The 72,089-nt window shown below is 36.0% G+C and overlaps 2 protein-coding genes across 2 annotated transcripts; one reads left to right on the plus strand and one right to left on the minus strand.

Annotated features, from left to right (window-relative positions):
* The first annotated feature begins 22,603 nt into the window (after positions 1 to 22,603).
* On the plus strand, positions 22,604 to 31,260 carry LOC149839500 (WRKY transcription factor 6-like). The gene is made up of 6 exons (XM_090004880.1): positions 22,604 to 22,858; positions 23,135 to 23,206; positions 23,344 to 23,502; positions 23,778 to 24,059; positions 24,825 to 24,938; positions 30,553 to 31,260. The coding sequence occupies exons 1-6, from the start codon at positions 22,604 to 22,606 to the stop codon at positions 31,123 to 31,125; spliced, it is 1,455 nt and encodes a 484-aa protein (XP_089861006.1). The 3' UTR covers positions 31,126 to 31,260.
* A 34,545-nt stretch (positions 31,261 to 65,805) lies between these two features.
* LOC149839501 (putative transcription factor At3g04930) lies at positions 65,806 to 67,391 on the minus strand. The gene has a single exon (XM_090002580.1). The coding sequence runs from the start codon at positions 67,151 to 67,153 to the stop codon at positions 65,927 to 65,929; it is 1,227 nt and encodes a 408-aa protein (XP_089858706.1). The 5' UTR covers positions 67,154 to 67,391; the 3' UTR covers positions 65,806 to 65,926.
* Positions 67,392 to 72,089: the final 4,698 nt, after the last annotated feature.

A 72,089-nucleotide genomic window follows, 5' to 3' on the forward strand; every position in this document is an offset into this window, starting at 1 on the left:
TGATTATATATCTTCGATAGGTATAGAGTTATGATTTGAATGTATTGTAACGTGTTTGAGTGATTTGAATGTATTACAATATTTGAATGTCTTGCATGAAGTTATTTTCGATTTAATTATGTATCCACGAAGATATAGAGTTGTGTAATTGATCCAATTGTATTGCAAGTTAAGGATAAGTTGTCCATGATTAGCAAGTGATGTCATATCTTATATTTTAATATATTGTAATATTTGATGTGAATGATTTGAATGATTTAAATATATTGAAATATATTGCAATGATTTGAAGGTATTGCAATGTTTGAATGTATTGCATGATGCTTTTTATTTGTTAGAATATGGTTCATGGAGGTCATAGTGGTAGTCAGTCTCAGTCTTTATCTTCACGGTCTGCTTTGATAGGTATATCATTTAACTAATTGTATACTTGATTAGTTTAAATGTGCATTGTGTAAATTTCTAACTCATTTTTCTATAGATGATGTTTCACCTGCATATGACCCACCTACACCAGCTATTCATACACGTCTCGAGGCAACGCCGGATGCAGGTTCTTCTCAGTCTGACACACGACGACTCATTCAAATAGTGTATATCGCTAATCGACCATAAGTATTTCATTTTCACTTATCCTATACTTATCTTATAAATATTGTATATTGATAGTTAATGTGTACCAATTCATGTGCAGTGCGATGTTCGAGCCACAAGAAGTAATACGAGAGATTAGGCAGTCACTAGTTCAACATCTACTAGGACTGGTCGCTCAATGGAAAGAGTACCCAAATGAGGTGTTGGACAGATTGTGGTCCTCATTCATCGTTTATCATAGTTAATATGTTTTATATTTAATTTTTTATTATAGTCATGTTTACTAACTTTCTGAATTATTTGTAGGCTTCGAATCGCTTCGCGACTACAATGGAGGAGCACGAAGCGAGGAAGGTGTGAGAGAAGGTGGCTGACAGTCGATTTGCAGACATGCTACACAATTTGAAGACTGTAGCAAGAAAAGTATCTGGCGGGATAGATTATCCACTGTAGTGGAAGGTCCATGGCTCTTCTACTATCAGGTCAGATTTTTGGGATACAATATGCGACAAGTGGTCGGGGCATGAATTTTGAAACTGCTCAACAAAGGCTGCATAAAACCGAGCAACGATGCCCGATGCCCATCTACACATAGGTGGATCTAGGACTTTTGGGAGCCACCTGAAGAAAATGGTAACTCATCAATATATATATTGTCAAATTTATAAGTATTATTGCATACCTGTTAAATAATTTTTTTATCATTTAACTTTGCAAGAAGTAGAAAAATGAGGCATTGTGTCATACAAGGATGTGTTTGTTGAAACACATAAACATAAGACCACAAGAGAGTTCGTATCAGAGAAGGCGAGAACGATAACGATATATATTTATTGTATTAATAAATATTATAATATACAAGTTATCAAAAATATTATAATTCTTAATTTTTAATCCACACTATAAACATTACTCTGTAGGAGTCATACGAGCAACAGATGGTAGAGCGATATGGCGATGACTCCACTCAGCATCCGCCTTTTGATCCTGCAGCATGGGTGACTGCAACAGGTGAACCCAAAAAGGATCATGTGTTCGGGTTTGGGAGTAATATGAACACCTCACCAATCATTGCCTCCTCCAATCACGACTCTCAGAGTTCTCCCACCAGCATCAACTCCAAGCATCCGACTGGCCTGCCTAATTCTTGGGATGGTATCCGCCAACTTGTTAAGGACACAATGCATGACCATTTACATGAAGCAATTTTCGTTGTTGTCTGTAATGAGTTGTGCAGCTTTTTCCAGGACAGGGGAACTTCATCTGCAGGTGCTTGTCAAGTATAAAAGTTTCATGTCATTTGTTTCATATCGGTAGATTTCAAGCTAGTATATGCATGATTTCATCACTATGAAGGTTTTTTACTGCCTTATAACACATATATGCATGATTTCATCACTATTAAAGTTTTATTACGACATTAGAACACATATAAGCATGATTCCATTACTATGAAAGTTTTTTCACTACCTTAGAACATATATATGCATGATTGAATCACTATTAGAGTTTTTTGGCAACCTTAGAACACATATTTGCATGATTAAATCATTATGATTTTTTTTGTCAGCCTTAGAACACATTTGAATTCTGTTAATATCCTTCACTTTATTGCTAGCTAGACTATGTGTAATTCACTCATGTTACTTTGATTGTCTTAGCTTAGGTGCATTGCATATAATTTATTTCATTATATTTTGTTTATCAATACTAACTTTTCTTTTCTCTTATAGGATGCTGGAGATAATCAGCGTAGAGGAGCTGAAGGGGCAGATCAAGACAATGAAGAAAATGACTCACAGAATCTTGGCGATGATTAGATTCATGTGTTGAATTTGTTGTACCTTCTTGTTCTTTCAAAAGAAACTCTTTATAAATGTTCACTTGTAAATAATTAGAACTTGGCGAGGATTATAGTAGATCAATAAATTGTTTTAGTTGCTTTGTATATGTATTTTTTATGTATACTTTGTTTTTTATATACAGGATATATAAATTGTATCACGAGAATTTTTTTTCGATATTTATATTTTAAATAAATTTTTTTTTGTGATGAATTAGCGACGGATTTTATCTGTCAATAATTAGTATCGACCTCCAATTTAGCGACGGATCAGGGGTGGATATTTAACCGTTGTAAAACTGAATCGATTGATGTTGTGCGACGGATTTTAATCTGCGATAAAAGTTAGTTGTCGCTAAGCTCTACAGTGATGGATTAGCGACGGATTGCGACCGACGTCGCTAATCCACAGATTTCTTGTTGTGTTTTATTAGGCATTTTCTTTGATTTGGTTAAGTTTTTTATTAGGGCTTTGAATCAAATTTCTTTAATTAGGTCTTCTTATGGTTGATTTGATTAGTGTTTTCTTGTATTTGATTAGGGTATTTTTATTTTCTTTGGTTAAGGTTTGAATTAGGACTTTTTATATTTAACTTTATGGTTTATTTATGGCTTGTTTGATTTTATGGTTTGTTTTTCTTGTAGTTTAGGGTTTTTGGTTTATTTATTATTTATTTCTTGCATTTTAGTATGATTTATTTATGATTTTTTAGTATATATATAAAAATATGAATTCTTATTTTTTCTCAAATTACCCAAAATTTAAACATTGTTTGGTACTTGGATCCAGTTTGAGATCTATATTTGGGGTTACAATCCATTAATTTTTGATAAATTTTCATAATTAGATTCAATATGACACTGATTAAAGTATTTAAATATAAAAAAATATATCAATTCTTATTTTTTTCTCAAATTACCCAAATTTAAATATTTTTTGTATTTAGATCCAATTCGAGATTCATATCCAGAACTAAAATCCATAATAAATATGTTAAAACACTAATAAGTGGGACAAATCGAGTTGTATGATCCAAAATGAAGATACTAGATCCATTATCCATGTGTCCAAGTTGTGAGCATAGCGTGAAAATCAAACGTCGGACACAAGAAACACAACTTCTTATCCAATGAAAACAAATGCTGAATGTAGTACAGAACATACAAAATATGTATTTTGTCTGTTAGATTCTACTATTTTGTCCAATATTGGAGAAGCAATCAAACACCCTGAGAGAGACTAGCATTTGATTCGATTCAGACAGCTGGGACTAAGAAATCTTGCCTGGCTGAGACCAATTCAACCAAGACTCTCTCTCTCTCTCTCTCAAAGATACCTCCAAGGGCTGTCCATGCACAGGACAAACGTTTGGAAAAAACCAAATTCACAGCCGACAAATCTTGCAGACCCATGAAAGCAGAAAAAATTTGCCTTGAGAGAATTAGAGAGATGAGAACAACAATATAATGAATAAGAACGCCGTGGTTCTGGTGGCAAGAACGAGGAAGCAATAAAAGGAAAAGCAGGCCGCAGACCAGGGGGAGGGGGGAAGGAAGAGACTTAGAGAAGAGAGATGTCAACGTCTACACCACATTAATGCTGTCGCGGTGGCAGTGGAGTGACGGTGTGGGCGCCGCTATCGTTTACTACAAGGCTAGACGGTTGCCTGAGCTCCCCTCCCTCCTCTTTTCTTTGACCTCACCCACCACCACTCACATCCAAGTGATAGTGAAGCCCATGACTACACCATGGACGTCTCTCATCAGTCATCCCCCACCCTCACCTACTGTTAATCAATCAGAGCCACTGATGCTGATATATTTGCTAAATTGGAGTCCGTTTGGCAGAAATGACAAGTTCGTGAACACTGTCCACGCCAATCAAGGGTGAAGTGACCAAATTCATGATGTCTACTTTTCAACAATTTATTGCAACTTCTGGGTGCATTTGACATCGCACGAAATGTGACCAAGTTCGTGAACTCTAAAGATTTTCTCGTGCTGTGTGACCAAATTCATGGTATTCAACTTTTCAGCTTTTTCATTTCAACTTTGGGACGCATTTGGCATCACATGAGATGTGACCGAGTTCGTGACCTTTAAGGTGTAGCATAATGTGTGACCAAGTTCATGGTATTCCACGATTCTTGCCCGCTATTCTGGAATATTGTTGATCGAGACTAGATATTTTGAGTGTTTATGTTGAAGGAAATGTGAGGAAGTTTGTGCCACATGAAATACACCAGATTTGGGAACTCTAATTTGTCTTTCACTACTAAAAGCATGACCAAGTTCATGAGTGTGTCCAAGTAATTTACCAAACTAACTAAAATTTGAGTTTAGCATCATATAAAACTTGAACAAATTCGTCAAATCTAGATTTCCTGCCAAGATTTGCACCGAACTAGCGTGTATGGAATGCCATCAAGTTGGTTTTCTTCTAAAAATGACTGCAACAGAAGGTTGACCGAGTGCATGAATAGCATACAGATGGTTCCTGCCAACCTGTGGCGTGTTTGGTGCAATGTGAACCATGATATAGTTTGGAAACTTCAAACGCCGGCCATACTAGGTAGTAAAATAAATGTTGGAGGTCCATAAACTAATTAACTAGTCTACTTAATGAGTAGGCATAGCCCGAACATCAACAATGGCTTACATCATTTGATGAACATATTCATACTTAATTTTCTGCCTACGGCAATATCATACTGTCGTTGAATTTATTGGCCACGAATTGAAGTCTCGATGAAGGTTTCTTCCAAATCTTGGAAAAACAGGAAGTTGCCACAAAATCTGACGTCCCTACATCTTCTTCTTCTTTCTCTGAATATATGGGATTTGTTCATACTATCAACTGCCAATATAACTCTCCAAGTTTGGTTCCGCATCCATTAAATTCAAAACCTTGTAAAATATGTCTTTCCGATTTCTAAATTAAGGACATGTAAACTAACCAGCTGACTGAGAATCCGACCTGGGAGCAGGTCAGACCAAGGAGCCCCTGGATCGAAAACTGCGCAAGGCTCCTTAAATGCCGTCCATCCCATCGTCAAGATGAATGACACCCAAAACTGCAGGCAGGCTTCATGTTTATTACTCTTCATCCAGAAGGTGAAAAGCATCAAAAGTTTTGGTAGGGGACTACCATTTTTTGTTGGATTTTGGGTTCTGATCATCTTCACCTTAATTCACGATGAACGGTATCCAAGGTGCCTTGAACAGTTTTAGTTTTCTGCCCAAGGTCTTTGGACCTGATCCGCTCTCATTCGACCCGCAGCACTAGCCAGGAAAATATTTCTATTGGACGTGAAGCTGTTCAAGATCCATCCCCACGGGATCCGCATCAAAAACTCATATACGTACCCTGAACTTCTGTTCAGTATTCCGTCTTGTCTTTTTCGTATCTGAGGGCCTGTTTGGAATCTAGGAACTGGGATAGGAGTTAATGCATTTGGTGGTTGTTTGGAAACTGGTAGCTGGGAGTGGACCGGCGTGGGGGACAAGGTCTCCACCCCTGCCCCGTCTCAAAATCCTGCCCTCCATCTTTGCACGGGTCTTGATTTTAACCTTCATCCCTGTTTTCATTCTCGTTTCATGTCCTCCATTCTCGGTCAAAACGGGGCGAGGCGGGTCAGGGCAGGGCCCTGTTTCTCCTCGGTCCACACTGCCATCCCTAAAGAAGGATCGAGGACAGGAAAAATCGTAAGTCCATGCCCGCACGGGTTTTGATTTTAACCTCCATTCTCATTTCATATCTTTCATCCCCGTTTCATATCCTCCATCCCCAGTCCAAACAAGGTGAGGCAGGGCAGGGACTCGTTTTCCCCTGGTCCACTGCCATCTCTAGTTGATGCATTTGGTATGGAAAGTGGCATTGTATTTACACTAAAGCATTGAATTGATAGAATCCAGGGATTTGGCAGCTGCCAATGCCACTTCCCATGATCCCAGCGCCTAGTTTCCAAACAGGGAAAAGATAGAACGAGAAGAATTAATAATAATAGGCCCCACACGCTCAGGTGTCATTACGGAGGACCAACCTTACTCCAGAATGACCCACCACGTCTCAAATAATACATTGAACACTACAAAGTTTGAGCTATTGAGTGAGCTTTTCGGAGAACCAAAAGGCCAGTCTCTCTCCGAGAGAAACTGATCATCGCTTCTTTCTCTCAATGATGCATAGTAGGTAAGGACCAGTCTTTTTTTTTTTTTTTGTTCTTTTAAAGGAAATGTAAGGACCAGCATTACCTAACTGACCGTTCATAAACAACAAGAAAATTCAACTATAAAACGTTAGGTTTGGGACTAGATTAATTGGGCTCTTACATTTTATTTGATTGGAGGTGGGCTGCACAATATAGTATAGTACCATAATGTAATATATAATCCTCTCTCTCTCTCTATCTTACGTACATATGAGAGAGAAAGAGAGATAAACAGACTTGAATGGGCCAATGTGTCATATGTTTAGCGGCATATGATCTATTATTGTGTTCATGTATGTTAGCGTGTGGATTTGGGTGGATGGATTGAACCACGACCAACAAAATAGATTAGGTTTAAGATGAATGAAAAGTGCATGTTTTAGTTCTACACCTTAATTCACTTGAAGTACCATAAACTTAAGACATAGGTATTTGAAAAATGATGGCCTTAATAAACTCATTCCTTTGCCTTTGGTTGGTAAATACGTTAATTTATTTTCATTAGCTATCATATTTTTTTCAATTTATGATGTTTTTTAAATTTATGATGTCTTAGGTAGGAGTACAAAGCACTCTCTCCTATTTTTCAAGCTTGGTGACCAAAAGTGGCTTAAAACAGGATAACTGGTTGAGAAAGCTACTTAGCCTAGCTGAAGCAAAGAAAATGAAGAAAAAAAAGCAAGCACTCCAAATTCTCCATTTCACCCAAACTCAAGATGTTTGAAAAATGAGGTCAAAGGGAGATATTTACATGCATTTTCAGATTTAAACTCACCTAGGTGGTCGACAGTTGAGCCAACTATGTACAAACTTGATTGTCGATAGTTTGGCTAATTGTCGATGATCAGCCTGGATATGGGCCAATCAGGTCGAAGCCGATACAGATCTGGTCCACACCCTGTTAGGTAGTCACCAGTTGACACAACTGACAACAACCAACTTGGGTATGGGCCGACCAACACGTTTCGGGAAAATGCCAGCATCTTGAAATTAATAAATTCGTTTGACGAGCAATTTAGTGTGTTGAAAAGATAACATTGTCCTCTACAAGTTGTCATTTAAGTGCAAAACCAAATTCAATCGTTTGTTATAAAAAATGCCTTCAAAACAATGCCTACTTTCTGATCAAAGTAATTTTTAGCTTGTTGGAAATCTAGAAACCTATACTTTGGTTAAAAGTGATTGTGGTTGTTATTTCATGGGTCAATGTTTGGCAAAAATCAAATTTCCTTAGCAATGACCTGAAAACCTTCAAAAATATTCTTTAGAAAAAACATTTTTATCAAATACAACTTTGAAAATACCTTTTAGAAATATGTGAGTGTGCCTAGTGATGAATAGGATAAGATATAATTCCTTCTTTTGCGATAAATACTTCATATTCTTGACAAATAACAAAGTATAAAAGGTTAACACCCTGAAATTGGAGGAATCTGAAAATTAAAGTTGGTTTAGTAAGATACTGGATGATTAACACATTCAAACTAAAGAATTAGGAATAATATAATGTGATGAGTTTCATAAAAGTGTGGTTAATCCTCTCAATTGAAGCCATCTATCAAAGGGAAAAATTATCAAAAACCCAAGTTTCATTAAAAAGCTGGGTCCTAAAGTGTATTTTGAAAAAGCATGAAACTCTTCCTACAATATCAGGTGAAGGGTGAATCTCTAAGGGCACGTTTGGAAGAGAGAAAAACTCTCATAGGAAAAGAAAGTTTTGCCTATGAGAATTTTTGATATGAGAAGTTTTCCAAAAGAAAGTTTTTTGCTTGTTTGTGTAGCATGAGAAAAATAGTGGGAAAATGTGAAAAAATGAGAAAGAGGAGGAAGAGTTTCATACTTTTTGAAAAGACACTCTCCTTTGGTTGTAATGTCTCAAGAAATATGCTATATTGGTTTCAGTTCCAATGATTTTTGGATTATGATTTGCATAGCAAGGTTTACTACACGAGGCTAGCTAAAAAAATTTCTACATTGAGAGCTTTGAGAAACCATTTCTTGAGGATGAATCACAACATGGTATAGTTGTTTCTCTCTTTGTTTTCCACTTGTCATCTCGCTCAATTATTTATATGTATATCTAAGCAGATGATTAGCTAAATCGCCTACATTTCATTAACTTATGGTTCACTGGCCCTTGTAGTACCTTGTGGCACAAATCAGGAAAGGAATTTCAGATGTTGAGGCAGGGAATTCAATGTCATTTGCTACTGGGAAGGTGCAACATCATAGAAATTTATGAAATTCTTATTTGCGATATTGGAGAAAGTAATAGTTGCTCCACTGAAAGTTCTGATCAATAATTATCACATTGTTGCATACGTGATGATTTCCATCCTGTTTCTTTACTTATTTTTGTTCAATTTTCAGGTGTGGATTTTGTGTGTCACATAAAAAAGGATAAAATGAAAGATTTATCAGTTTTATAATGGATGCTACATTCACAATGCTTTGAGAGTTACCCATTTTTTGGCATTGCATTTTTTCCATTTGTTTTTAGATGAATTACATTGGGATATTTTTGTTGGGTTTGATGAGATAGTATGGAAGCTTCACAAATATCCAATGGATTTCAGATTCAATGACTATGCCTTCTATGATGCATGATTTACAGTCTCAAATTTCAAAAGAATTGGATATTTCAAAGTTGAGAGTGAGGTTAAATCAAAGAAATTGTCCCAACACACCAACACATGAGAAGCTTAAAATGTGGGAGAGATTGAAAATTCTCAGTACATTATTGTTTTTGTTTTAGCAATTGTCATTATGTAATTGTGCACCCCTTTTTTGTGTTGTCATGACTTCTCACCACTGTCAAACACTAGTGTTCTTCTCTCTTTCCTTCATGTGTTTCTCGAGTCACTTCTCACTAGTAAAAGTAGAAGCAGAAGCGAATTACATTACAAGTTAAATACTGGCCACATTCTCTTCCTTATAGAAATTCCCTATTTACAAAGAAAGAGTCCAAGGAAAAATTTGAAAAGCTTCATCCTTCCTTTTTTGTTGTACTCAATATGAAGAGAAATCAGTAAATATGTTTCATGATTGACTTCTTGTATTCTTCTATTCTTTTAGTGCCTTGAAAGATTTGCCTAGATTTTTTTTATCTAAGATTTGGCTTCTATCTTGTGAGTTTATATGTTCGTCTCTCTTTTGGTTAAGGTCTAGTTTCTTGCATGATTATCTTGTGTCTTCATTGTTTTGTGCTTATTGGTTCATATTTTCTTCCTGGTTTTCTTTACTAATTTGTTTGTAGTTTCGATATTTGTCAAAAATTACAATTGATGGACGGTTTTTATGGCTTTCTATTTGGAGTTGGGAGGATCATCTCAATAAGGTTTTCGAGCTCTCTTGTTTTTTCATCTTTATGTTTTATTTTTCTTCTTTAACCTTCAATTCCATTTAATGTTTTGGACTATATATCTATAAGTACAATTGGTAATATAATTAAACAAAAAAGAAAGGCAAGAGATTGATTATTCCAATAAGAGAAATAGGACCAGTATGGTATCAGGTATATAACATTTCATTGAACTGAAGGAAGCCATGCATTGATGTTTTCTCTCCATGCTCAATTAATAAATTATTTCATATCACCTGAGTCACATCTGCTAATTGGTAACTTATTTCTTCATGGGTTCAACTTGAAATTGGTAAGAAGATATGATATTGTTTGGGGATTGATGACATATACTTGTGATATGAGATGACATCTTCTGAATCAGGGTGATGTTGCCTATCAACGAGCTGATTAGAAAGGCTAATGACTTTAATATTGTCTTTTACCTTTTGAGATTTTTGACATAATTTGTAAGAGTTAATAGAATAATAATTAGCATATTTTTATCATGGTATGTAGCCATTATATTTTCAAGTTCTTGTGTTTTTCTTGGTAAACAAATAAAAGTAACAATTCAAATCTAAAATAACATCACTTGCATACTCTGGTTTTCTTTCCCGTGCAAATGCACTAGTTTTGCACAAGTATATATCATCTAAGAAATTTGGGTTGTTCTTGTATCACGAAGAGTGGAAGAAGATCTACTTCAATGAGCATCTCATGAAGCTTAATGGGGTTTTTTTACTCTTTATTCCTCGCATTGGCAGAAGCTACAAACAGCCATGCCTTTCTCATTTCTTTGGTACTTTCTTCAGTTGCTTTGAAAGCAATATAAACAATTCAGTTGTTATTTTAATTGCATTCTTGAGTTTGGATAATTTCAGTACCTTTTAAGGTGTCTTATCTAATGTTTGCAGGGGTGGTGCTTATTTTTTCATTATTTTCAACATGTTCTTTGGTATTTTAGAAACATGCCATAGAAAGATGATCATAATCTTGCTTTGAAATGTTGTTGTATGGGAACCTTTTGGGAGTCCAAAAAGTCATAGCCATGATATGACTGGCAATTGATTCAATAAGTAAATTGTTGAAGAAATACCTATAACTACTGAATAAAAAATGATATGTAATTATTATAAAGTGCTAAAAAGAAGTCTTTGCACAAACACATTATTTTGAAAATGAAATGGTATATAAGGTTTTAGCTTTAAATCTAATAGATGGTGAAGTAGTATGGGCTCAACTTGGCTCGTGTAAACTCATTCAAGTATAAATATAGAATCTGACAATGAATGCTGAAATGTTACATGAAGCTGCCAAGTTGTCTTTTTTGGAACAGGAACACCTAAAAACTGTATAGGGTTTGGCAATACATGATGCTGTTATAATTTTTGTTACTAGAATCTAAATAATTGGTGAAATATCACAATTTTCTTTATGATGACAATGTTGGGAAATAGTGTGTCCCTTCGTATGTGTCTCTTCCCATGCATCATACCTTTTGGTATGATGCATGGTGATACCTTTTGGTATGATGCATGGTGACCCTTTGGAAGTATCCCTTGGATATCTATATATATATATATATATCTATATAGATATATATGCTACAATGATAGGCAACGGTATGGGGAAATAGTGAAATTGAAGGCTTACAGAGATCAGTCCTTGCTCACCCACTGCTTGAAGGCCTGTGTACTCATCAACAGGAGCAGTTCGGCTAAGGAGATCATTTGTCTCTCACATCAGCGCAATGACAAGGATAGGGATGTGGCCCTATCTCTTCATATTATGTAATATGTTATGCAATGTGTATACTCCTCCATGATGCCCCACATTATGGTATCAGAGCCAGGTTCCTCATACATTTTCCCACTAACCATGCATTACGCTACATGTGCGGGCGTATTGGGCCTTTCAGCGCTTTCAGGATTTAGGTCTGGCACTAGTACCACTGACTGCATGTCACTGTGGGGCGACAGAAGATAGTGACAATAGCAATGTTGAAACTCCGACAGACTGTTGCCATGAGGTGGCAACAATATATATATATATATATATATATATATATATATATATATATATATATATATATATATATATATATATATATATATATATATACACACACACCTCTCTGTTTGTCGGGGTTGTCGTCGTGGCCATTGAGGGAAGGCATCGTCGTGGTGTTTCGTTGGGAAGAAGGCAGTCATTGGGTTGTCGCTTCACCAGCATCTTCGCCGGTGAAGTCCCTCGACAACAAGAGCATCTGCAGCATCTGGGGCACCGAACACCCCCCCCCCTCTTTATGCCTTTTTTTTTACTTTAGTCATCGAGCTATGTTGAGGCAGTGGGTCATCATCAAAGATCTGGAAGGCTAGATGCAGGTCTTCATCGCCAACCGTTTTTCGGTCGGAAGGTGCCTGCAACTGCACGTCATCGTGGGGCAATGTGCATTGCCGTCAAGCCATGCATATGTCGTAGACATTAGAACTATAGGGGGATTTGCCAGTGTCGAGGTCATCGTCGGAGGTGCATCACCGAGGATAGGTGACCGTCGTCGGCTGGGCATTGACATGGGTCGTTGTACAACGACGTGGGTCACCGTGGGGCGACGAAGGCAGAGAAACCATTTCGGTTTCTCAGAATCAGTAAACAGAAACCCATGGGTTTCTGTTTTAATGGTTGATACCAGATCGGGTCCATCATTTTAATTTGGTGACAGGCCTAATCCAAACTCATTTTGGGTGGATCGGGTCTGTCATTTCCATTGGATCGGACCCAAACTCATAATGGTTTTGGGTCTGAGTCTGATCTGAAAAGATCCGAGTCAATTTTCGACGGGGTCTGACCCGGATCTAGTTCAAACCTGATCCGACCTGGGTATTGTTTCTCACTGTACTTGACCTGATCCAGTTCCCGTTCTAGAATAGTGTGTTCCCTGTTGTTCGAAATGAGATCTTCTTCTGTTTGGAGTTGAACAAATCAGTTTCAGAACTGGTTCATCGGGTTCTGGGACTGGTTTTGTCTGTTCCAGTCTGATTCAGTGTGTTTTGGACCTGTTTAAAGCCTTTTTGGACTGATTCGAGGGTTTTCTAGACCAGTTCACTACTTTTTTGACTAATTTGGAGGCCATTTTCACTAGTTCATCATGTTTTTAATACTTTTTATAAATAAAATAATCAGTTTGAATAATTTTGGTGTCGGTTCAATGGTTTTGGGGCTTTCTTGAACTTTTTTGGAGTATCATTGTGATTGATTCATTCATTTTTAGAATCAATTAAGGAGTTTTATGCACATTCCATGTATAACACTTAGTTTATTTTGCACACATGTGTTAAGATGTATGATATTTCATTTATGTTTTAGAAATATGTATTTTTTGTACATCATATGGACAATATTGACATAAAGTATGATATTTGAATTTTGATTAAGATGCATTTATAATCACCAAAGTGGTCAAATGTATGCTTAATTAAGTTATTTTGTACCAATAATGGAATGAGTCAATATTGAAATTGTGCCAAACTCAATCAAATGATGGACTGCCCAAAGGTAGTGATGTCATGTTCAAAGTCTAGAAGGATAAGATGAAAAGAATGTATCCCAGCACATGAAACATGTAGCACCCAAAGGTGTCATGTCGACTTGTTTCTGGCTACATGTCTTTTCAGTTTATCAAATAGTGGGAGGTGAAGTGCATTTGCGTGTTATGGGTACTCGCCAAAGTGGGACCATAATGACCCCTAGCACTTGCCTAGAAAAGTGTAAATGATAAAAAGATCTTATTATTGCATTTACCTTTTCAAATCTCGAGTGTGCATGAATATTTATGAATGTCTTTTTTGTCATTATAGTGTCTAATTCTGGGGTTCATGATGGTCCAAGTCATATCTTTTTTCTAGATGGATCAAATTTTAGTGATTTAAAGGAAACTTTACAATTTACATTAGGTTATATGGATCTAAATTTAGCCTTGTGCAAGCGTGAGCCTACGTCGTTAACTGACAATAGCACATCTGAACAGAGAATTGATTTTGATAAGTGAGAGCACTCGAATAGACTTAGCCTACTGCTTCTGTAGTCTCATGTGGCTAAGAATATTAGGAGCGTCATACCCATATGTAGAACAGTAAAAGAATTTCTAAAAGCTATAGAGGCACAATTTGTCAGTTCACATAAAGCAAGGGCTAGCACCTTGATGACAAGGTTAATATCTATGAAATATACTGGTGGGGAGAACATCTGATAACATATTCTAGAAATGAGAAATATAACAACACAATTGAATGATATGAAGGTCAGCATATCTGATTCCTTCCTGGTCCACTTAATAATGACTTCTCTGCCTAGTGAATACAGATCATTTAGGATCTCTTACAATACACATAATGACGAATGGACATTCAATGACTTGATGTCCAAGTGTGTTGAGGAAGAAGGGAGACTGAAAGGAGAGAAGATACATAATGCTCATGTATCTTCTCATAAAGGTCACAAAAGGCATGGACCAAAAAAGAATGTCATTAAGAAAAAGGCAAAGAAGAACTTAGATACATTTGTGTCCAACGAGTCAGGCTTCAAGTCTCATGAAGAATCTTCTATCAGGTGCTTCTTTTGCAAGAATAAGGGACATTTAAAGGCAGACTGCATGAGGCACAGGAACTGGCTGGCAAAGAACGGTAATTTGTCATTCATTTCTCATGAATATAATTTGATTAACATTCCAACTAATAGTTGGTGGATTGATTCGGGTGCCACTATCCATATTGCCAACACCTTATAAGTCTTCCTCAACAAAAGGAAACCAACGGATCATGAAAACATCATTTTCTCAAGAAATAAGATGCGCTCACATGTTAAGGTCGTTGGAACCTGCAGAGTAATTTTGGGAAATGGGTTTATTTTGGACTTATTTAATATATTTTATGTACCAACATATAGTAGAAACCTCATTTCTGTATCAAAACTGGATTCCATTGATATTGTTTTAAATTTGAAAAATCAAAAATGACTATCTATAAGAATTCAGTTCTTGTTGGTTCCGCAAATGTATGTAATGGATTATATCATCTAGAAATTAATGTCCAAATTTGTGAAACCCTTTTCTCAGAAAATGTGTTGATTGACAATAAATGTGGCTTATTAGATAAACAATCCTATATGCTCTGGCATCGTTATCTGGGTCATATATCTAAAGATAGGATCCAACAACTTGTGAAAGAAGGGATTCTTAAATCCATTAACTTCATAGTTAAGGAACCGTGTTTGGATTGTATAAAAGTCAAGCAAACCAACACATACAAGAAAGGTGCCAAAAGGAGCAACCACAAGTTGGAAATTATTCATACGGATGTATGTGGACCCTTCTCTCCTTGCCATACAAGAGAAATGTACTTCATCACCTTCATTGATAATTACTCCTGGTACATGTATCTCTACTTATTATTTGAAAATCTGAAGTCTATAATGTTTTCAAAGACTTTAATAAAGAAGTAAGAAACAAATAGGGGACGTAATAAAAATAGTCAGATTAGATTAAGGTGGCAAGTACTATGGGCATTTTACTGAGATGGCACAACGGGAAGGACCATTAGCATGATTTCTTAGAGAAGAAGGAATAGTTTCTTAGTATACCATGCCGAGAAGTGCATACCAGAATGGTGTAGCTGAAAGAAGACATTATACGCTTAAAGAAATGGTACATGCAATATTGAACTACTTAACTCTTTTAATCACCCTGTGGGGTGAAGCTCTGCAAACAACTGTACATGCCTTAAATAAGGTCCCTACTAAGGTTGTCTTAACAACACCTTATGAGTTGTGGACAGGTAGGAAACCATGTCTAAGTTATATTTACATATGAGGTTGTCCTATAGAAGCAAAATTATATAATCGCCACATTAAGGCTTTGAAACCTAGGACAATCAGTGGTTTCTTTATTGATTATCCAGAAAGGTCAAAAGGATTTAAGTTTTATTATTCATCTCATACACCACAAATAGTAAAAACAGATAAAGCTAGATTTTTAGAAGATGGTTTTGTTGGTATAAATGCAATGCAAAATCTCACTTTTGAGAAAATTCAGGATAAAGTTACTCTACCTGAAAATTTAAACTTTCTTTTATTATTCATTCGAATGATGAAACAAAGGTTGATCCAGTTAGTGATGCATCAACTCAAGAAGAACCATTTGTGGATCATGTTGAAGAGCATCCACAGGTTGATCAAGTTAGTTCACCTATCAGGAGATCCACAAGAATTATAAGATCAGCTATCCATCTAGATTATATGGTGTATCTACAGGAGCCCAATGATATCATAGATATTGATGATTCATCTTCTTTTAAGGAAGCTATTGAGTGTGAGCAATCTTTATTTTGGATAGAGGCCATGAAAGAAGAGCTAGACTTTATTGCAAAAAAACAAGTATGAGACCTTGTCGAATTGCCTAGAGGAGTCAAGCCCATAGGGTGCAAGTAGGTCTTTAAGATAAAAAAAAAAGACTCTAAAGGCAATATCAAAATGTATAGGGCAAGGCTGGTTGCTAAAGGTTTCACTCAAATGGAGGGCATTGACTACAACGAGACATTTTCTCCTGTCTCGTCTAAGGAGTCAATGAGAATTATTTTTGCCATAGTAGCTCATTTTGATCTAGAGCTACACCATGTAAAAACAACTTTCCTAAATGGTGAATTAAGTGAAGAGGTATACATGGAACAACATCTAGGTTTCTATAAAGGTAAGTCAGACCGCTTGGTTTTCAAGTTGAAAAGGTCAATATATGAACTTAAACAGTCCTCCCGTCAATGGTATATGAAGTTCACTAAAGTCATTTTGACATTTGGATTCACTGAAAATATCATTGATCAATGTGTATACCTCAAAACAAGTGGGAGTAAGTTCATAATTTTGGTACTTTATGTGGATGGCATCTTACTTGCAACCAATGATAAGGATATGCTGACAGAAATCAGCAATTTTTATCCTTTCATTTTGAAGTGAAATACCTCAGAAAGGTCGCCTATGTTCTCGGCATTGAGATCCGTCGAGATAAGTCTAAAGGTGTACTAGGTCTTTATCAAAAAGCTTATATTAATAAAGTTCTCAAGAGATATGGGATGGAGCATTGTGCTCTTACTATGATGCCCATATGAAAAGAGGATAAATTGAACCTTAAGGACTGCCCATAGACTGAATAAGAAAAAGGACAGATGAGCGTGATACCATATGCATCAGTGGTCAGCAACTTGCAGTACGCTCAGACATGCACTCGCCCTGATATATCATTTGCAGTCAGGGTTCTTGGCATATTTCAGTTGAATCTGAATCTAGCTCACTGAAAGGCTGCTAAGAAAATCATGCACTATCTGTAAGGGACAAAGGACTATATGTTAACCTACAGAAAGGCAGACTACCTTGAGATTATTGGTTATTCAGTTGCAGATCTAGGAGGTTGTCCTGACAGTAGAAAGTCTACCACATGATACATATTTTTGCTAGCCGGTTGTGCGATTTTTTGGAGGAGTGAGAAGCAGTTCACTATTGTCGCCCACACCATGGAGGCTGAGTTCATAGCTCTATTTGAGACAACTTCACAGGCTATTTGGTTGCGAAATTTCATTTCAGGACTTCAGGTGGTTGAATCCATTAAGAGACCACTGAAAGTATTATGTGATAATGAAGTTGTTGTATCCTTCTCCAATAACAATAAAAGTACTACGTCTTGTAAGCATACGAAGTTTAAGTATTTTGTTGTAAAGGAGAGGACAGAGAATCTTTTGGTATATATTGATAACATAGGGACTAAAAAACTTGTAGCTGATCCTCTTACTAAGGGTTTGGTCTCGGGATTATATGTCGAACATGTTAAGAGGATGGGCTTGTTTGAAACCTTGTAATCATGTACACTGACTTTTATGTGATCACATTTTGGTAATAAAGATATGATTCTCTCTTTCTTTCTTTTGTTGGTTATGCATCAAGTTTGCTCATAAAGTTTAAGAGTTTAGTATAACAACAAATTTAGACTGATAAAGTGGACTTAAGACCTATCTACATAAACTTTCACATACTCGAGTCAAGCAGAAGAATATTGGGAAACAGTGTGTCTCTTCCCATGCATCATACCTTTTGGTGACCCTTCGGAGGTATCCCTTAGATACCTATATATATACTACAATTATGGGCAGTGGTATGAAAAAATAGTGAAATTGAACACTTACAGAGATCAGTCTCTGCTCACCTACTGCTTGAAGGCCTGTACTCATCAACAGGAGTAGTTCAGTTGAAGAGATCGTTCATCTCTCACATCAACGTAATGGCAAGGACGGGTATGTGGCCCTATCTCTTCATATTATGCAATGTGTATGCTCCTCCATGATGCCCCCACATACACATCATGTATTGTCTTGGTGCTCTGTTTTACCTTTTGACTTGAGAAATCTTTACAAGATGAGTAGAACATGATACAAATCAAGACGCTCTTCAGACCCTTTTCCTGCAAGGCTATGTTGTTCACTGAAAGATAGGTAGGCCCACCCAAAAAGAACATGTTGTTCTTTCAACTTTAGCTTCATGGAGAAAGAAATATATATTTTTGTTCAAGAAGGAATTTGACATTTATATTAAAGTGTTCTTAATGTAGCAGTGATACTTTCTCTGAATGAAGAGATCTTCAACAAATACTTAACTAGATGGATGTCTGATATATGCATTGTAAAGGTTTTTCAGTTTCCTGGATTGTGTTTAAAATTCATTGATAGTTTGTTGCTTCCCACTAACTGCATTTTTTCTTATCTTTCACAGCTTCATTGGTATTGTATACTTTCTCTGGAAATACATTCGCCATTCTGGTTGCTATAAAGTTAAGTGTTTTGAATACATGTTTTCCCTTTGCCAATGGACATAATCTATGATTTTGATCTTTTTTAAAAGTACTTTACTGATTGTTTTTAGTTGTATATCTTCAAATTTAATCATAATTTGCATGTCATACTATCACTTAGAATCAAAGATTGATTAAATTTTTTGTTTGCCTCATTCAAATCTAAAATATTAATTTGCAAGGCATCAAAGTATTGAACTTTTATGATGTTGCAGTTATGATTATGCTTTTGGTTTTTTTTAGGTATATAGGCAAAAGCAACGACATTTTTGCCTGGCAGCTATTGCAAACAATAGTGGCTGTTATAAAGAGCAATAGCAGCGACATTTTTGTTTGGCCACTATTGCTAAACTATAGCTGCCACATCAACATCGTTGTTATTTCTATAGCAGCCACATTTAGTGTGGCCCTTATAGATTAATAGCAACTATTTAACTATTTAATTATCATTGCTATTGGTAAGCAATAGAACTAAATCAATAGCAGCCACTAAAAAAGTGGCTGCTAATAGTGCTACCAATAGCAGTAGCCAAAAATATTGATGTTATTGACTCAATTGCAGCTACATTTTTACTAATATCAGCCACAAATGTTACTGTTAGAGCCCTTTGTCCTGGTAGTGAGGGTGGTGGTGAGATGGATGGTGGTGGTGATGGTGAGATAGTTGGTTGTGGTGATGGTGGTAGTGAGATGGGTAGTGGGGAGTGTAAAAATAAATTTTCTCTTATTAGTAAACATTCCTCCACCTTCCATCTCATGGAGGAATGTTTTTCTATCGAAAAGTGTTCTTTTTAGGAAAACTCTCAGTGAAAAAGTCTCTCTGATTTGAAAGGGTCAGAAAATTCATACTGATTTTCCATTTTGCATCACTTTTCCTACATATTTCTCTGTTCCAAACATGCCCCATAAATGAAAACAAACTTTTTCTTTTTATGTACGGACTAAAAAAAAGGCGGTTCAGTTCCGCTCATCCTCTCTGTCATTTTCCATCTTCATACCCCTCTTAGATCTTATGACGCAAGTTGTTTTGTTCAAATCTAACCTAGTAGATGGATTCATCAAGGTTGATTAATAAGAATCAACCCTTGTATTGTATTTTTTCAACAAAAAAATGTGATTTTTTAAATCATAAGTTTTTGCATTTTGTCAACCATTGATTTTTGAATTATCAAAAATCCTACAGACTTGATCAAAACAACTTGCATTAATGAAATCCTGAGGGGTCTAAAGATGGGGATGACTTTGGGGATGAGTGAAACCCATTTGCTGGAAAAGGAGAACCCCTGAGGCTGACTGGAATGTCCATCCATAAGAATGGTATGACAAAAGGATGAGTTTACTTGATTTTCCTTTTTGTCCATTGGATAAGAAACTCATTTTTTATTCTTCAATAGTTAGGAGTATGAAAGATCTTCTTGATTATATGCAAACGGTTTCAGTCATTCCCAAACTCATACCCTTTTTTTTTTTTTAAGACAAGCTGAGGTTAGGCAGACCCCTGCCAGTTATACAATGATACAATTGGGATTCCAACTTGCAACGCCCCAACACAAGGTGATGGGTACCAGCTGCTCTTACCAGACCAAGTGGAGCTCCATACCCTTTTGATATACCATTGTTAGGATCTCATCATTGAAGGTGTTTTGATTAAACCTGACCCCTAAAGAGATTTAATAGGGTTGATTCGATAGAAATCGACTCCTGGGTTGTGTTTTTTAATAAAAAGAAATACATATATATGATGTTTAAAATAATATTTTTTTTAGTATTTTTTACATTGGTTAATTTTCGAACTATGGAGAAATTCTGCATACATGTCAGTTTCCAGTAATTCAAACAACTATTTTCACTATAAGTATCATGTACGTCACATGTGTCTGTGGGGTCAGATTTGATCTTCAATAATGAGATCCCAAAGGGTGGCATGTCAAAAAGGTACGAGTTGGGTGATGATTGGGATCTGTCTAGCCCATATGTCCAGGCTTCACTGCCCGATTTAATATAAATAAGATTGTCAGTAAAATGTTTATTAGAAAAACATAAATTAACTAAATTTGTAAGTATCTTTACATGTTAAAATATTTTTACTCTCTCTCTCTCTCTCTCTCTCTCTCTCTCTCTCTCTAACTATGCTATCTCATAAAATATTTAACTAAATTTGTAAATATCTTTCCAATTCAAATCCATAAAATATTTTTTGTAAGTTTTTTTTATCTGGTAAAAGTTATAAAGAAGAAGAATTTTTGTCATAGCTGCTCACGCATGTGTGTGTGATGTGTACATGAGCGTGAGTGCATGAAGTAGTGCTGCAAATGGATCGGATATAGTTGGACATGAGAACTGAATTCGACATGTAATATATAAATTTGGATTTTTACAGTAAGATTTAAATGTGGGTTCAGTTTGAATTTGGATTTGTTAAATTAGACTTCTTTTGGTTTCAGATCAAGTTCAGATAATTATTTTAGCTTGGATCTACTTCAGATTCTGATCAAAATTAAATATGATTCCAAATTTTACATATGAATTTTTTTACCAAATCCAGTATTGCCACATATATTTTGGATCTGGATTCAACCCTACCATATCAAATCTGATTTTGATCCATATTCAAATTTCAATTCTAGCATTATTACATATATTCTGGATCTGGATTCAACCTATATATCATATGTATTTATTTGGATCTGGATTCGGATTTGATCCATTGTGTACCCTTTTGGATCTAACAAGATCCAACCTGTATCCCAACTAGGGGTGTCAATGGCTCGAGTTTTCCCTGACCCGACCCGATCAAAACCCTATAGGGTTTGGGTATGATGATAAATAATAAGACCCGATTAAGACCCATGGACCCGGGTATAGTTTGTGAAATTTTATATCAGACCCAGACCTGGCCCGAGTTTTGATTAAGACCCACAATTTTTAATGTAAAAATGATAAAAATATAGTTTTACCAGGTATGGTCCGGGTCTGGTTCATGTAGTTCTTATCGGGTCCGATATGGTTTTTCTTATAGTGGACCCAATTAGACCTGGGTCCAGACTCGATATCATACCCGAAAACTGGGTCTAAGAGTCTGGTACCACGAGTGTCTGAACCAAACCGGACCCGTTGACACCCCTAATCCCAACCCAGCCACTAGTGTGGTAAGATTTAACCCTAGGCTCAGCCGAAGGTAAGCCGATTCAACAAGCCACCGTTTTCAGGGGATACCGTCAGGGTGATGTGGACGAAAATGTTGACGTGTCGTACTTGTATTAGTCGCTGGAGATTAGGTGATTGGTGTGGTGGCCCCACGCTGCTTCCGCTATAGTCCAACAGTGGCGTCGATCTTGTTGACTCGTAAGGACGCCTACGTGGAAAGTGGCACGAGCTGCGTGACGGAACGCCGCTGCCTTACCCGACGAATTCCGTCAGAATCGACGGAGAGCTGGCAGCAGCAGCCCTCCGCGAGATAACGGGGGTGCAACCGAGAATAACGGAAGGTTTTGTCGACGACCCCGCCTAACGAGACCGTATGAACCATCTTGTCTTCGCTCGCAAAAGACTTCCACGACCCGTCATGTCTTTCTCTTCTTCTCTCTCTCAATCTTTTTCTCTCTACAAAAACATTTCTTATCCTTCCTCATCTTCTTCATCACCCTCATCATCTTCGTCTCCTCTTCTCCTAGATCACCATCATCGATCATCGATTCCTCTCTCTCTCTCATTACAGTTAGAGCATGGATGGGCATAGAGAATTTGGAATCGTGGATTCCAGTGAGATTTCTCTGCATGGTCCAACGGATTTCACGGATCGCCGGGACTCTATTACTGAGGTGGATTTCTTCTCAAGGGACTCTAGACCACCTGCAGAAGACGACGACGACGACGATTCCACTGAGGATACACCTCGGCTTGAGAATCGATTCCCAGATAAAGGTGGTCCAGTACTTCTTGATGGTGGTGGGCGTAAGGCAGGAGAATCCTATGTAAATGTTAGTACCCAAGAGTCGACTGCTGATTGATTTATGCTACAAAAACGATTTTCGGTTATTAGCTTGTTTCTTTTAACAAAAAGAATTTGTTATTACTTTATTATCTAGCTAGGAATTATGGTGAACCATACTGTAAATTTTATATAGTCATAGATTTGGGTTGTTTTTTCTTTCTTAATCTTTTGTTTCCAGGTCAAATCTTCCTTGCCAACTTTTAATTGGCTATTTTTAATGTATGGCTAAATTGATTTGTTTTTTCTTTGATGGATATGTCAGACAGGATTGAATCTTCTGACTGTAACTTCCAAGATCTATCAGTCTTCCGACCATGATCAGGCAAAGAACAAGGTGAGTTAAGCCATAATCTGGATTTCTTGCCTCACTAATTAAATTAAGATCAGGATCATGGTAGTTAGGTATAAATAAATAAACGATAATTTAATTTATTGGTTCCAAAAAAAAAAGTAACAGAATTTTGGTGGTAGGTGACAACACTTCAATCAGAGTTGGATAGGTTGAAGGAAGAAAAATTCATGTTGAAAGCCATGTTGGAACAAATAAGCAAGAGTTACAGTTCGTTAGAGTCACATCTGATCCTGGGGTTGCAACATCAAAGCCAAATGAAGGATATCAGGAAAGATAAGGTTGGTGTTATATGGAATCTTTTTACCTCTTATTAGATAAATAGATGTTTGTTTTCTACAACCACGAAATCCAAATTTGAAAAATTCGTGAAAGAAATGGATAACATGTGTCTAACATTTATGGTCCAATTTTCACAAATAAACCTTTTAAAAAATTATTATTCTGGTTCATACGCATCAAAGAATCCAAGGACCCTTCGCACACTTTTTTTATGGCAGATTATCACCTGAATTGGTGTATTGATATTTCTTTTTCTTGTGTTTTGATATAACAGTGCATGCCTAATGAAGGTGATAACATGATGGTGAGGCAATTAATGGATCTTGGTCCATCCAGGATGCTGGACATCGATGAAGCAGAATCTAAGAAACTTGAATCCAGTGCGTTTCTATTGGGAAAATATCAGTATGGCAATGAAAATACTGATCAGACTTCAGAAAGTAATGGCAGCATTCGGAATTGTAAATTGGGACAACCGAAGGTTTCGAATCAGTCACCGGACTTTTCTTGCCGAAAAACAAAAGTTTGTGTTCGCACAAGATCAGAAGCCTCTGTGGTAAGATGGATTTAGTCACTCATAAATTTTGTGTCATCTTATGGAGTGAATGGCTGATACATCAGGGCGTGCCCAAGTAAGATGCTTGGAAATTCAAGGTCATCAAATGCTGTTATTGAAGCAACTTAATCAATTAAGTATCTCATAAACAGCACACAAAGGCTCCACCTTCCTGGTTAGGAGCGTTCATGGTTTGTCATTTGACAGTGGACGACCATGATTCAAAACCTACTGGGGGCATCCCTTTCCACAAGGTCGAACCTGGGTGTATTCATTGGTGGTTAAGGGGGGGACCTCAAGGGTTTTACCAACTGGAGGTCTGCCGATGTGCACTTGGAGATTAGGCGGAGAGGAGGAGGTGGAGGGGGGGTGGGGTGGTTGTTCCTTGGCCTGGCCCAAAAAGAAAATAAAAATCTCATAAACAACGTAATTCACTCTTAAAAGTAACATGGTGCACTGCTACAATCTTTTCCATTATTTTATATTCAATTAGGCAGTCATGAGGAACCTGAACAAGTACATGACAGTTTCTTGGTTGGGAGACAATGAACCCAGCAGGTCATGTTGCCGAAGGCTACCAATCATAGAATTGTTGTAGTTCATGAACTTGGTGATGTTGCGTTTGATGCATACCAAACAATATTGCATGCCCTTGGTTGATTGTCTTTTTTCTTTTTCTGATGAAAATAGTAATTGAATTATATTACGCAGGGAAGGTGCGAACCAGTATTAGATATTTGATATGTGAAATTTTCGTTTCTTCAGATTAGTGATGGATGCCAATGGAGAAAATATGGTCAAAAGATGGCAAAGGGGAATCCTTCTCCTCGAGCTTATTATCGTTGCACCATGGCTGCTGGATGCCCAGTCCGGAAGCAGGTACGTATTTAGTGTTCAGCTAATGGGGGGGGGGGGCTATAGTTACTGAAGGTCAGCATTAGGATTGTTTGGATCAAAGGGCATACAATTATTTTGCAGAAGAGCATTCCTTGATAGCAAGAATACAATGGTGTTACATCCCTCTTGAGTTTAAGGCTGCCGCTGAGGGAAAGGCATCATAGAGGACCAAAACATCTCCCTTTGGTCTTGAATCGAGCGTGCATTAATTAGGGGCCTTTCCTACCATTCTGGTCAGTCTCACTTTGTGTTGGACCAGTTGGCTTGACTGTGATTGGACCTGGTGCAGCTGACAAAACATTTGTCGTATGACAAAGGAGAATCAAGTGTCGCAAAAAGAGATCTTACCTTAACGGGTAAGCCTGTGGTCATTTAAGGAGTGGCATGAGATCAAATCCCATCGTTTTCTTCTCTTTCAAAAAAGTCAGAAAAAATCATACCCTAGTAGGTGGAGTCAAAAATTCAAATTAGAGTAGGACACAAATCTGTGCATGTATGCCCAGGCTCATATATATATATATATATATATATATATATATATATATATATATATATATATATATATAGAGAGAGAGAGAGAGAGAGAGAGAGAGAGAGAGAGAATGCTACCTAAGCAATTGCTGTAATCGTTTTTACACGCGGTCAAAAACCACTGCTACAGGGGCAAAAACACGCTAATAACACGTTTTTGTCTCCTTTTCGTGTTTTTTTTTTGGCCGTCCATCACAAGCGTAATTGCACAGCTACCTGTGTGTTACAATGCACCAATGGCTGTGCATTGTAATATCTCACAAAAAAAAAATTAAGACATAATATGGCTCTGAAAGGCTTCATTCTTAATTTTTGACATTAGGTTTTTTAGTCATTTTCTTAAAATTTATAATTTAATTGATGCATCTAAGATGACCATGCTACCCCACCATTAAACCTCACGCACCTTTCCTAATCTGTCTTCTTTCATCTACCCAGCCACCTCTCCTACCCACCCAAAAGAAATCGTAGGAATTGTTGAAACTTGCTGGAAATTATGCTATTCAAGCGTGTTCAGCCCATATCAATCAAAGTCTGTTACTTCCTAGTCATTGTTCCTCTCTCCTTATTTCCCAAAATCTCCAAACAAATGTGTCATTTCTTCTTCCTCTCATTGCTGGCCTTCATCTTCAGTTGCCATATAAGCTCAACCTCATCCACCATCATCTCGAACCCTCAAAACTTCTCCCTCTTCACCTCCAAACAGAAGCCATTGGTGCCCCCTCTCTCTTATCAGATCTGCAGCCAACCCTGTCACATTTTATTGTCCGGCTGCTTCTCTCTAAAAATAAAGGATGATGAAAGGCTGCTGTGGGCACTTCCGACTCAGAAGCAAAGAAAGCAAAACCCCAAAGTCTGTTCTTTTTTTGAAAGAAAAGGTAATTTATTAATGATTGAAAAAATTAAACACAATCCAGCAGAGAGTGATGACGAGAGGTCACCACAGGAGGAAAAACAGAAATAAGAAATCTAAAAAGATAAATACATATTCCAGAAGAATAGGGAAGGAACTGAATGTAAGAGCATATGCTGATGAGGCAGGACGACATTCTGGATGCCAAGAAAGCCAAAGAATTGTTTCACGACTGGAGCCGTGAAGTCAGCTCCAGCACACGGAAGATGAAGATGAGTAAATCAGCTTCACTGACACCGGAAGCTGCAGCCAGAAATAGTCAAGGGAACGGGCATGCAAATTTCCATGATATGATATCTCCCCAACCGAACCACCATATCACACACCCAAAGACGCCGCACCACACAACACACGCACACATGCCTCACCCCACCCACACGCACACGCGCACAAGTTACAGAATACACACAGCACATTTGGTACACACGAACACAAGCACGCCAGAACGCACACACCCAACACTGTATCCCTTGTTATAGAACTGAGAATAACCTGAAGTCAGAATGCCCACCTTAGTACTTGATTTAAAAATATCCGCCGCATTATATCCCCTGGAAGACGTGAAAAAAGACCACCAGCTGCTGAGAGAGCATCTTTGGAGAGATACAAGGGGTAACATCGATCAAGGGAAAACAGCTCTTCCAACCCCGACTCAGTCAACTGGGAGGCTAGCCCATTTTAGCCTAATTCTTAGGGGAGGCCTTCTAAGTTGGTAGCTTTCCCACGAAAGATACTCTTATTCAGTTCTAACCATATCTCGCACCAAGCAGTCAAAACCCATGAACGCCAAAAGAACTACCAGTAAGCACATCTTGCCTTGAAATGAGGTACTATAAACTCCTATGGACTCTCTACGAGGAATCTCACTATCGCATCAAGAAGACTTGGTCTAGTCGTCACTCTCTCATGATGGGTCCTTCTCCACCTCCTCTATGTACTGCTTCCTTGGGCCATCATCAACTCTTTTGCTCCCAAAGCATGCTTTGTGGGGAGCTCGCCTACCACATAGAGCCTCTCTTATGGAATGGATGATCTTTCATGACATGGTTATTACCGAAGCCAAACTCAAGAAACATGGTTTTGTCCTAGCTAGTCGTCGTTCTCTACATTTGTGTGTGGAGTCCATAATTCACTTGTTTTGGGATTGTGGTTTCTTTCACACCTTGCCTCATTGTATTGGAGTGACCTCTTTAAGGATTTAGACTTTATCCTTAGCTAAGTCATGCGCAAGTGACTTAGGTTTTTACGAAATAGTGATTTTGTGCAAGAGTAAAGCCTTTTCAATAGAAGCTTCTTTCATCAATCAAAATTTTGATTGAAGAGCGGCATAAAGAATCATATTTTGGCGATAGGAGTTGATTTTTATTTGAACGCTCATTTATGCGCTGTTACATGTAATATAATCTGGAGCCTGTGTGATACAGCGTGACGGCATAAATGAAAGTATATTTAATGTTCAATGGAGGAAACCAAACTAAATAACTTGCAGAAAGCAAATAGTAGAAAGCAGGAGTCTTGACATAGTTCAACGCAATAACAATCTTAATTACATAAGCAAATTGCAAAAAACAGAAAACTTAGCATTGTTCAATGAAACAACAATCTTAAAAGCATAAACAAATATATATATAATGCAGAAAATAGAAACCTTGGCATTGTTTGACATGACAACAATCTTTTAAAAGTATAAGTAAATATATATATATATATATATATATATATAATATGCGAAAAGTAAGATCCTTAACATCGTTCAACGCGATGACAATCTCAAAAGTATAAGCAAATACATATATATTGCAGAAAATAAGAGCCTTGGCATCATTCAACGTGACGACAATATCAAAAGTATAAGCAAATACATATATATCATAGAAACCAGAACTTTGGCATTATTTAGTGCATAAACCTACCAAGATATATGGTGGTGCTTCAATAAGGTAGTTAAGGAACTCCTAAGTCATGATTGACACGTTCTTTATGTCTGGTATCATCATAAATAAGAGTGTCTCTTGCAGTTTTCAACGAAACGATGATCCAACGAAGTTTAAACCAAGAACCGGTTTAGACCTAGTTTAGGTCCAACTAGGTTTGAACCTACCTCAACTAGGATAGGTTTAATTGGATGGGTTGAGTTTAGGCAAGAAAAGGGTAGAGCAGATCAAGTTGTCAGTACCAAAGGGTCATGCCCCAACTAGGTTCGAAATTGGTTAAGTGGCTTCAAGCCCACTCCAATAAGCTAAGTCTAGGTCAAGTGAATTTGACCTAGGTTAAGACAAAAATAAAGATGAGAGAGAAAAGCTAACCTAGTAGGTCAAGTGAGTCTTAACCAACTGAGCTCAGCCTGGGCTAAGCAAGTATAAGCTTACTGCAAGTGGGCTTGATGTAAGCTAGAACCAAGAGAGAGAAGAAAGAAGCTAGAGAGAGAATTACGAGAGTGAATGAGGGGGGATGATTTTTAAGAGAGGGAGTCATCCTTATTTATAGTTTTTTAAATGGATCTTGGATCCATATATGGTGTAAATTTGATCCAAACTCCTTGATCCACGACTCAACTTGGGGATAAAGTAATAAAATGACTCCTATATTTCTATGGGGCCCACCTAATTAATTCCATTGGTTATTTTTGTGGGGCCCACAGGATATTTTTTGTGGGATATTTTTGTGGGTTTCGCATATTTTCAGGGTTTTGCCGATATTTTTTATGAAAAATTATGAGTACATTTTTTTCTTCGTATCGATAAAACTAAGAAAATTATCTCATTGAAATTTCTTAATTTTACTTAAGGAAGAAGTTATGGCTCACTTACTGATTGAGCATATATTTGTGAGGATATGTATGTCATAACTATAATTGGTTTGTTGAAATCTATTTGTTTCGCAATTTGAGTTCATATGCTATTTTTACATAAAATACTTCATGAATTTATTCAAAAATTTTGCTAAAAATTTTATGGGTCTTACAGTTTGGGTGTGTGAAGCACCATATTCGAACCTAATCCCCACTATTTGAGATTTTAGGTCAGGTGGGAACTTGCCCACCCTGGCCCATATGTGGCTCCACCTATACATGGTATATATGACTTCATAACATATTGAATCCACTAGGTGGATGAGTTAGGGTTCAGCTTGTCTTTTTGGACTCTCTCTCTCTCTCTCTCTCTCTCTCTCTCTCTCTATATATATATATATATATATTATATTTATATATATATTGTACACTTCATTTTCATATATCTAAACTCCAAAAGCAAAATCTAACCATTGAATCATGTCAGGCATATTTTATTCATTATTTTCATGTATTAAAGTTGACTCAAATATGATGTTTTACACCATTTTAAACTACCATTATTTTTATGAATTGTGAGCTATTGATTTTCACTGTCCTAATGGTGTACATGTTAAAAACTTTTAATATACCAAATAAATCATGTTAAACACATGTATTGTTAGATTTACCATTTGGTCACTAGATCTATGCAAACAAAAGTGTGTACTGCTATATGGTATCAAGGTACCACGGTATATACCGTGCTCCTGAAGCACCTACTCCCTTTTATTATCCAACGGTTGTGATGCATGCATAAATATAACTGGGATGCACTTTAAATATGCATGCAGCTACCTTAAATGGTTTAAGGTAGCTGCATGCTTTCTAAATTCCTATGGAGCTACCTTAAATCTCTCTCTCTCTCTCTCTCTCTCTCTCTCTCTCTCTCTCTCTCTCTCTCTCTCTCTCTCTCTCTCTCTCTCGTCTTTTCTTACTCACACACATGACATTGTTGACGGCATGTGAGCACAAGCATCCATGACCAACGACCTATTGTGGTTTAAAAAAAAAAACTCTTAGTTTCCATCTCTCTGTACTGCTGGACGAGAGATCCACTCATCCTCTTGGCTGCTACTGGTCTCTCTTGTTTTCAAGTGCATGATTTGTTCTTTTACATAGCATTTAGTCATATTATTACCCAACTCAGTTTTGTTGTTCTGTGAATGCCATTTTTCATTGAATGAGGGATCTCTTTCTACCAGTTAGGAATACAACACTGTAAACAATAATTTTTATTTTGCCTTTTGTCTTTAATTTTTCAACAACTGCTTTCTGCATGCCTTTAATTAGCTGGTCTCACTGATGCCATCTCATAACAGGTTCAAAGATGCTGGGAGGACAAAACAGTGCTCGTAACCGCGTATGAGGGTTGCCACAATCACCCTCTCCCTCCCGATGCTGCAGCAACGGCGGCAACAACTTCTGCAGCAGCAAGCATGCTCCTAGCCAACTCTTATTCTTCAACTACTGCCATTCTCCACCCACACCTCTTTCCCATGCTGCCCAACTACGGCTCCACCATGGCCACATTATCTGCCTCTTCACCCGTTCCAACAGTCACTATAGACCTCACCCAGCACACTAACCCTAATCTTCAATTCCAACGGCCAACTCCTCCCTCTTTCCCACTACCTTTTCCCAGATGCCCTCATCTCATAGGGCATCCTTTATATGATGCATCTAAGCTACCCAGGCTTCCCGTCGGCCTTTCGCCGGTGCAATTTGCACCGGGACAAATGCCCTTGGCCGAGTCAGCTGCAGCAACATCTGCAAACCCAAATTTTGCAAGTGCTTTAGCAGCTGCTATCAGCTCTATCATAGAGGCAACACCAAGGAATATAACCACCACCAGCAATGGCAACAACAACAATAACAATAACATCAACAGCTGATACAGCATTGCTACTAGTACCAATGACACAAGTAGCAAAACCAACATTATTGGTTCTTTGCCTACTGGGCTGCCTGGATCGCCACAGCTTCCACAATCGTGCACCACTTTCTCTATAAACTAGAGACGTTAGACATTGTAAAAATAAGAGTTATTGGAGATAGATGGTGGGCTTTTATGTAAAATGGATGTTCAGAGAGTGTATTTTATTCTTTTTCAAGCATAATTTCTCTGCTATGTGAAATAAAAAAACAATGGAGATCTACTGTATATGTGATGAGCACATATCTGCAGCATGTCTATCGGATTGTAACTAACGGAGGCACTACAAGAAAACAAGTCATTGCCAACGCTATTTATCATTGGCAATATATGATTTATGGTAGTCAATAACATCAATGATGATAAGTATCGTCGCCCGTGTCGTCGGCCCTTTACAGTCGTTTATATTACTTTTTTCAACGATATTTATATATCATCATGTATCTAAAAATAAATTCGATGATATTTATATATCATCGTCGTATATATATTGAAAAGTCATATATGTTCAAATAACTGACGATAAATATGTTTGGTTAGATTGAGAAAACTGACGATAAATATTGTTGCTAGTAACTTTGATATAGCTGACTATAAATATCATCGTCAAAAGTCATTTTTTAAAAAATTATATTTTTATAGGCATAGTTTTTGCATAGAATCATGTGAATTTGCGCAATTAGAAGGAAAATTGCATAGAATCATGCAAATATACATAGAACTTCTGCATAGTTTGATGAAAATTCACATAATTAGAAGAAAAAACACATAGAATCATGCAAATTTGGATAAAACTTCTGCATAGTTTGATAAAAATTTGCTCAATTAGAAAGAAATGCGTATAAAATCATATGAATTTTCATACAACTTCTGTATAGCTTGATAGAAATTCACATAATTAAAAGGAAATGTGTATGGAATCATGCGAATTTTTATAGAACTTTTGCATAGTTTGATGAAAAATTGCATGGAATCATGCAAATTTTTTTGTTCTTATAGAAATTGCTCTTCGAATATTATAGAACACTTTAATTATTATAAAAAAATATAACACTTCAAACTTTGCTATTACATAACACTTCAAACACACTTCAAACTTTAATTCAAAATTTAGATTTCTCTGTTATTATAGAAACATCTCTTCAATTCAAATAATCAGGCATATACAATTGAAAATAGTCCATAACAATTAACAACAATTATTATAACAATTTTAATAATACAGAATAAAAAGTTTCATTGACAATTAGTAAAATATAAGAATGTGCATTATATCCTCATACACAAACATCTTATGTTTGCTCAACCTAAATAGCAGAAGCAAAAAATAAACTTCAATTATTACAAACCCCAAATCATTAATCAAGTACTATAATATATCATGAACTTTTTTCATTCACTTTCTTTTCATCAAAGAAAAAACAAGAACAAAGCAAAATCATCTAAATCGAGCATGTGTTCACACCTGCATAAAAAAATTGAACATGAGAATCTCATGCAATGTAAACAATCATAAAACATAGAAAACAGAATATATATTTAGTGAACAAACCTAAGCAACTAACTATGTACATGTACATATATAAGGAGAAAGTTATTAAACTAGCATTATAATATCTTTTAGCTGGTATGAAAAGATAGTAAAACACTAGTATGTTATTATTCAAAACTAAAATTGTTTAACAATACCTTTTAGTTTGAACTTCATGATTGCTCTAAAATTGTTACAACCATTCCCTCAAAATGTGCTAGCCTAACTTTCATTCTCTTAAAGTGCATCAGTGTAGCTTTCATATTAACCACCGTACCCTTCAAGGTGCCCAACTCTTCTTTGGTGGTGTTCAATTCACTACAAGAAAAATGTGGATTAGCGATGGACTCTATCTGTCACAAATCTGTCGCCAATCATGTTCAGCGATGGATTAGTGATTGATGTTATCTGTCGCATATTCTTGGTTGCTAAGTAGTGACAGAATTGATTTGTCGCTAATTAGCAATGGGTTAGCAACGAATGTAATCCATCGCTAATCTGTCACTAAATAAGCATAGATTTGGTTTTGCGACAGATATATATACATCGTTAATTTGTTGCTATATTAGTGACGGATTAGCGATGGATTACATTCTGTCGCAAAACCAAATATTAGCGACAGATAATATCTGTCGCTAATTCATCGTAAAAATTAAAAAAAAAATAAAAAACTTGGTTTGAAATATAAATATCGAGAAAAAAAATTGTTTAAAATATAAATATCGAGAAAAAAAATGTTTGAAATACAAGACGCTTTATCTTTCAGAGCAAGTATTGACACTAGGAAATTGAGCCAGTCCCACACAGAGTTTCAAGCAAATTGTTGGGCATATTTGTACCCATGCACTAACTTTAAGTAACTTTCAAGATCATGCCAATCACACACTTTGCAAACCAATAAAACAAGTGGAAACAGAGGATAGGAATGAAGATACTTTAACATAAAAAAAATGTCGTAGCAATGTTTTCAGTAATCACATAGAAGTCAATGCACGTTATTTGTGGATAACTATTTGAATTAAGAAAACAATGCCACCTTCATCCTATTACATCTTATGTGCTATCTCTACAAACATCCATAATCACAATTACACTGCTTACCCAGGTTAACCTTAACCCCCAAGGATGGCTTCAAGTCTCCATTGGCAGTTTTTCATCTGACTGTAAAACAACTATACCCCCTTGGGAACCATTTAGTTTTGATCAAAAGAACACCACATCAATGTGCATAAGCTAAAGACCTTCAAATCCTCATTGTTAGTTTTGGGTCTTGTTCTTGCAAGACACTTCAAGAGCAAAGTGTCGAAGATCAGAACCAAAAACAATGATATAACATTTATCCACAGATGGTGACCCTGAAATTAGATTTTCTCACAACACCAAACTTCCTGTCCATTTTCAGCGCATCTTGTTCAGTGGCAGCACGGTGAGGACATCAGCTCTGAATCTATTCCAATCAATTTTCACACCAGGAAATTGAGTAACTTCCTGGGGAAGAGCAAGTATTGTTATAGCGGTGTACCTATAAAACAAAGAGAAAACACAAGTCATCCATGAGATCACCCAAAACAAAAGATTCTAGTTACCATTTTCTAGATGCATATGATTTGTTTAAAAAAGTTTTGACAGGTGGGTTAGTTTCATAACATACAAAAGAAACTAACAGAGGCACCTACTTGATGCTTTTCAAGAAGTGTCACATGGTTATTTGATTTTCGACGGGGTAGGTGGCTTGCACATAATGACACTACAAAAAACCTGTGGATTAGCGACAACCTAAATTCATCGTTAATCCAACGCTAATCCATCGCTAAACTGTTTAGCGACGAATTAGCGTCGGATTAGCGACGGAAAACTTTTATCGCGAATTTTTTTACACTAAGTAGTGCCAGAACTTATCTGCCGCTAATTCTGTCGCTAATTTGTGATGGATTAGCGACGGATATGATCCATCGCGAGTCCTTCGCTATTTTAAATTAGCGATGGATAATATTTGTCGCTAATCCGTCGTTAAATTTTTAAAAAAAAAATTAAAAAAATTGCTCGTTGTCGGCGCGTTCTCCGGCAAGGAGCAATTTTTTTTTCACAGAACCAGTGTGTTCTGGCAGGCTGCGACTCCACGCGGATCCGGGGGGAGCTCCTCTTCAAGTTCCACGTCTGCCACAAGAACCAGCCGAAGAGCTTTACGGCGGGGGCGCGTTCCGGGGGGAGCTCCTCTTCAAGTTCCAGATCTGCCACGAGAACCAACCGAAGAGTTTCACGGTGGGGGCGCTCAGCTTCAGCTGCGACTCCGCGTGGATCTTCGCGAGCTGCAGGGGGAGGAGCAACGAGTACGGCATAGGGGTGTGGGACGGCCACACCGGGAAGCAATCAGATTTCTACTATGAGACCTCCGGCTGGTCCGTCGGTGACTCCGGCAGGCTCCAGTGGCTCTCCAATAGCAACCTCCTCTTCGTCGCCACTCTCTTCGACTCTGGCAGGCTCCAATGACTCTCCAACAGCAGCCTCCTCTTCGTCGCCCCCTTGACGTCTCGGCTTCGGCGAAGCCACGACGGCTCCATCTGTGACTTCTCCATAGGTGGGGATCGACTCTTTGTGCGTGTCATCAGCGGGGCTTCTGGCGTCCTGAGAAGCGCCTCAAGTGGGGATGGTTTAAATCGAACGGGAGGGAAAAACAAAGGGAGGAAAAATTTTGAACGAAGGGAGGGAAAATGTCGCGCCTCAGGTGGGATGAAAATTAGCGAGGGAATTTTTTTGTCCCAAATCCGTCGCTAAATAGCGACGGATTAGGGACGGAAAAATTCCCTCGCTAATTTCGTCGCTAATTAGCATTTTTTGTAGTGTTTTGGCGATGAAAAAATGTTGTCGCTAATCCCTCGCTAATTAGTGATGGCTTTAGTGACGGAGATATTTCCGTTGCTATTTTTGCAAATATTTCAAACGTTAGCGACAAATAGTTTTCGCTCGCTAATCCGTCACAAATTTCCGTCGCTAAGTAGCAATTTTCTTGTAGTGTGAAGACAAGATGTGCCACTATAATTTCCCCAAAAAATTTAGAACAACATTTATAAAAAAAAATTGAAGTTAGTAGCATGATAACAAACTGATGGCAGCAACTGATAAGATGTTCAATCAAAGTCAACCTTTCACACTGACCATACACATGAATCAACAACTGTGCATAACAAAAAACTTCATACTTGACTAATAGCATGCCAACTTTTACCATTTTCAACTCTTCTTGCTTCCTTCACTTGATCACCTTTCTTGGAGGAAAGGTGTTTAGCATATGGTAAGTGCTTATTACAGTTATTCTCCAAAGAATCCTTGGTAAAGAAAGAAAAACTTGGCTTCAGCCATGTAGGATGAAATCATTCAATTGGGTTCCATAACACAAGAGAACCTGCAAGATACTATTCACATGTCAGATTGAAATTGTCTATGAACTTGCCATGTGGTTCACTATATCAACAAGAATGAATGCAGTATCCTAACTTTTAATTAAAATGGAACAAAGATGTCCTCTTATAAATAACCGTTGTCATTCATAAAACTACAAGGATTTTCCCTTCTTTTAATGGATATTTTGTGAACAGAGTATAAACAGGAGAAAAATGCACTGATAAATCATAAATATACCATACTCAAAAGGAGATTTCTAAAGATGGTTTTAGCATCTCTTTTTGTTCCTTTGTATGTCCAACATATGAATCTCCAAAATCGGATAAAAGTAACAATAGCTCATCTAGGCAAACAATGTCCTCTAAATGGCTATTAGACAAATAGCTAAAAGCAGGAGATACCAACAAAGCTTCAATATAATAAAACTGCTAAGGAAAGTCATCAGCAAGGAACATTTAGTATAAAATTAGAAAAAGCTTCAACATAAAAAAATATTTGGAACACTTAAAGCACTCAAAAGAGTTTGTAATAACACATCAACTCAATCTTTTAGTTCATGAGTCAAAAAGATCCAGCATGCACCTGCTCTCCTCAAATGTATCTTTGCCTTGCATAAAAGCAATATGCATCTATATATTCCTCATATCAACCATCTGTTAATCTGTGGAACTCTTCATCCACTTCTTCATGCTCTATGGTTGGTGCATCTACTCCAGGTGCAGCATAATTGAAAAGATCCCCAACAGAGCATAAACAACATGCTTCATCCCATGGTACATGCAGTGACCAAGAGAAAATCTTTCAAGTACCAAATCAATTATAGGAATTAGCTAGTATGAAGGAGCAAGAAAAGGCAGAACTGATATTACTGGGTAGCAAGAGTCACTCACTCACAATAGCAAAATCCCAAAGCCATGATCGAAATGTCAAAAATTGAGGCTTCAGTCCAATGTCTTGCAGGAGTCTTTTAGTTTTCTTCCAATCATTCTAGACATTTGAGAATGCTTTCTTTGAAGCAGAGAATGCATCATCAATCTAATAACCAAAAAAACAAAATAACTTTCTGCCTTTAAGCTTAATTAGGACAAGGAGGCAGCAATATCCACTAGATGAAGTGAATGCAACCATTAACAAGTATGAAGTTATGATAATCAAAATAAGGAAACAACTAATGATAAAGGCTAATTCTAAAACAATTAACGATGTGAAAACCTAACCTGAAACTCCTCACTTTAAACTGAGTGAAGATCATTAAGATATTGTAAGTGCGAGGCAAATGGATTAGATAAGGGTGCCACCATGAACCTCTCCTTTACATACTTCAGACAATAAACATACAGACAACACTTGTAAAATTATTAGCAAATGGCAAATGGATGCTACTAACTTCAAATTCCATGTCAAGGAGGTTAAACTTTTAAGATTGGATAACATTTATACATAATAATTATTAGTAAATGATGAATATGACATTGTCAAGTAGCATCCTCATGAAGTGTTTTCATCATCAGAGCTGTCAATAATGAAGTGTTTTCATCATTACTGGTAGCTTAAATGTTATTGCTCAAAGAGTAGCTACAATACCAGATAATCAACAAACTGAGACAAGGAATGAACTCTTTTTACATAATTTGCTACAGCATCTTCACTTGTCTTATTCTTGCCAAGATTTACACCAAGAATGCCAGGCCCAGATTTTTCAGCATGTTTTACATCATCAATTGAGTTAGAAGCATTTGATATTCGTTCAACCTTCCTCTTACCAAGCTGTGAACCCAATCTTTGGAAAAACGAAAAAAAAAACTTTGGAAAGAAAGACCACCACAAGTACCAAAGCCCTATCTTTTAAGCTCAAATTAAGAGAACCCCATAGGGGTACACCAACTTTTTTTTTACACAAAAATCTAAATTAGTTCTTAGCATCAGAAACCAAAAATGCATTTATAAACCAAAATGAAAGCACTGAAAACTCAAAAAAGAGGGACAGTACTAAACCATCCACAGTATCCATGAACCACATGAACTCAAACGTGCAAAAAGTGATCCCAGAAACAGAGGACGCTAAAAAAAAACTAAAACCAATATGAACAAAAGATTTATTAACAGCAAAGTAGCAAAACAAATATCTTGATCTACATATAAAAAAAGTATATCCCACAAGAAAACCAATATATGCATCATACATCATAACAAACTCATCTCATTCACATAAACAAATAGCAATCTTCATAGATAGATACCCGAACAAGGTGGGAATGAGGGTGGCGGCAGGCGACCCAGGCGGCGACGATGAGTCACGTCATAGCTTTTGATCAATGCTCGAATGAAAAGGGGAATGCAGCGACTGACCAGAGAAGAAAGAAGAAGAAAAAAGGGGAAGAAGAAAAAGAAGGTGAGAAAGATGGGAAGAGGAGGGGCACCGACGATGGCCGGTGTTCGGACAAAAAGGAAAGAGAAGAAGGTGAGGAGAGGGGTCGGCTGGGGGTGTTAGCAACGACGTTGCTTCGGTGAGGCCACAGATGGGGAAAGGAAAAAGAAAAGACGGAGGAGAAGAAGGGAAAGAGGCGGTCGTGGTTACGGCGATAGCACTCGGCTCCGGTCAGCTGTGGATGGGAAAGGGGAGGCAGCATCACAGTGGCAATCGGGAAGCTGATTTGGGGGTAATCAGAAAGAGAAAGAGAAAGAGAAAGGGAGGGAGAATTTTGCGCCCTAGATGAGCTATTTTTATCGAACATTAGCGACGGATTTGCGACAGAAATTTTTTTTCTCAAAATTCATCGCTAATTAGCGATGGATTTGCGGTGGAAAAATTTTGACGCTCATCAGTCGCTAAGTTGCGACGGAGTTTGAGACAAAAAAAATTTTGTCGGTAATTAGCGACGGATTTTGAGACAAAATTTTTCCGTTGCTAAATCTGCAACTAATTCCAATTTTAGCGATGGTTAGTTTTCTCTAGCTGATTCATCATAAATGTGTGATGGATTTTTCTGTCACAACCATTTGCGACGGATTTTTTTTATCGCTAATTTACATTTTTCTTATAGTGACTATTTATTGGTGGTCGTCAACTCTTTATTGGTGGTCACCAATTCTTTTTGAGTTGATTTTAGCACATGTCTAAGGGCGTTGTTCATCATATTGGTAGAAGAAGATGCTTGGGTAGGTATGGCACAACTCTTCATACCTCTGACATAGCTAGGTTGTTTACCAAGGACCTCTTTAAGTATCACAAAATCTTTCATATTGGAGTCCTGCGATGCCAACCGTGTCATCTCATGTTGCAACACAAACATATACTTGAATTAGTTATAGTCAAAACATATATTCCCATACACAAGACCATGGAATGATTCAATTGCTTATATAATTGTTTGATGCAGTATTACTCAGAAAGTTGTTGTTAGTGTTGGTGTGGGTTGATCAATCATTATATATATATATATATATATATACTCCAACAGGTAGTCTACCATCCATTTCGGATCAGTGAATAATTTGTTGCACATTGGAAATATGCTTTGGAACATTGGCTATGGCTTCGTTATTAGTCACATATCCCTTATAAATATTGTTGTAATCATGACAGATCTCTCTATAGGCTTGAGTGAACTGAAGGTTGAAGGCTTTTTTGTCCTCTAATCGAGTCGGGCTGAAATATATATCAAAACAACTACGAGATGAGGTCTGATACACTTTGTTAAAATTGAAAAGATGGGTACTACTATAATAGGGCATGATACTTACCACTATCAAGTCTTGCAACTCTTTTTTATGTACTTCGAGTACCTTCTTTCAGAATATATGATAAAGTTGTGCATGCTCATACACAATGTATGTCACCCGCCCAACAAATATAGGAGTGTTTGGGCACTCTGCTACCTGTGATCCATTTGAGATACTAAGTGAGATATGGTCTTTTTGCCTCAACAATGCAAACCTCTTGCACATGTTCTTGCCCAGAGGTGCCTTCATAGATGGCGTGGCTGCACAGACAAGTATATGTGGCTAAAATAGATTGAATCAAGGTGACATATACAAAAAAAGAGGCATAATTAGCATGAAAATGACTACTTACATGTAGCACTGCTCGATGCACCATGGTTAAGAGATTGTGCCTTCAGGTGGCTCATCAAAGGAAGATGTTGATGTCTCTAGACCATGCGCGTCATTGCCAAGATGAGTGACAAGAGGTGCCAAAGTACTCACAATAGCTGCTCTGCTTCGTGAACCTCACATAAATCATCCCCGCCCTCCTGTCATATGTTTCTCATTAAAAAAATGGCATTAGATAAACAAAATAATAGTTTATACGCAGTTATATATACAACAAACTTGTTTGAATGATTACATTCAGATGAATCAAATATCAGACAAATAGCACAACAACTCAATGAAGACATGACTAAGCAAAATTCACCTAACTAGCTTTTAAAGGTGTAAACATCATCGTAAGGTTAAATGTTTTAAAGTTGTGCTAATAATGAGGATCTGACACTAAGAACTGAACCAAAAAATTAGCTTTGACATACAACTCCAAGATGTTTGTCTAAAAATCCTAATTAAAAAATACAAGCAAAAATTGTAATTATATAATCTGCAAACATGATATCGTAAAACTAAAGAGCCACAATAAAGTTGTCACAAGAGTAATAAAAGCACAAGATGTGGATATTAAACAAACAGCAAAGAGCATGCAATTAAATGTAGATAAGGATAGACATCAGATACAAAGTATATGAAGAGAGTAAGATGTCATTTTTGTGAGAAATATGCATTCCCCATCAATCTAGATCATCGGTAGAGTCAGCACTTAAATCAGTGAAATATTCAACCTCATCATCAAAGTATGTCACCACAAGCCTATATACGCCTTCTTCTTAACCATTGAAAGATGTGTTATCCTCGGTCCAATCTCCCTTTATTTTCTTCATGATGTGTGTCTATCAGGTCAATTTGTATTTCAACCGGATCGACATCATCTCTATGTAATGGTGAATCTTCGTTGCCATATTGAATATTTAATGAATTAGCATTTTCATCATCAAATTCAATATCATGACCATCTTTGGTGTATTGCCTTGTCAATTCATCTTCTTTGTGTTCACTTACTATGTCAGGAACATCGTACGTGTGTCTTGGAGATATTTTTTGCACCACATGCCAATCATTGTCCAATTTGATATTAGGAAGGTAAAAACACTGTGTAGCTTGATACACTAAAATAAATGGATGATTATTATACTATGTCCAAGATAGATTCACACTTATAAAGTAAGTGTCATGTCTTATTCTCATACAAGGCCAAGTGTCGAACCAATCACATTTAAACAAAAATATTGTATGTCCTCCTGTATAACGTAGAACATTAACATATGTCAAAACACCATAATAGTCAATAGAGAATGTATCATTCTCACATGAAATAACAACACCATTGTTTTGGTAACAATGATCTTTTTCATGATCCTTTATATAAAATTTATTCTCGTTCATGATACAATCCGAGAACTTGAAGACCTCACAATCAGGGCCATATGCAAGAACACGTACTTGTCGACTAACCTCCTGTCTATTCGGCTGACGTATGTGAGCCTTAAACCAAGCTTTAAACTCCTCTTGATGATTATGTTCAACATGTATAGCAGGGATCTCTCTTGCAATCTCCTCTTTATGTTCAGTGCATTTAATTAAAATAGATGAGATATGAAAAACTATCAAACTATATGTGCTACTTCACTTAAGAAAGATCAAGAAAAAACATACCTAATGTAATCTTGAATTTGTGCGTAATTATCTAGTACATACCATCGAGCCCTATCTAGAGAAACATCATACAGTGGTTGCAGCTAGGACCCATGAGCTCATTGAGAGAAAACAGATAAGCTTATAGGATTCTCAATCGGCAAACCATCATAGTTACGCTCTTCACTGTTATGTCTTGTTTTAATTCCACGTAGATACATGGAACAAAAAGTCAACCACTCATATGAGATATATGCCTCTGCAATTGATCCTTCTAGACGTACTTAATTTCTTATAAAATGCTTAAGTTTTTCAAGATACCATTCAATTGGATACATCCAACGAAATTGTACAGGTCCTGCAAGCTTAGCCTCTTGAGGTAAATGAACTACTAGATTCACCATGATTTCAAATAAAGATGGCAGGAATATCTTTTCAATTTGCATAGAATCAAAGTTATATCATCCTTCATGTGGGTCAAGACATCTACTTTAAAGGTCTTAGCGCATAATTCTTTGAAGAATATGTCAAACTCAGATAAAGCTGTAGAAATTTTTTGTTGGTAAATCCATGAATTACAATAAGTAGTAAGCATTGAATGAAAATATGACAATCATGACTCTTCATTTTCACCATCTTACCATCGTTAATGTTCACACACCGACCAATGTTAGATGTGTAACCATTAGGAAATTTTACTCTTGCAGCCAATGAAGGCAGTTAGTCTTCTCAAGTCCTACCAATGTGAATGTTGCCACCGACATATATGTAGACGTATCACGGCTCTGTAGATGCAAATTCTAATGTATGACAATTGCATCTAGATTTGTTCATGCATTTTCATTGTCTTTTACTTTAAGATCTAGCAATACACTTAACACATTATCGCATGCATTTTTTTCAATATGCATGACATCTAAGTCGTGCCTTAACTTCAATGTCAACCAGTAAAGCAATTCTTATAAGATATATCTCTTGGTCCAATTCAACTCGATCTTGCTAATGATGGAATTGGCTCTGCTACTTCATCAATGACTGGATCGAGATCAGGATCAACAACAAGCACAGTTTCTACTGCATCAAGGTCTAAGATGGCTTGGCTTTCGAGAACGAGAAGCTTGAACAGGATAAGTAATGTTCCTTCGATCAGTTCGCTCTGGTGGTCTTCCCTTATCTTCCCTAATGTTTAAAGTAGTTCTGGTTTGAGAAAGGAGCACCAATCGAGAACCTTGAATGAATAAGAAAATGACAGTAGAGGATTCCAATTTCTTCTTATTCGATTGAGAATAAGCTAGCAACATGTCGATTACACATTGAAGGTTCACTTTGGCCTTCTTGTGTCCTTCTCAAATGGCCTATATGGAAGTTGCACCAACTGCATAATTAACACCTCATCTATAAATAATTCTTTTGATGTTGTCATACTCTCGACAGTGTCATCAAATAAATTCTTTTGCCTTCGCCATGGATGATCTCGAGGTAAGTATCGATGATGTCCCATGTAACACATTTTTTTGTCAAACTTGAGCCATTTGAATTTTGTATCCTTCTTACACATGAAACACGCAAGTTTACCCTTAGTAGACCACGCATATAGGTTTGCATATGCAAGAAAATCATTTATGGTCCATAAGAGTGGTGCATGCAACTGAAATGTTTGATTTATGGATGCATCATATGTATGTAAGAAGTGGTACCACAATTCTTTTATATCTTCAATAAGCGGCCATAAATAGACATTTATTTCATTGTCAAATACCCTAGGTCTTGGAATAAGCAGAAACAATGATGCAATTTTTTAAAACAATATTTTCAAACCAAGAACTACCCACCAAATTATAATTTTAAAACCAGTTCTTGCACTCGTTGAAGAGTAGCAAGTTGGATTGTCTCCTTAGGGAACGGAACTTAGGCAACACAATTCACATAAGGGCTTACTTTATTAATAACTGAAAAATAAAATTACACTCTTTAATTACAATGCTAACTAAAATAAAAGGGACAAAAATAATAAAAATTCTAAACTAAGCTTGGACCCTCTAATAAAATCCAAGGAGCTTTATGACCATATTCTTTTACATCAACCTCAGCCCACCCTCCTCCTTATGTTGGCACAGTATAGGGACCGGTAATATAAGAAAAACAAAAGGGAACCTACCCTATTATAAGCAATAATTAAATATTCTATCTAAATAAGGGATGATAATGATTAATTTAGCTAACAATATAAATAACTGGAATAAAAAGACAATCAAAGATTTAATTATCTAATTATTCTAAACTATAATTATGAACTAAAAGAAATTATCAATTATTCTAAAAACTACACTGTCGGCTAATGCAAAATTAAAAATTAAATATAATTGAAAGGAAATGAATTTCTGCTAAAGAAACAAGCTGACTAATCTATGCAACTAATCAAGAAAGCATTTAATACTTAATCGAGAAACTAACTAACTAAAGTATCAAGAACACAAGTAAGAAAACAACTAACCGAATCACAACAATTAAAAGAATTAAAATACTATGCTAATTAAAGAACAAAAAAAACTAACTAACAAATAACAAAACGTGTTATACGAAATTTAAAACAAAAACTAATCTAACTATCAAATATGGAAGTAATATAATAACTATACTATAATCTCTAAACTATCTAATCTAAACAATTTAACGATAAATTAATAGACAAACAAGAATCAACTATATCTAACTAATTTGTTTTAATTGAAACTAAAACTGAACTAATAATTAAATCTGAAGCTAAACTAATGTGAATTACCTAACTTTAGATCTAACTAACTAATTAATTATAGGAAATAACTTTAGCTAATACAATTGCATAAAAAAATAATATTAACTAGACTATTAAAAGGGAAAAATTATAATTAGTGAATAAAAAGATTCGGCTAAACTAGTCAGTTCTAATTAAGCTAATTAATCTAATTACGTTCTAATGCACTGAAATAAAACTAATGCTAACTAATTAACCTAGAAACAGAATTTAATGTGAGAAATTAATATTAAATAAAAAATAATAATCGATGGTATTTAAATCGACTAAGAATTAAAGACTAATTAAAAATGATAATTGGCAAATAACTAACTAATTTCTAATCTAAATGCTAAAATTAAAATCTAGAATTAAATATTAACAATTAACTACCAATGAAAAACAAAAATTAAATCTAATCTATTTGGCTGAATTAAAACTAATTAATATATTCTATCTAACTATCGATTAATCTGAACTAACAATAAAATAATCCTTATCAACAATTAAAACTAATCCAAACTAATTATTCTGGTAAAAAATTAACAAGAACGTGATTCAATCAATAGAAAAACTAGCCTATTAATAAAAATAATCAAACAAGAACTCAGTCTACTTACCAAAAATTAAAAAGAACTAAAAAGATTAAACAAACCTTAATCATCTATTACTTTATTTTCAAAATAATTAAATCTACCAAATACCAAAAAACCAAAGACTAATTTTAAATTAATCTAACCTAAATCTGAAACTAAACTAAATGAAAATCACATGAAATATAAAAATAAATCAATCTATACCTAACGATTTCAAGAAAAACACAAGAATATGTAGAAAAACACTAAAATCGATAAAACCCTAATTTATCTATTTTTATTTTTTGAAGAATTTAAATCTGACAATAAAGAAACTCAGATTTAATCTAAAACTACTATAAAATTAATGTAATCAATGAGAATATAAAAATAAACTACTATATGAATCATTACAGACAGTTTTTACAAATCAAAACTTACTTGATGGGCCTTTTCGATTAAATTCTTCAACTCGGATAACTCAAGACTCGACCGAAACACCAAAAAGAAAATGATCAGACATTAAAACTAGACTCTAAATAATAAATATTGCATAATATCAAAAACTCAAAACAAAACAAAAAAAAAGAGTCAAGACTCGGGTTCTTAAAAAAATAGAGAATAAAGATCGAAAAGTAGAGAGGGGGAGGAAGGCGCACCTCATGGGCTGCCCGACGAGTGTGGGGGTAGAAAAGAGCAGACTTATACCTTAGATTTCATGCTACAAACATCTTTTTTATTGTTGAAATTTGGTTTTTGCTGCAGCACGTTGGAGACCAAGTTAACGAAGAGGGAGATTGGTGGTGGAGGCAAAGAGATCGGTCGGTTGCAGGGAAAAATTTCTCGGTCGTCGATCATGAAGGTAGATGGTGGTTTGCACCAAATCTGAGTTGGAAGCCTCCAACTGTGAGTACCTGCAACAAATGTGAAACCAGATAAGAAAAAAAACATGCAATACGATGGAAAAGAAGAACATTGGAAATCGCAGGCGAGTAAGAACAAGGAGGAAAAAGAAGAAATCTAGAAAGCAAAAGGGAAGAAAGGGGATGGAAAGGGTGGCATGAAACCCTAGGCAAAGACAATCTTCTTTATGTTGAACGTTTCCTATTTATAAATATAATTTATAAAAATTACAAAATAAAACCTATTTAAAACTATTTATAAAGCATTCTAAAATTGCTAAAAGGCACCTGTGATAATTTCGAGAGGGCTTTTTAGATATTTTTCTAATGTGGATCTTTGGACTTTGGTTCAGATGATGTGTGGATTAGATATGGACTCTCTTTTGTATGATTTTGGATCAGTTTTGGATCCACTTCGCATCAATATAGATCAAGTTTCCCCAAAATTGCTCTAATTTCCTTGTTTTAACGTAGATTCTGATGAAATTCAAACCAAAGTTCTTTCGCACCTAAAACAACATAAACACAGATACTTAAGCTCTAAAATCACATATGAATGCATGATTTTTTTATCATATGATATGCATTTCATGCATTATCAAATGCCTTCATGCTTATTTGTTCGCTAGTCCCCGAGCAAACTAAATCTAAACTGCTCTACTAAGAAACTAGAAATAAACAATGCATGAACTTAAAAGCAAATAATAAACAAATCCTAACTCACTTTCGTAAGAATCACGGTTGTATTTGGCATATGCAACAAGCCCTGTAAACCCCTAGGTTACTCTAGTGGATGAGTAAGGTCTCGTGAGGGTTTGCATTGATGCTACCCATAAACATTTTTGTTATACATAATCTTAATTTTTTTTAAAAGCATTAGGTAATTTAAGAAATTAGTTTAAACAAATATTTTGTGCAATTACATTCTCACAACATATTTAGAGTTTAACATGCCTCTACAGTAGAAAAAAAAATTCTTTCCCTTTTCTAAAGTTTGCAATTATCCATGTTTTTTTTTCAGAAAATCAAGTATAATCATGCTATTGCCGATTTATCATCACTTGTATGTTTTTTGCACAGTTTTTCATAATTATTTCTAAGCAATAAATTTTTTATTAAGCTCCTATTATTTTTCTTTCTTTTTCTTTTTCAATTTTTCACACTTTTTCTTTTCTGTTGAGCATTATTTCAATGTTTAGATTTTTGTGACTCGTATAGCGAGCTTTGAGTCAGTGACTCCCAGGCCAGATGACCTTATGGCACCAAATACAGAGTATCTCTCAGACTTAATTGCTCAAGTCACTAGACCTTAAATTTTCATAGTTACGTATAGTCATCTTCCTATCATGTGCAATGTCTACATCTCTTAAACTCTATTAAGTCCATGTAACGGACTTTCAGGCCGGTGGCTCCCAAACCAAATGGCTTTAGGGCACCAGGTGTAAACACCTCTTAGGCTCTACTTGCTTGAACCAAATAGGCCACAGATGTCGACTAGACAAGAAAGTGATCTCTTTAGTTATCCTTTTCAACATGGAAAACAAACACTTCAGCTTGTGTCTAAGTCCCGCTCATAGGGAGCAACTGAGATATCAAACAAACTAAATGTATGCTCTTTTTATTTGAAGCTCTTATTTTTTTCTATTTTTTATTTGCTTAGTTTTTTAAAAATAGATTTGTGCATATTCATACTTGTGATTCAAAACAAACTCTAATATTCATATACAATCTTTTCTTTGAAATCCACATAAATAATCAGTCTTTCTAGATTAGTTTCAGCAAAAAAAATTCACATAAGGCTTAAAACTTTCTAAAATGGTAGATTATGTAAAAACATTCATATATGCTTAATTTGTTTCTCAAAAGCCTAATTTTATGAGTTTTTATCAAAAACAGATACATGGACAGAAAAAAAAATGGGTGTGCATCTCATACTCTCCCCCATGCTTGAATGACACTGTCCCTAATGACTTACAATAATGTAAACATGCAAATGTTGATGCACACCTAAGAACATAAAGAAAATAAATATGGGAGGAAAGAAAGATACAACATGTTTATACGTAGAGCCTCTTAAGTTGATTGTTGCCTTGTCCTCACACCACCACCATGCATATACGAATGCATGATTTTCTAGTTGGTTTAGCAAATGGGATGCTCATGTAAAAGTGCCCAGCAAATATTATCTATATTGGAATATATTTGCTACAGTGATTGTAAATACAATCAATTTAGCAAAGTGGAGAAACTTTTTTTTTTCTATTTTTGTTTCACATCTAACACCATTATGGGTGTCAACATGTCGGATTTGGTTCAAACCTTGGTGAAACTAGACTCAAACCTCATTTGAGATGATGGTACCAGGTCTGGACCCAAGTCTAATTTGACCCACCATAATAAGGATTACATGAACAGACCTAGACCATATCTGATAAAATAATATTTTTTGTTACTTATACATTAAAAATTATGAATCTTAATAGGAACTCAGGTTAAGCCTAGGTCTAGTATGAAATTTTATAAACCATACCTAGCTCCATATATTAATTGGACCCTTCATATCTGACCTAGATTGTAATGGCCTGAAAATTCAAAGACTTGAAATTTTCATAATTTTTTTTTAAACACAACGAAAGTTATGTTTAAAATATAAAATTTGATTTGATCTTCAGACCCATCACAAGTTGAAAACCAAACCAATCTCAGAGACCATTCAAATCAACCTAATCTAAACCAAAATTTCAGTTGAGTTCTCATGTACTATAGCATCCAGCAGTTCATCTCTGTGAACCTAAAAAATTCTAATAAAAACAAGTGAGACAACTTAATGTTAAAGTATGTACTAGCGGACCTTTATCAGGTCTGTACAAAATTATAAAAATATGTCATACCTCTCATATGTGACATTTCACAATATATATAAGACACATCTTCGTTAAGTATTTTTTCAGAGTTACAATTGAACTATGCATATAATAACAATCTCTTTAACTGAACTAAATCTAATTACTTGTAATTAATTGAATTATCATAAGGAATTGCTTGTATCTCAAAATCTCTTATGAATTATGTATATAACCAAAATAATTTAATATAAATAATTAATAAAGAATTGATTACATAATCAAATTAAGCAATTAATTGAATAGATAATTATGTATCTACATGTCTATCCTATATGCATGAATCACGTTATTATCTTTCAAATAATTTTTTTTTTCATTAAATATCATGCTAGCAAATATTTCACAAAATTAAGTGATCATCCTGATTCAACACCCGAGGCACTACTATCTCAGTACACTATGAGCATTAGTACCTCGAGAGGGTGTTCATTCACATATTTTATTTTTTATTTTACCCTTGGCTAGAAAAGACGTCGGTACTAGAGACAAGGATGTAATACTCAAAAAATTTTGATAATTATTTAAAAAAAGATGATTTATTATTTTAAATATGGCTTTTATTTCTTTAAATATTTGTGTGAATTAGTATTTATGTGGTACATTAATTTGAAATGTAATCCTAAGCGAATTGAAATTTTAACCAAGGTTAAAATGAAATTTGACTTAAACTCAAGGATAACTTCAGGTAAATTTGAATTAAAAAAGAATTTATCATAAATTGGGTTTGGATTTAAATTCAATCAAATTTGGATTTGAAATGTGGGTTTAGATTCAAATTAGGTTTGAATTTAATTTGAGTAAAATTGGGATTTTATTTAATGTCAATTTGAGATTGAATTTACATGTTAAGTTGAATCACAAGTGAAGTAGGGTTAAAGTTCGAGTTAGATTAGAAGATAAATTGTGCTTAATATACATTTAGAATTTAAATACAATGTAATGTGAATTGGGGTTTTTAAATTGGATTTGGATATGTTCATGCGTTTGATTTGGCTTTCTTAATAGGGTTTTGATCCTAATTGGATTTGAAATCCAAAACAGGAACCTATATTAGAAATTAATGTTAATTAAATTTTATGGAATGGAATTAAAGATTTAATCAAGTTTAATATGGGTGTAGGAGTCCATGGGCTGGATGTCCACCCTAGTGGGCTATCCTTATGAGGTTGGATATCTATCTTTCAAAACAATAAATAAATAAATAAATAAGCTTAGATAATTAGGTAGCCTAGTATGTTTTATAAGCTAGATTTGGACTTCCTTGCATAGATATGGCTATATAGCCAAGGAAGTGGAACATCCCCCCCAACACACACACACACACACACACACACACACACACACACACACACACATTACTATATTAAATAAATAACAATAAAAGTCAACTTGTCAAACAAGTTTCCTAATTTAAAACAAAGGCTTGATGGTTAGTATATTTTAAAGGTTTTTTAATTCATGAAATAAGCATGTTAGCTAATATACCTAGAACTTACAAGAATTCAAGAAGAAAAAAAGTAATGGAAACACATGGGATGTGAGGCCCACATTCCAGCTAAGGTGGGACATCCCCTACATTTCTTTAAAGAAGGTTATACAAAAAAAAAAGAATGAAACAAAAGTTAAAGAAAGAAGAGAAAAAGTCAAAAACGGAAATATAAAATAGAAAGAAAGAAAAGATAAAGAAAACTTACCTTATATCATGGAGAGGCCCAAGATAGGATATTTAAGCCCCTCTCACGCACCCCCCCCCCCCCTCTCTCATTGCTTCTTTTAATTTTTTCTTTTCTTTTCTTCTCTTTCACATCCCTTTCTCTCTTTTCCTTCTCATCTTCTTCACACGACTGATGTGAAGGAACTCCATTAACGGAGCTAGCGGCGTTCGGAGGAGGATGCATATGTCTTGAGTTTGATCGATCCAATGTAGTGATCTGATAAGACCCAATTTTGAGGTAGTGCATCTTATCGTATAGTCATGGATAGAATCTGGATGCAAGCAGTGTGCATTGGATTGGTTCCAAAATCTAATCCATGTATGGATCAGACTTTGGAGTGAATAATGAGTGGTTTTGAAAAAAAAACAGTCATGGAAGAAATTGGTTAGTTTTGTATATGTTACAAAAAAAACATTGGTTTTTGAGAAACCCTTTTTATAAAAAAGAGGGTTATTTTCAAATGATTTCTCCTTTGGATTGATGTATTATAGTTGTAGATGAAATACTTCATTAACCTCATCATGCTAAATGGTTATATATGTAATATATGTGATGTTTGTGATGAGTTAAATAAATTTGGAATTTTGCACTAGAGGGGCTTCTTGATGCTTCCATGGAAACATTGTATGATATATTGAATTCATGTAAACTAGTAAATTCGATATTGTAGAAGCATGCATAGGGTTGCTTGTGATGACAAGATGTTGAATTTTACATGTGTTCATGGCTAAAAAAACGTGAGTTATGATTTTATCATGTTCCTGCATGTATGCATGTAGTTCTTTTCTCCTAAACTGTAAATTAGAGGACCGATTCCATTCATGAAAAACCTCTCTCTCTCTCTCTCTCTCTCTCTCTCTCTCTCTCTCTCTCTCTCTCTCTATATATATATATATATATATATATATATATATATATATATATATATATATAGGAGGTATCCTACACCAAAGGGTGGGCCTAAAAGCCTCACGGATCTAGAGATCCACTCACTGCAAAAAGGGACAAAATTTTTGACTTGTTTGCAGTAAGGTCCTGAATGATATTTTTGTAAAAAAACTAATAAATTGAGTTTTTATGATTTCAGGCTTAGTTTTAAAATTATGCTAGTCAACACATGGATAACCCCATGATAAAATCCCTGAAGGTCGATTTGTTATCAGTTAATACTAGAATCTAAATAAATTTAGCAAAAAAAATGGGTTCTACATAAACGAGAGCTAGATTGTTTCAAAAATAGGGTCCGGTCTCAGAATTTTAAGAAATTAATGGTAGTGAATTTTGATATAAGGTTTGTTGTATCTACAAGATAACACTTATGAGGATCCCAAAAAAAATTGAGAAATTCAAATTCGATCTGTGGGATGACTGGTCCTGAAATCTTTCAGTCACAGACCCAAAATTGATCTTTGGATTCGTCGATATTATCTAAAGAACAGCTTGTACCCCAAACTTTTTATCTCCTAACATATAAGGAATTTGGATGCATGGTTTGGTTTTTTTGAAAGCTAATATGTAAGGATATTTACATAAAAATCAGTAATGCTAAATTCTTTGCTTGTTAATTGTAGCAAGCCCTATAAGAGTAGATAAAATTTGGTATAGTTTGTCTCTATTATAGGCATGGATATATTATATGCCTATCATGTTTCAATATGAATGATGTTTTCTAATGTTTCCATTAAGTTTAGCATAAATAGGCTTAAGTATGTGTTATATGGTACTATAAATATGTTTAGAATAGCTGTAATCCAATTTGATTAGATTTTAATATCATCCTTAGTCTTGTTTAATGAATGTCCTATGAGATTGAAAAGTCTGATAATCTATTCTCATTTTTGTCCTAAGCGGTTTCAGAAAAAAAATTAATATCTTTAGAAATATGAATCCAATAAATACAAAAAAAAATACTACAGTATTTTACACATCTGGAGCTTGATGGGAGTGTTCTGGTTTGTCCTATTTGAGATAGTTTTGAGGATAAAATGTTCATTGCAACAGAGCATAGACTTTCTGCCCTGTCTGACCAGATATTTTAAAAGTTCTAAAAACCTAATCAAAACTGATCGAATGAAATTATAAAAAATCTAAGTAAAAGTTAACACTTATAAGAAAATTCTGTAAAAAGAATTTTGTGAAAAGAGTTTCAAGTAAATTCTAGAAATTTCTCTAATTCAGGACAAATTTTTGCAGTTACCAGAATTTGTCTTATATTTTTCGTGAAGAGGGTTCAGACTCAGAATTTTCATAATTTTGTTGCAATTGATTTTGCAGTTCTATTTCTTGGGTTGTGTTCTTGACATGTTAGAGCAACCCCAGTTAAATTTTGAAAGTTAAAATTGGTCATGTGATTTTTGGTAGCTTTCCAAAATCAGGTTAACAAACCTGAACTTCACAAATATCATGTGTTAATACTTAGTCATTTTTACATTATGCAACATGTTATATGATGATTAAATCTTGATTACTTGTTTGATATGCATGCTAATTGAATGCTATCATGATGAATTATTAATGTTAAGAATACATGTGCCATATATCATGATATACATTATATATTATGAAGCATGCTCAGTAAGAGATACATGAATAAACATGTTAATTCCAAATGAAACATAGACATGACTAAGTTATGCATGAAACCTTTATATAAGTATATGGGCATATGATATGGTGCATGTATGATACTAATGTAAGTATGTGAGCATATGATATGGTGCATGTATGTAGCCTAGGTGGTATATCACAAATCTCTGCTGAGTATGAATCGATTTTGTATGGACCACTGGGAAACTCTCTCGGTCACGGACCGCTCTAGTAAAAACTCTGAAGGGAGTTCATGGATTCTTCTAATCAATGAGGCTAATAAACAACATGGCATAATAGACACCTCATTGGATTGGTTGAATTGGAATTAGGAACCCTAAGTGTGTACCCTTTAGGGCTAGAAAAGAGAAACAAAACACTAAGTATGGAATCACTAGCTTTAATTCAGTCTGTGCATAAATTTGTTGGTTTACTTTAGATTTATGCATTATAGCATATTTGTTCTAAAATTGACAGCAAGCATGAATGTTTGTAATAATATACCTATGCTTGTCATGTTATGTTGTGTTGCATGATTTAGTTAATTATCCAAAAATATGCAAATGCTTATTGCTTGCATTGAGATTATATCCATGTCTATGTGTTTTGGTATAACCTACTGGGACTGTGGACTAATGTCTCCTACTTTAACATTTTTTAGATAGTGCATAAGCTGATGTAATGGCGGGTTGCTCAGCAACGTAAGATGGGTCATTATCGTTCTTTTTCAGGAAATCCAGCTTCTTGTTTTGGATTTTGATAAGACATATAACTCTGAATTTAATTAAATTTTGAATTGCATTAATTTATTTAATTAAGTATTTTAATCCCAATGGGTGTGTAATGGTGTCATTGTAACCTGCCAAAGTTGCATCGGTTCAATTACATTATTCCATTGTGTTTAAAAAAAATTCTTAAAAATTTTCCAATATAAATTTGGGGTGTTACAAAGGAACCTTCATCAAGGATTCTCATGGCTGGCTATGATGACAATACAACTGCTAAATACACCTATGTGGTTGGACTACTAGCTTCTTTCAATCAAGCTCAAAAATCTTCCTAATTCATCATGGTTGAGGGAAAGGATCCATTGACCTTTAAATTTACTGATCATGAATTTTCATCCTTACAACGATCCTGAATCATGGATTTTCATCCTCACAAGAAAATTTGTCAAGACTACCTTGTGTTGGGAATTACCCCTCATAGAGACTATCGAGAATTCCTTGGGATTGGTGGTGACGTCAGTTCACATTTGACCGACTTGTTCATCCATAATTTCTCAATGTAACAAGCTCCAAATCATTAGTGTAACTTTTCTTATCATTCTGAAAATATTTTCTCAATGTATGTCATTTTCACAATAAATGTAGCATGCCCAAAATTTACAATAAGTTGCATTGTTTTTGTAAATACCCATAAAAATTTTTCATGCCATGTAATATGCATTTTTCAAAAATAACCATGTTTGTAATACGAATAACATGAATTTACAATTAAAGTATATATTTACTTCATCACACATTTATGCATCATAATATGCATTCCATGTCATTTAAACATAAATGATTATAAAAAATGATACAACATTTGTATCAACACAATTCAATGCATCATATTATACTTTTTTAATCACAAATGGATCATAGAAAAATTTAAAAGTTCTAGATTAGCACTCATGGCTCAACCACAATCTTACGTACATATACTAATCTTAGCAAACATATTATATATAAGTTTCATAAAATTATTTAATTAACTTAGGGTTATGAACCCATAGTCCCTGAAAATAAGAGTGTCTGATATTTTCAATTATATTATGAAAAATAGTGTCAAAACCTTAGGGCCTATGATTTTATTTCACATCCTCCACACTATATCAGATTAAATTCTAAAAATTAAACAATAATTCAAATAAATTCATATGAATCATTCTAAGATTTCTTTTCTCCATTTTGAGATTTTTTGAAATATCAAGAAGTACCTGCTCTATTTTAGATTATAGTTTCAAAAATTATTTTAAAAAATTTGACAACACCTGCTCTATTTTTTTAGCAATAATGCCTATGAATTTACTAAAATTTGAATAGTATCTGGCCTATTTAATTTGAAAATGTCATAAATTATTTTAAAAATTTTGATAGAACCTTTCCTATTTTAGTATAAAAAGTCTAAAAGTTATTTTAAAAAATTTGACAGAACCTCTCTTATATAGGAGTATAAACAAACCAAATTTTTGACATAATTATTGCATTTCAGTCCATAAAAAATCTTAACAGTTCAAAAGAGAGCTAAGAGTTTTATAAATTCATACGAAGGCTCAAATGAGTCCTACTTGTACATACCTTGTTTTAAAACTTTGGACAGTGCTTCTGCAATGCTTTTTAAAAAACTCCGACAATGAGCAAAAATTTTGATAGCACTTCTTCAGTAGGGTCTCAAATCTATCTTAAAAAAGATAGAGCTTCTGCTATCGAACCATAAACGAGGTACCCTAGCTAAGCAGGTAGGGGTTTCAGAGGTTTCTAACAGAACAAACTTGAAAATAATAAGGCATGGATATTAAAATAGGAATGATAAGGTTGGATTGGGCTAGACAGAAGAGAGAGAGAAGCTTTGGAGAGGGGGGCAGTTTTTTTAGAGAGACACCCTAGGGGGGTATTTATAGCCCCAAGGGGTGTTGGCTCCCCTTGGTGTCACCTCCAGAAAATGAGGTCTATATTTTGTTGATGTTTTTTATATTTTATTATTTTTTAGATAAATTTCAAAAATAAACCTGATATTTTTCAATATTTTATATTAAGCACCTAAAATTTTTACCATTTTGCCCATGATCAATTTAATTATTTACAAGTATGCGCCTAAAATATGGATTCGGATAAATATTCGAATCCACTAAAAATATCTATTTGGATAATATTTAGATCTATTTGGATAATATCTAGATCCATTAAAGGATCCATTTTAATTTTGGATATGGGTTTGGATCAGTATCCAGATTTGATAAAATATTCAGATCTAAATATTAGTTGGATCAAGATTTTGGACTTTGGATCATATTCAGATCCAGTTCAAGATTCATAAGTTTTATATAATGAATTTATTTATCATTTAGAAATTTCAGTTATTACACGGATTTTAATTAGGCCTTCTTGTTTATCACCAAACCCTGACCTTGTAAGGTTTGGTACGGTCGGGTCCGAGACAAACCCAACCTATTAACACCCTTAAACACCATAGATGTGATGTACATGTTTTGATTAGTGGAAAACCGGATTTTGGAGCAACAGAGTCCAACCAGTATACAAGTTTTTTTAGTGATCTAAAAAACAACAGCTATGAATGTATCGATTTTTTATGACTTGTAAAAACATGTTTTTTATCGAACAAATATGACCCAAGTGTCGATTCTTACTAAATTGAGTACGATGAGCTCATCTATAAGGTTAGATTGTGTAAAAAAAACTCACATCATTTTATATCAATTCAATTGTAGCAAATATAAATCCTATATATATAGAGAGGGAGAGAGAGATTCTTAGTGGCTGGATCCAATTTTTTCATCTTTTTCAGATTTTTTTTGGAATATAACCTTACAAATGTGATCTACATAGTTTATTTAGTAAAAATCAGTTTTTGGTCTTCTAATTATGACAAGTGAATAGGTTTTTATAAGGCTTGAAAAATCAATGTCCCTGCATTTTTGTAAATTTCAATGCTCATAAAATCATATTTTTCATTAAAAAAACACATGATGCTGAACACATCGTGAGGTCTGATTTGCAAAACAAGGGTTGGAACATTGAAAATCAGCACTGACCACGGTGTGTGTGCGTGCGCGTGTGCTGATACAAACTGCTTGTGGCTCAGTTCACCGAGCCCAAATGAGTTTCAGACCGAGCCACGAGTAGCTCAGTTCGTTTGCCTGTCCTAATTATGGCTGCCATTTTTAGTCAAGTGCATATCTAGGGAAGCCATTGAGGAAGAGAAACATAAACCTTTGAAAAGATGATACGTGGCTTCTTGTCCTGTTCATTTTTGGTGACTTTTATCATCGAGTTCAGTGGTTGTAGTGTGGTACCATCGTCAGAACTGGTTGAAGATTGGGTGTGGAGATTGATACAGGATTTGTTGGGACCACTGTTGATTACATGGGAATGATAGATATCCCGTGTGTCAGTCTCTACTATCCATTTTGAAATATAGATGACAGGAATAAGATGCCAAACTATGCTAGGCATGAGGCTGCAGCATATTGTCCTAGTTCACGACTCCAAAAGATGTAAAGTCTGCATTAGGAATTCATTTTCAGCAATCACCAGGGGCTTCACTTGTCTGGTAGGAGCAGCTAGTGTGCGACACCTTGTGTTGGGACGTTGCAGATTCAAAACCCAATGGTATAGTTGTATAACTGGTAGGGGTCTTCCTAACCCCAGCTTGCCTTTCAAAAAAATAATAATTCATTTACACCAAAGATTTTGGAATGCAAACGAATTTAGATGGAAACGCTATTTTCATGTATTGCCAAAATGTGGTGTTGAGGATGGAGTTGCCAAAAGAATCCTCTTGTGAATGGTGTTGAAATGTGATACTGGGGCTGCCGACTCCATTTCCAATGCAGTGTTTTGGCAAGCATATTCCCATGCTGGTTCTGATTTCGGGAGATTGATTGTTCCCGCAAGCAGTGCTTTCAGTTCAACAAGTGGGGATCTGGCACAGGTGTGGATGTGATATGAGCTTAAAAGTATCCATCTTCTCCAAGGAATTAGAAACATTGTTCACCATAATCACACATAAAGATGGTACATCGTAACAGGATCCATATCATACCTTTTCATCACATCACCCATGGGATCTCATTATTTGTAAATTGTTTTGATCAATCTGACAGTATGAACGTGATTTACATGTTTGATTTCATAATAATCTACTTTTGGATTGTCTGATTTGGACAAATTAGTAGGTTTTTATAGTGTTTCAAAATCAACAGCCTAAAATTTTCATAAATATTCATGCCTCAAAAAAACATATTTTTTCATAAAAACATGTCAATTCCTAGCAAATGGACACATCTACTAGGTCAGATTTATAAAAACGTGCACGTTATGAATATTCAATCAAAACAATCAAGTGAGGGATAGCAATACAATAATGCCCAAACCACACAACCACAATTTATTTTATATAAGGGAGCAATAGCAATGCCCAGAGAGGCAGAAGCAGAAAATCACTTTGTCAAGCCAACCCAATACAATAGGCTAATGAAGCGCCCCCTCCCCTCCTCTTCTATATGGACTGTACATACAAACCAAACTGATCAATCTTTCATGTTGTTCCAGTGATCGAAATTCCCTCGATCTATTTTAAGATGAACAACCACATTGATACATAAAATGCTGGATGATCAGACGACACATTGCAAAATGAAACAGAAACACCCATTCCGCAATAAGCATAAATCATATTGCAAAAGGTAAAAATAGTACGCATGCTAGATAGCATATCTTTTGACAAAGATAGCACCTGACAAGTTCATCCTAACAAAGGCCTCCATCTTTTTTAATCCATGAAAAATCAATTATATGTAACCCAGCACAGAAGCTTTACCCGCTCAACTGAACAGGTGGAGCCAACTGACAATGCTCACAGGACCAAATATACTCTTAACCTTGAAGGACCACCTCTCCAAAGATTGTCCAAGTGGCCAAGGAAGGCAACTTACTCAAGAACCCTCTTGATCATTTCAAGCTCTGGGATTCCTAGTTCGAATGAGAAAATCTTGCACAACTACCTAACAAGAAAGCTGGAAATTTAGGGGAAAGGGCCCAGTGCAAACTCTGCCCAAAAGGCCAAAACAGACACATAACTCATGCAGGCCCAGCCCATTAGGGCTAACAATGACCAGACTAGGTCAGGCCAGTGCCTCATGCAGTGCATTAAGCTAACAACCTAGATGAATGTTCAGCATATTTAATTATCAGGCTTGAGAAGAAAATACCCAAGCTGGGTCAGAGGCGCATCTTGAGCCCAATAAGAACTCAAAAGTGGTCTGAAAACCTGCTAGGACTGTCAGGCCAGCCCAGCACATAGGAACCACTTTCCAGAACTCACAAGTACGCACACATAGTGCCTACTATGTTTTGTCTTCTCTTCGTGTTAGCCAGATATCTGATCCAAAACTTCATTTACTGGGAAATAGCTAGGTTTCAGGAGACATTGCAGTTTGCTTCTTACAAAGCCACTACATAATACACTCAAAAGTTCTCATTCTATAGTGTCATCCCTAAAGCAGTCTATCAAACATCTCATAATCCTTTTTCTCATACAAATTAACTTCTTATTGCTTCCAGAATGATCTTTTAAACGTATTTTCACCAGTAATCATATTATTACCCTTAAAATTCAAATTTCAACCAAAGAAACTATGAGAATAAATACTGCCAAGAATAGACAAGATCATTGATATTACATTGGCCTTAAACACAACACTTCCAGAATGGAAACATCCATACAATCCACTGTGCATAACTATTAACACACCATGTTAAGGAAGGTGCAAAGAATGAGGAGACAAAAGCATTGCAAAATTTAAGTCATGCATTAGTCCGTCTTGATTTCTGATGAACACCACTCAGCTAAAACCCTTCTGCAGACGGTAATGGGCTGCTCCTTACAGCTCCCAACCAATCATTACAACAACCAGAATCAACAGCTCCACAAATTTAAGAACCATTAGTAATTCGAGCAACAATCAACTCTCCACATGCTTTCCTTGATGAAACTCCCATTCTGTTTTCATCTCATCTTTTAAGTTGAATTTCACCATTCAGTAAGGCATATTTAACAGGAACGAGCCACTAGAGACCACTTAACAAGTTAATCAACTTACACTGAACCATACTTTGTCCACATATATAAGCTGTAAGTTCATCAAGAGACCTAATAATCCCATCTTATATCCCAAGAATTCTGATATTGATTTCAGAAAATTGCAAGATAATGGTCATCTTACAATTTTCTCTTCCAGATACCAATTAACTTTGAGTGAACCTATCCTTCTGATGTACAACAAAAGCAGGCCTTGGCTTTTAACAGGATTTTTCTCCAGGATAACAATTCAACCAGTCATCATTACATTAAAATAGTTCATATTTTCATGGGTTATCTTTTTCTTGAAAAGGAGAAATCTGGTTTTGTCTGTTAGACAGTAAAATGACAAGGAAAAAAAAACATCCAATGCATTAGTAAGTCTTGAGAAATGCAATAAATTAGACTCTACAGAGTCGAGGGACCTTTTTTTTTAATGCGCTGGGGTGAGGGTGTTGTGCTTCTTTGCACTTTATCATTGTTAGGGCACTTGGTGTATATTTGGTGTATATCACATAGATAGGGCAGTGTGTGACACAACGCATACATGTTTGGTACAACACAGTTTTCTAAAACTAGGACATGAGGACAGTGGTGCACACACACACACACACACACACACACACACACACACATGTATGCAAATTCCTAAAAAGAAATTCTAAATCATTATGATTGGAAACATTTGATGATAAATCTAAGTTGAAAATTGAAATGTAGTGTAATCAATGACAAACTTTAAAAGACAGCACACAAATAAATATAGGATAAACAACCGAGATTTGTAAAACAAAATAGATAAAGTTAAGGACACTGTTAACTGTGTCCAACACAGGTCTGGCTGCATCCCTGAAGTGTCTAGGTGTGCCTGGTGTTGTGTCATGCTGACACGGGGCATGCATGCTAAGCAAAGTGTTGGTGTAATATGGCACTATGTGATAAGTTTACTGTCATATCAGTTTTTTTGTTCATCAAAGTGGGCTGTGAAAAATGTTCAATAGGATGTTGCAATTGGTTAGATGTGCGAAATCCCTAGTAATATGGATACAAGCTCAACTTACGGTTCTCCCTCAACTTTGCAATCTGTTGTTAGTTTACTTGTTCAAGTTGCAGGGCCAAATTACATACATCGAAATGTTAGTCTTGTAAATTAACTTTTACACTGATTTTTCTAAAATTGTCTCTCAGTTTTTTTTTCTTATGCTCTTTGTATCTATTCTTGTGGATTATGTGCTTATAGACTCCATCTCTTAAATTTCCATTCTTTTCCTTTTTGCTACATGTGTGTCCCTTCTATATACTTTCAGATTATTTCTGTGCTGAGCTCAACTTTGTATTTTTTTAACTAGGATTTCTCCAGGCATAGCTGACTTGATGCAAAAGCTAACTGTGAGTTATTTACCTCAGACCTTGACTATAATTTTGCACTTGACTAAGATTGAGGAGTAGGTTTCTCATACCGAGTAGAAGCTGCGACAACATCTAGACAATTATTTTCGAGATATTTCCAAATTCCCATGTTAAAAAAAATGCAGGAAAACTAAATATAAAATAACATCATATTTTGTAATGGTGTAGGGTTTGTGGAATGTGTGTGTATTGATTACTAAAAACCATGGTACAAAGTACTCATACAAAGATATACACCACTAGGACAAAGAAAACTTAGGCATAACCTCACCATTTTGCCCAAAAAGATCTCTTTTAAAATGATGCTGGTATTCTTAGTGTGTTCTCTATTTTCCAAAGCATCTTTATTCATAGTCATACCCTCTGTCACAATATCTTGGTGAAGCATGTTAAGCCAGAACAAGAAGAATCACTGTCAAAATCCAATGGATCACAAAGCGCCAATGAGAACTTGATTTAAACAGATATATTTGGACAATAGGAAACTTCCTATGATTTATGATGGCTAAAGAACCATCTTAACCAACTCAATGCATCAACCCAAATAAGGATCTTTCAATACAAAACACCACGAAACAAAACTGGGTACCATTAATCCAGAAAAGAACCTACCAAGTGTTTTCTTCACCTTCTTCTTTACATTTCTTCTTCTTTTATTCTTATAGCATACATATTCTGTGGCATATATGTTCTTCAATCCTCAGTCATGAACTTAAAACCAACTATACCTCCATACAGAGAAAAGGAATAAATAGTACCAAAATTTGGAACCATGAAGGACTCTATCACCGAATTTGCCATCAGATCTTAATCATTTAGCCCATCACAAAATTAGAGCTACCAAAATCAATTGATATCACACATAATTCTAGACCTATAAACCTTATAATTTGTATCTGGATCTTAATCTACCTGAAACTCATGGCAATACAAAATACCAACAAAACTACATCATCGACAATATCAACAATACAAATCATCAAGAACCCTATGCTTCCGTAAAAAGTCAATTATGGATAAGCTACATGGCAAGACAAAAAATTTACCCATGAAGGCCTTAGCTTCTCGCCAAAACAAGTAATAGCACTCAAGAATAACAACTAACACACTGATATCGTAAATCACACAAAGCATCTCTCCAAGTGTTCATTATGGCAGTCTTACAAAACATGCTTCCAATACAGGTTGTGTGACTCCAAACTTTGCATAAGATGCACACACATGCGCAGACACATTTCGTGTGTATGAAACACAGCGAAAAAGAGAGGAACATCCGGATCTTCATGCTTAGGACAACCATCATTTTTAAAAAAGCACAAATTGTGCCAGATGCCTATAATAGCAATGCCAACCATGACAGACTAAGTGATCTAAATTCTTTTCAGCACCAAAATGGTCTCAAAAGTAAGCTCAAGGCTAAGTGCCGAGAGAAATGGAGGATAAAACAAAGAGAAGCTACAACTGCAACTACCAAAGCATATCTCTAATATCATATTATATGTTTTGTTCATCATTAGTTTTTCCTTGTTTTTCATACAAACAGGACCATCTCTGGAAGAATCTCAATCAGATATTTCCACCTTTTTTCTCTTTTTTGCTATATTTTTTAACTTTCATCCTTTTTAAATGTTTCCTGTCAAGTACCGGGATGTAAAAAGAAAAAAATCCAATTCATTCAACTCAGGCACCATTAATTTCCCTTTTTCAACTTGGACAGGCTTTCAAGTGCAATTGTGTTAAATGTATGTATATATACATAAATGAAGTGCAAATTTTTTATGTTTATGTCCACACCCATACCATGCATAGGTGTTCTAACTTGTGTGCTAAATGTATTAGGTTTTAAATGTTTATAACCATATCTATATCAGGTATCTAATTTGGGTATTAAATGCACTGGAAGGTACTTAGATATGCATGCACATATTTAAATGTATGATCTACGCAGCCATCTCATGTTCACTGACAGTCCAAATACAACTTTGTGCCAAACACATGAAACCAGCTTGCCATCTAATATATGACTAAATTCAAAGGAAGCATAATTAAATGCTCCACAAATTGTTAATTGTGTACTTATCAACAGTAATAACTAGCACTTAAATCCAAATTTGATCTTTGTAAAGCAGAATGATTGGTACTGTCACACAGTATCAGTCCCCATGACCAGAAATAACAATTATCACTGCCAAAGATTCCCACCTAGTACATAAAAAACCACAAACTGTATGGTCACTTTCATGACTTCAGATATTGAGATAGATATACTAAACCAGTCTTGAAATAAACTGTGATCTCCAAATGCAACCATGTGTCACTGCCAATAAATAAATCAACAAATAAATGTACCCAATCAGAAACTGAAATGTGAAGACCTGAACTTCAAACTCGACCAGTCACGATCTTTGATTGGTTTGACAAAATAGGAAAAATAGCAGCTTTAATAACTGTTGTCACCCATAGTTGAAACAAATCCAAAAATCCTGACCCCAAAGGTACACCCACATGCTGCAAGTTATTCATGTCAAACCTTTTGCTGACTTTGCTTCATGAAATTACATGGTTATGGCTATGGAAAAAAAAAGGTGGAATCACCTGCTACATCCCATTCAAAAGGCTCCATCAGCCTCACAGAAGAACAACTTAGGACCCCACAAGTTTAATGTAACAAACAATACATTTGCCTCTAGGTTATAATGCATGAAGATATTTCCTGTGACCACTGTAGCCATGACTTGCTAATTGTACTTCAGAAAAGAGATTGTTTTTCTTATATGAAGTGCAAACTTTAACTAAAGAACCCATTGGAGTTCATGTTCATTGAACAACAAATAATCTCCAAACCATTGTAATTGAGGATATATTTCCTATTTTTCCCATAACTATGTTATGTTAATTGTGTTTCACCTTAGAAACTGCACGTATGCATCATCCTATAAGATCGTATCAGCAACCACAACTTGGATTAGTCTCTAGATGCCTATTTCATATTAAAGGCATGTAACTTGTTTTCATCATAGTAACATGTTTGGTAAGGATCATTACTTGTAAACCAGGTTACTTGACCCTACTGTCTTCTAATAAGATGTGTGTTGGAGAAGAAACACAATGTACTATTGGAGGCAATATGATGTATAAGACTTTTGAACTCTGCATCAAAGAGTTGTTTCCATCAACCACCGACCAAGATCATGCATGCATGCAAGCATGCACAAGTGAGAAAGGGGAGAAAAAAAAACAGTTTTTATAGGCATTCCTTCACAAACCAGCATGCAGCAACATGATAAAGCCCAACATATATGCCACATCAATTTTGGAGAACTACATCCATTTAATCATATCTGAAGACCTAGCCATAAGATTTTCCTCGTGACATTATCTGAAGAAAAGGCTACAGGTAACTATAATGATAATTAATCTTAATCATTTACTGAATCAATGACAATAGCATGGTGAAACCATCATTCTCTATACTTCAAGTGTGCATGCAACCAGCCATGACCTAGTGTGCAACCAGAACCGAAACAGGTTAAGAAGGTCTGATTAAGCTACTTCTTTATATTATCAAGGCTGCCATTGTCTTTTTAAGCTAATGAAAAATCACCCAACAGCTTCAAATAAGAGTTCTGAACAAATATTGTCATAAAGAGACTATGCATAAATCCAGCTTCTAGAACACTTAAACTTTCCTCAGATCGTCATTACTCAACTGACATCATTGATAGTCACAATAACACCCATGATACTTGACACCCATCAAACACAGGCTCCTTACAACTCCAAGACTGTAAGCACTAAAGAATACAATGATGTACTCAGGCATCCTTCTGTTTCTGTTATGCTAATCCTGTGCCAACCAAATTGGTTTCAGACTGCCACAATGTTCCTAATGCCTCGATGGGATGTCAATCTTCACTTAGCATTTCTTCACGTTTAAATGGCATCGTGTGCAACAAGTTCAATTTCAAAGAGCATGTTTACAAACGAGGAATCACATAATCTGCATTCCTTGTTCGTTGGTACGGTTATTAACTTACCTTACAAAGTCATGTTTTTTAAATTTAAAACAAAAGGTTCACATATAGAGGGGTAGAAATTTTTGAGAGAAGAAGTGATATTCACTAACATCCAACCATCATTCCTAAACAGAAAGAACGCCAGAAAACAAAGAAAGAAGGGAAGGAAGGAAGGACAAGAAGAAAGAAATTCATATTGCAAGCGCAAAAGTAAGCCCAATAATTTTCACATTAATAAGCAGAGTCAGAACAATCAAGAAACTACTAAAAATGCTAAAAACAGAAAGGAAAAGGAAAGGGAAAAAAATCTCTTTTTTTTTTGCTTGATTGCTTGTTCAAGTAACCAAAGACTTCAACTCTTGCAACGTTAATTTGATCTGCTCCTGAACGAGCTCTATCCTCTTCAAATAGACCTCCAACTCCAAAATCTGCTGCTTCCGCCACTTATCCTCCGAGCCAACGGCCTTGAACTCGCCCGCTCCACCGAAACTCAACGGCAACGGATTCACCCCCAATCCAAACCCCGAGTGCGACAGCCCATTCAGCGCACAATACATCAGCTCCTTGAAGATCGGCGACAGGCAGCTCCGAACCGTCTCCTCCACCACGCTATGAACCGACGGGATCCCGCAGTTGCTGCCCGAACCAATTCCCCCTTCTCCTCCTCCTCCAGAAGCTCCACTTCCTCCACCGTCCGCCACTCTCTGTGTGGGAGGAGGAATCGGCTTAGAGGGCTGAGCGTGAGCCTTTCTCGAGCCCCGTCCTGGCTTGAGCTCAACAACGGGCTCCTCGTCGTCGTCCACGACGGTGGCGTACCCTGCGTGCCAGATCTTCTTCGACATCTCGAACGTCAATTGGTCGTGCGCGCTCTTGAAGGCGAAGTCCTTGCCAGAGCTGAGCTTCCGGACGACGTTCCGGTACTTCTTCTTGAGCCTCCGGAGCTTCTCGACGAGCTGGTTCTTGTTGAAATCGAATTGCAGGGAGGCCTTCATCTGCTCGTAGAACGGCGTCATGTCGTGGAAATTGGCGTTCCCCCTCCCGGAGTACTCGTAGAACCCGTTGAGCAGCCCGATCTCGTCCTCATCCGTCCAGAGCCTCTGGAACAGCCGGCGCGAGTCCTCCCCGACGCTGACGATCGCCTTCTTCTCCGCCTCGGAGTCTCCCAGCTGCACCTGAGCCGGGAGCGAGAGCGCGACCGTCATCGGTGTAAACAGCGTCACCGCCTGCGAGGCCGCGGACGACCGGATGCGCTTGGTCTCGCCCTCCGCCGCGCCATCGACCGGGAGCGGACGCTTGCCTCCGCCACCACCGATTGAGCCGTTCTCCTGCAGGAAGCCACCGCCGCCGGAGGAGGAGGAGAAGGAAGGGGATGAATTAGGGGCTAGGGTTTTGATCGCGACGGGCATGACGTCGCCCTCTCCCTCTGCAACGCCCTCCGCTCCTTCGTCCTCGTCGTCATCGTCGTCGTCCTCCTCCTCCTCTAACTCGTGATCCTCGTCGGACGACGACGCCGACGAGCAGGAGAGGGGGAGGTCGGGGCCGGGAGGGGAGGGTGAGGGCATTTCGGGAATTTCCTGCTTATTCCTCCCTTCCCTTTCGTTTCGCGTCGCTCTCCTACAGGCTCCGAGCTCACCGATTGCGAGAGGGGCTTGGTTTGGTGGCGTCTGAGAGAGAGAGGGTGAAGGTTTGTTTGTTGGGGTCTGTTAAATGACGGTCGTACCCTCAATCCGTCCGTGGAATTTCTTTCGTCCCAACTGCTCTGTCGGCCGATTGGAGAGTGGTGGGGATTTGGTCAGATCCCAATAGCACGTAACCACCTATGACTTACCTCATTTGTGCCCTTGCATACGTTATGTAGGGTTGGGGTCCATGGGGTGCATACCCGTGCGGTTGGATCTTACTAGCATTTGTTTTCCAAATTTCACAGGCAGAACAATGGTCAAATTTAATTAATTAGTCAGCAAGCCACCAATGGTCCAAAACCATAGATCCATAATTACGATAATGCAACTTTTCTTTTTTTTCCTATTTCTCATGGTCTTCAATTTTTGAGGTTTAAGTGGGTCAAATCCGGATCAGGTGTCCAACCCGATCAAAGCTGTGTGGAGCATAGATGGTTCATCAAATAAATTACGTTTTTGTATATGGGTTGAGTAGAGGACAAGTAATGTCATAGTATATATTTGCTATACCTACAATCTAGTCTAGTTGGGATCTCATGATACAAGTTACTTGGATTCAATCTTATCTCCTAGATATATTCAGTATAATCGATTTAGTGGAAATTGACTTTTGAATCAATATTTTTTGTTAAAAAAATAAGTTTTTTTAATAAATAAAAAAACAGTATATTCATAGCCATTAACTTTTGAATCACTAGAAAAACTTACACATAGGTCAGATTTTGATTATCCAAAAGTCGGTTCCTACTAAAGAAAAAAAACACGTACCAAAAAAAAAACTGAGGTTTGCTAAGTCTATTGTAAATACAACCAATTACAAAAAACATCAACTCATAATGTCAGGCTTAGTCAAATTTGGTGCATAAATAAATATGTTTGATCCAACCTGTTTATCTATTTCCATATGAAAACCAATATATTTGACCTTTTTGTGCAGATCCAGTGTCAAAGGGGCTAGATCATATCTAGATCCACAACTCTTCCATGTGTTCTGATTGGGATCCACATCTAAACCCACTCATGGAAAATCAGATCCAGAGTCATGTCAACCCTGATCCATCCATCTCTAACCCATATTCGACCCATGTCATGGTTGCAGGGCCTTACCAATCCAATTATCACACTTGTTTTTTTTTTTTTGAGCAGTATGATTTGCAAAGATTCAAATCACTACTTGACATGAATACCTAGTTTGGGTATTCTTGGCTCGGTTTGAATCACCAATTTTATATATTTATGTATAATATCCTATCTAGGATATAACCTTAAGAAACTTAATTATGATATTGCACGTTTAAAAATAGTGCAACCTTTTTGTTTTATTGCTAACCCACCTATCATATAAAGGTTGCATTTGAGATCACGGGTCCGAGGATCTGACATGGCATGTTCGGCTGCTGACAAGATTGAATCTGAATCCCAAGTACAAGTGACGATATTGGATTGAGAAAAAATAAAAGAAAAATAAGTTATTTACATGTAAAAAATGCAAACGAATTGGATTTTGATTTGGATTAATTTCAAATCTGAATCAAAATACTGATCTGAATCCAACCCCAATCTGAAAGTAAGCTGATTGAGCGCATTCAAACCGAATGCACATTCATATTTTGCTTAAAGGATCCAAATCCAGAAATAACATTCAGGATCTAGTATCTGACCATATCAGATCCATTTGCAGCCCTAGTTTCATACATAATTCTAAGGCTTTCAAATGACTTATCATGGATCTTGACAAAGTAAGGATGGGGATATGAGATAAAATATATATATATATATATATATATATATATATATATATATATAATTATACTGCACCTACTCTCATCTATTTCAAGTGTTTTTTTGTTGATGAGACCCTATAGATATGATCTACACTCATATTTTAGTGGAAAAAAAGTTTTGGATCATGTGAATATGGCATAAATGTACGTTTTTTAAGATCTTCAAAAATCAATGGATCACAATGTACAAGAATTTTATTACCTAAAGAACCTATTTTATGTCCAAAAACATGATCCAAAAGATAATTCCTATTAAATAAACTATGATAAGTGCTATAAAGTCTGGTCAAAAAGATGAAACCTACAACTATGATTTCTAGTAGGTGGGAGTGGGAGTAGGTACAACTGGAGTATTGTAGCATTACCATATATATATATATATATATATATATATATATATATATATATATATATATATATATATATATATATATATATATATATATATATAATGAAACAGTGGTTGTTAAACAAGGTTGCCACCAAAGAAAATAAAAACAAAAATATCTTCTGAAAACGAAAATGACAAACAAGGTTTTCTAGGTGCATATGAAATGGGAAACAAGAAGTGAACCGAGAACTGTACTGGAAAATGAATCGGAAAACAACTGGGAAACATTTAAGAAGAAAAAAAAACCTTAATAACACAATAAATGAATAAAACCAAATATGAGAAACTCATATCCCATAAAAAGGAAACAAATATTTTAGAAAACGAAACTTATTTTCCATAAGTTTTTTTACTATGTCTCAAACATTTCAGGAACACAGCATTTCTAGTATCACAAACTATTTCACAGGAAACATGTGTTCATGCCTGGGCCCACAAGGTAGGTCTAGGTTCAGGGGTAGGTCTATGTAAGTTAGTTAGGATAGAAACAGGTTAGGTTCAATTTGAATTTTAAATACTGCAAATTTAGAGAGAGATTAGAGCCAACATGTGGAAGTAGTTCATGTTAAAATATAAGAGTCAAACTCCACTTGGTTTTGGATTTATGAGCTTGAGATCAGGTTGCAAAAATTTGTGTTCAGACTGGGTCTGGACTGTGTTTTGGGTCCAATAGGATTCAATAGGAATTTTAGTTCTCTCTACTAGATTAGGATCTAAGGCTGGTTTTTTTAGGGCTGGTTAAAGACATGGGATCACTCATGGTTAAAGTCTCAAACTTGAATCAGATCGGTTTAGAAAGATATGACTCATGAAAGTCGGGTCAGATTCTGCAATTCAGAGCATGTAGAATATGTTGGGTTTCTTGGAATCAGTTTGGGTCAAGTGAGTGCAAACGTGAGTTTGGGCTAAGATGACGGTTGGTTTGACTTATAGGGACCTAGTAGACACTCTTGAGGAGTTCCACGACAGAGTTGCAGGTCAGGGGGGTCATTTGGAAGCAGGTTGGTGCAGCAAGGGTTTGGCCACCCTCGGGCTCTAGTTCACCACACTCAACTTTAGCTAAATTTTTATATCAAGAGAGAGAGAGAGGCATAGGGGATTATATATATATATATATATATAAAGAGAGAGAGAGGGGGGGAGGACCTTAGAGGCGGGTGAACTAGAAAGAGAAGATGGGCAATTTTTAAAGAGAGTGAGGCAATTCAAGTTTAATTCATTTAATAAACTTAAAACACATTACAAGGGGGTCTATATATAGTGTAGAGGTGGCATTAATACTTCTGCACAAGTTATAAACCTTCATAAAAAAAAATTAAAAGAAGAATAAGGCTACTTGACCAAATTTTAAATCTAAGTAAGCATTGGTCAAACTTAGATAACACCTCCCAAGATCCTACCTAAGAATAGGTAAGAACTTTTCAAAACTAGGTATCACCTTGTTGACTTAGCTAGAATTAGAAAAAGCTTAATTTCAACTCCTCTTTATTTCCTTCACATGTCCACCAAAAATATCCCAAGGTGTAGTCGACCTCCAAGTAGGCCCCACTAGGGCCAACTGACCCTTCCAAGTCCTCTTTGGAAATGGGTCCCTTCAAGTGAAGTCTGAGTCCTTGCTTCACAACGTTCAATGCCTCTTCAGATCTGGTTTCTTTTGGGTTCATACCACCCATTGCCAATTTGGATCTGGGTTAAATTAGATTTGTATCATCCTCCTTTGAATATTGCCTAGTCCACTAGGCAAGAAGCTCGGATATCGGTTCTAAAGAGGGTGTAGTCAAACTCTCAAGTCATGTTTTCTTCATCGCTCTATTCAACTAAGTGCTTCTTAACCCTCTAATTATTGATTCATAATTCTCGATCACATACTATGAATTTTGGCATTCCATAAAGCTTGTTGATATTCTGGTAGAAAGTTTTGACAATGGTCTAGGTGGAATACTTTTGAGGTAAGGCCATGAAGTGGGCAAACTTGGTTAGACTATCTACAACTACGTAAATGACTTTTTTTCAATTTGAAGGAGGCAATGCTTCTACGAAATTCATCGATATGTCAAACCATGCTCTATCCGAGATGAGTAAGGGATACAAGTATCCCGCCAATTTAGTTGCATCATACTTATTTGCTTGCCACACAAGGCACTCCTGAACATACTTTATCACTTACTCCTTCATCCTGGGCTAATAGAACTCACCCTTGAAGCATTTTTGAGTTTTATAAACCCCTTTGTGTTTGCCCATAAGAGTTGAGTTATTATAGTATAGGAGATCCAGAAAGATCTTTTCATTGCTTGGAAGCAAGAATTGCCCCTAGTAGAAGACCAAGTCTCTCCTAAGTTGGTGATACAAGTGACTACTTTGCTTCTCTTTGAGAGCCTTCTTAATCTTTTGTATTTGTTTGTTCTCATGCTGCACCTTACATGCTTCACCCATATTTTGCAAGTCATAATCGAGAGAATGTTGAGTCTTGCTGTTTCTTTTTTAGAATAGTCATTGGTAATACTTTCTTTGAAGCCTTCTACTTGAAGCATTTGGGGGTCTATTTGGCCTCTTGACATGGGCCGACTTCATTAACCTCTCATACATCACTCATGCCTTGATAAAGAAATGTTCAAGGGTTTGACAGTCTAGGGTCATAAGT

The sequence above is a fragment of the Nuphar pumila genome, chromosome 4 (genome assembly GCF_984573655.1).
Source record: "Nuphar pumila chromosome 4, dmNupPumi1.hap1.1, whole genome shotgun sequence".
NCBI lineage: Eukaryota > Viridiplantae > Streptophyta > Magnoliopsida > Nymphaeales > Nymphaeaceae > Nuphar > Nuphar pumila.

Coding starts and splice junctions, on each gene's coding strand:
- LOC149839500 (XM_090004880.1), top strand. CDS start 22,604: ATGGATGGGCATAGAGAATTTGGAATCGTGGATTCCAGTGAGATTTCT. Junction 23,207..23,343: donor ATGATCAGGCAAAGAACAAG/GTGAGTTAAGCC, acceptor TTTTGGTGGTAG/GTGACAACACTTCAATCAGA. Junction 24,060..24,824: donor CAAGATCAGAAGCCTCTGTG/GTAAGATGGATT, acceptor TCGTTTCTTCAG/ATTAGTGATGGATGCCAATG.
- LOC149839501 (XM_090002580.1), bottom strand. CDS start 67,153: ATGCCCTCACCCTCCCCTCCCGGCCCCGACCTCCCCCTCTCCTGCTCG.